The sequence below is a fragment of the Squalius cephalus genome (genome assembly GCF_949319135.1).
Source record: "Squalius cephalus genome assembly, chromosome: 23".
NCBI lineage: Eukaryota > Metazoa > Chordata > Actinopteri > Cypriniformes > Leuciscidae > Squalius > Squalius cephalus.
In genome coordinates, this window is record NC_137144.1 from 392,717 (window position 1) to 464,805 (window position 72,089).

The following is a 72,089-nucleotide window of genomic DNA, read 5'->3' on the forward strand; positions in this document are numbered from 1 at the left end:
AGGCAGTCTGGACACCATGGACCAGATTTTCCCCTGAAAAAGGGAACCAATCACAGAACGGGGAGGGAGTAGCAAGACGATGACGACATCTATGCGACACACCGAAGCAGTTTGTTTATATCTATGGATCCAACATGACAGACGTAAAAATAAATGCATATTTTTAGGAACACATCTACAAAAATATGCCTGTATTTCAAGTTGATAAAATAATTTAAAATCCACATCAGTTTATTTGTGCCGACGCGCCACGTCCTCCCAGGATCTATAACGTTACCTAGGCTACTTTCACTTTTAAAAATTCATCATAACCGCGCGCGCAATCTGCTTGCAGTCATCGAGATGGATGCTGAGGAGTTGAAGAAAAGAATAGCTAGTGGAGATTGTAAAGTTGTCGACAATACGTCATCAAAAATCAAGTCATTTTCATGTTGGATAGCCGCAAATGTGGAACTTCATCCCTGAGGAAGCACGCAGAAACTGTGGTAACAAAGCAGCTCTATCGAACGGTATTTTTCATATTTAACACTGTTAAGTATGTGTGGTGTGCAGGGCGTGTTTGAACCCAAAATTGTCAGATGTAATGTTAGGCTAGACGAAATTGCGTGGCATATAGTGGTGTAGCCGCGTCTGTTCGACTGGTAAAATGTTATAAGGCTACTCAGTTTTGTGGTAACGTTAGCCATGTTCTTCATGTACCGGCCTTTTGACAGCTTCGGCTGAAGTTGTCCTTGTGTTAATTGTCGTGTAATAACTTCTGTATGACCTGGCAATAAACATTTTTGTAAGTGTGTCTATAATGTGATAGTCTAAACTGATTTTATTTCGGGTGCAGGTCGGGTGTCGGTTCTATTTTAAGCGGGTCGGGTGCAGATTTTAATTAGTGCTGCTGTCGGGAAACGGGTCGGGTGCTGTTTTAAGCACTGCGGGTACGGGCGGGTGCGGATTTACAAAATCGGACCCGTGCAGGACTCTCTGGTGTACACATAAATCTCTGACCCATCGTCTTCTTCTTCGTTGAATATCTGTCGCTCTACATACGTCATCTGGTATAATTGAAGCGATTGGCTATGAGCTACGTACAGGCGCATTTGATAGACATTTGTAGCGCCCAATAAACGGCTCTGGGCATTCGTAAACCACGCCTCAAATACGAGAAAATGAACATGTAGTTCCCAGACCACGTCTCAAAGAGAAAGTGGTCTGACGTTAGCCAGGCTAGGACTTAGTGTGAAGATAGATCAGAATAGTACGGGGGTAAATGTTTAGGGGGAAACTCCGTTGTTGTCCTGTAACGTGAGCTGCATTCCGCTTCGCCCGATTTAATTTGTGTGGTTGGAATTGTTTAAAAACCTGAAAGACGTTGAGATATAGTTTTCGTTTGTTTGGCTAGATGTATTGCTATTGGGTGTTTATTTGTAGACCATAGCCTGGTTTGATTGTTGATTGGTGACTTGTAATTTAAGTTGTAATAATGGGTACACTTGAGGCGTTTTTGGCTGCTCCTTCAGTGGCTTTGCTTGCGGCTTTGAATATTAAACAATTGCATAGTGTGGCCAAGCACTATAAAATTGATGTAACATTGCCGAGGGGAGCTAAGAAGCATGAGCTGCTTGACTTCATTCGTGCGTGTTTGGTTGATAAGAACGTGTTACTTGACGAGAAATTGCCGAAGCGATGTAGTCAGGGAGTGTCGGGTTCAGATATTGAGCTCACTTCAGATAGTGAGCCCACTCCGAGTTTGATTGTAGGCCCACAGCTAAAGTCCAGTGTATTAACGTTTGAACAGCAAGTCGAATTGTTAAAACTGCAACATGATTTGCAAGTGAAACAAAAAACGTTGGAATTGGAACAAGAATTAGCAAGGAAAGAATTAGATGACGAATTAGCTCAAAGAAGGCTTGATAACGAATTGGATCGTAAAAGGTTAGAAGCTGTACAGAAAGATAAAGATCGTGAGTTGGAATGGGAAAGGCTTAAAAATTTAGAGCAGGAACGTGAGATTGAGCGTAGTAGGCTGCAATTAGTAGCTGAAGGCAAACTTGGCAAATCGCAGCCTGGCCGGTATGATCAAGTTCCTGCCTAAGTTTAATGAGCATGATCCAGATGTGTTTTTTTTTTCGTTATTTGAGAATATTTCTACTGAGCAAAATTGGAGTGATGAGGATAAAATTGTATTATTACAAACTACGTTAATTGGCAGTGCACAGAAGGCATTTGTGGCTTTACCATCTTCTGAAAAGAAGGTCTATCGATGCGTCAAGGCAGCTGTGTTAAAGTGTTATGAGTTAATCCCCGAGGCTTATAGACAGCGTTTTCGATCATGGAAAAAATCAGACAAGCAAACTACCGCTGAGTGGGCTAGGGAATTAACCATCTTCTTTCATCGGTGGCTTACAGCTGAAGAGGTTGATTCTTTTGATGAGTTGTGTGATCTTATGATATTAGAACAACTTAAGAACACTTTGCCTGATCGAATAGCCACTTATATTAGCGAACATCATGTGAAAACAGCAGCAGATGCCACTGTTCTTGCTGATAATATTTCTCTCATACACAAGACTCCAGCTCGTGATTTTAGTCCGCGTTCTAACAGTAATTACAAAGAACGTCGCTATAGTCGTGTTAATACGGACACATCTGTGTTTTCCAATTCAATTGCACGTGGTAAACCATCGGATTTCGATCTTAAAACAGACTGTAACTACTGTTTTGGGAAAAATCATTGGAAAAAAAATTGCCCGGTGTTATTGGAGCATAATAGGGGGAAGGGGGATGGAGGGAAAGTTGGCCTCTGCGCCTCATCTGTTCCTGCTGTGCACTCAGGGAGTAAAGCTAAGAAAATTCCAGCAAAGACATTGGATCGTGCATAATGTACAGTGTCAATTGATAAAGGTTTGAGCAATGTACAATGTGATGAGCTTGAATTTCCTGTATCTAGTATAACGGATTATGCACCGTTTGTCACGGAGGGTTTTGTGGCATTGGTTGGAGACGCACATCGCATTCCAGTGAAAATTCTGCGTGATACGGGTGCATCAGAAAGTTTCATTTGTCAATCTGTCTTGCCTTTTTCGTCTGAGTCTGATACCCAAAATCGTGTGTTAACCCTCTGAGGTCTGAGCTGTTTTCTGGGCCCTGGAGGTGTTCTGACATGCTCTGACATTTCTGGTTATTTCTGTTACTTGTGACATTTTCATGGCTAAAGTCTAATTACACTGTATTCAGCACAAACTCTGCTACAATAATATATCAGCAGCATGTATGTAAAAGTTTGTAATTTTGAGATAATGACATTTATGCGTGGTTTGTGAAAATACAAAAAAAAATTCTCACTGAAATAAGGCCATGAAACCCATACTGATTATTTCTTCACAAGACTTTTGAAAATTGTATGACGTAGCCTAGAATATTTGCTGCAAAACTATGTGAAAATCACCCTGACTGCTCATTCAGATAAGACAATATATTGATTGAAAAATTTTACGACGTGTTTTGTGTGAAAAAGCTTTATGCGGGAGCTCATTAATATGTAAGCTTTTCACACCTGAGAAAGACAAAGAACCTCCCCTAACTTCCCTATTAGGAGCTATCAGGCCCTGTCATTCTGAGCAACCTTGCACAATACTGTAAATGAGGAGATTTAAAAAAGAATGGCTTTTAAATTGTTTGGATTTATTTACAACACAACATAATCCAAAGATACACAACAAATGCCAAAAAAGCACTTCAAAGACAGAGACCTTTGTGCCATTCCTAAAAATCATTTCCAAGATTTTCACTTTACCATGTTCACGTACAGAGACTCATGTGAATGTTGAAGTCCTCAGTGGCATCTGGGCCCTGAAAAAAAAAAGTGAACATACTGATATCAAGAGAAAGGCCTGCACGATTTTGGAAATAAATTTTAGATTTTTCTGGTTAAAATTGCTTTTTAAAATTCCTTTTTAAAATTCACAGAATACACACACACACACACACACACACAAATGTTTCCAACAATATATAATATAATGAACACCAGGTTTGTTGTGCCTTGTAGGCAAGGTATATGCGCAGTGCCGGATAAAATAATAATAACAATAAATAACCTATAGCAGTATAAATCTTCCAAAAGATTTCAGTAACAACTAAGCTAGAGAAAATATATTGATTTTCATGTTACTTCAAATGTTTCCATCCGTTATGATGATATGAAATGAGATAATAATAAAAACATGAAGCCGTTTGGTGCGTTTTGCTTTCATCCAAAATATGATACAGTACATTCAAACGCGATCGTGCAGCAAAATATGATACATTCAAACGCGATCGCTATCCAAAATATGATACATTCAAACGTGATCGCGCTCAAATATAAAACATTATGGTTACCATATACATATCTACGTTTGAGCAGATATCCACAAACACAGTAACAGTAAACACGGATCTAAATATTATAATATTCCCCATATATCTAACAACAGTTCAACTGCAACGTGACATTTATGCAACAATAACAAACTAATATGTAAGAATTTCTTACCTTACATCTTTCTTGTCTTCAAATCGCATTCTTCTTCTTCTGAGGTAGCCTAAATCCAATGTAAGCTCAGGCACGTCTTTCAAACTCGACGAAAAGTGAAGTGAAGTGTTTTGTTGTTGAGGTAATGAGCGAGTCCGCGTTCCATGTGGAGATTTGCATGTGAATATTGTGACACCGTCACATTAATTTAAGTGTTCTTTTGAATTAGTAACGTTTATGGTTGCTCAGAACATATTACATTGGTTACATATAATGTTTCTGTATGATGAATTATACTTGTATGTATTCCTTTGTAATGTATTTAGTTTCCACTGTATGTTTTGGTAATAATGTGATATGTTTCTTTAAGGCCTTGGCCGCCCGCAATTCCTAGGGAGGCGCATTCAAGCTTACTTAAGGGGGTGGAGAGAATCAGCAAGAGGGGTGTGTGTGTTTTGAATAGATGGCGCCAGTACTGTTTGCTGCAGCTATGTAGAGTTAAAGCTTGTTCCTTATGGTTTGAGTGCCTGGTCATACGATATGTTAAGAGACTGCTTTAATGGGGGAGAGAAAGACAGAAATTCACTCAACCACCTGGACTGTTTATTCGTGTGTGCGTCTCCGGTAAGAGGACGTGCTCAGACCCAAACTGTTTAACTGTGGGGGTTAACATTGTCCGACGATCTACGGATCTGGTGAGATCATCTTCAATTTTGTATTTTTTGCCGTGGTATACCACTGGATCAACGCTCTACTTTTTTCCTTTTTTTTGTGGATTACGTTTTTTCGTTACATTCCGACAAAGGATTAATCTCGCGGACTAACTGTTTCCTGGTTGGAAAGACTGTAGCGCGCTCCTGAGCCAGCCTGGAAATCTTCTTTGAGTTGAAACTTTTAGTTTAATTTTGTGGACTGGGAAAAAAAAGGGGGGGGGGGGGGGAATTGTGGGGTTGCACGGGATATTGGATTCCTTTATAATATACCGCGCTAAGTGCGTCATTCAATTGAACTGTTGGGTGAGTCTTTTGTTGATGTTCAGCGCCGTCTGAATATTTGTTTGTTGCTATGTGCTTTATCAACTTCATTACACCTTTTTCTTAGGCATATTTATATGTTTAAGAAAGCATTGACTATGTGACATTGTTGAAGTTTTGGGATATTTGTGATTATTGCTTTCATTCCAAAGATCCCCTTGTGCGTTGATATTAACACAGCTGTTTAAAAAGAACATTAAAGGACGGAGTGTTACAGATGGTGGCCCGTACGGGGAATGAAATGCAATTTTTGTGATTTTGCTTTGTGGTTACTATAGTGAATGTGAACATTGTTTGTTGGTATTTTGTAATTATATTTTGTATTTTGCAGAATACTTCCACTAAGCTATTATTGCACACACTCTGCTCTGTTTGGTATTGTTTTAAGTATTGTTAAAAAAAAAAAAAAAAAAAAAAAAAAAAGGTTAAACATGCCAGAAATAGATGATACACCACTGGTGGATCTTGGGTAATCCCAGGATGAAATGTCTGAGCATGGCACCAGGGCTTCTACACCTACATCAGGGCCTGAGGCTAGTGAACAGCACCATGAATCAAGGGGAGATGCATGGGTCACTAGGAGAAATCCTGTGGGGGAGATAACATCGCTGATTAGTTCACTTTTAGGGTTGGGTACCGAAACCCGGTTCCAATAGGGAACCGGTTCCGATGTAAACGGTAGTAACCAGACCGAATAAGAACAAAACTTTCGGTGCCTGATTTTGGTGGCTGGCGTTTTTTACCACCCCCTATAAAACATCTCGCGGCACGAATGATCCAATAATAAAACATCTCCAGTTAACCAGCAGAGCATTCATTTAGTTCGTTTGTTAAATAAGAGATCTAGCGCTGAAATGTGTTTTTTAAATCAAGTGATCAAAGCCAAAGCGCGCTTCAATACGTTGCGGAGATCGATCTATTTATGAGGCGCCGTCTATATGATTATGTGCGCGGAGAGTTTGTGTGTGTGTGTGTGTGTGTGTGTGTGTGTGTGTGTGCTCGCATCTCAGATGAGTATGTGCTCGGAGAGTTCCACGCGTCTCGTGTGTGTACAGTTTGCGTGTGTGTGCGTGAGCGACTTTAGAAGTTGTGCATTTCATATGTATTAGTTTGAGTATTCAGCAGTATACATGTATGTGTGACTACCTAGTATATGTGTATGCAAGGGTTTCATATGTGCGTGAATGAAGTTTGATTTAAGCCCTAGATGGGGCTTCATTTCTATTCGCTCTGGTGAAATCTCAAAATATAATGGACACAAAGTGTCCCTGCTTGATATACAACCACTGATGAGCATAATCGGTTTAAAAAAATAAATAAAAAAATAAAAAAAACTACGAATGCGGATTAGAACCCAAAACCTCTGACACGCTTGACTAAAGTTCAAGTTCAGCTGCCAGTGTTCCTTTTTTGGGTAAGTCTAGTATTTTAATGCCAACTGCAAATCTTGCATATCAAGTATGAAGTATATCAATATCAAGTATATTTATATGAGGCTATACTGTGTGTGTTAAATATTTCTGCTCAGTGTCAGTTATTTCTCTGTTTTGTAAAAGTCATAATATGAGAAGACAAAATTTTGATCTTAACTCAGGTGTTTTGTGCTACATTAGTAGCCTTTTAAAGGGCACAATTTTTCATTTAATCAGAAATTTTCTTGTACACGTACTGAATTCGCTCACCTTTTCACAACTTCTGATTCGTTCGCATCTCACGTGTACAACGCCTTTTCCGGCAACAACATGTCACGCGAGATTCACTTCTGGAGTGAAAATCGATTAGTCGAGACTGTTTTCCAAGGCTCTTCAAGACCTGCCACACATGTGGTACACCAATTGAAGAGAAAAGGATGGTGACACGAGCCAGCCAACTTAAAATCTACTGGACATGCCTGCGTGGACATTCAGGAGAGTGGGCATCATGTCCTGGCGAAAAAGACATGGGACGAAACAATCTCCTGATCTGTGCGGCGACACTGTTTACAGGAGCCACATACACTGACATAAAGGACTGGGCGGATTTAATAAATATTCGGATTCCTACAAACACACAGTACTACAACATTCAGTCAACATATCTAATTCCTGCCGTAAACTACACCTACAAAGAACAACAGCAAAAAATCTTGGAGCGACTCACGCAGCTGTCTGCCTCAGGAGAGAGGATTGACTTATGTGGCGATGCGAGGTGTGACAGTCCAGGTAAGCAGGATCACTAATTGAACTTTTTTTGAACTATTAAATATGCTTCTACATTGATATTTTTAAGCTACATTTCTTGTCAAACAGGTTTCAGCAGTAAATATTCAACCTACTCTTTCCAAGATGATGCCTCGAAAGAAATTGTCCATTATGAGTTGGTGCAGGTAAATTGGCAATGCTATATTCTTGTTTATACTGACATTAGCATGATTATGACAAAGCAATTGGTTGTTTGGGACTATGCACATATAAAAAAAATATGTAATGTTATACTATAGGTTACAGAAGCATCCAGTTCTGTAGCAATGGAGGCAATGGGGTTTCAGAGAGGCTTGGACCATCTGATCTCCAAGGGAGTGGATGTTGGAGTCATGGCAACAGACAGATCTCCATCCATTCGGAAAATAATGAAGGACAACTACACCAACATAAGGCATGAATTTGACTCATGGCATGTCAATAAGAGTAAGTATCACATCTACAATATGAACACATAACACAAACACATTAAAATGTTTTTACTTGACATGGAAAATGCCACCCTCACCCCTTTTTTTCATCATTTTGTTATTGGTGATCCTAGGTGTGAAGAAGAAGCTTGTGAAGGTTTCAAATAAAGCTGAAAACAGAGTGCTGCAGCCATGGATCCGATCGATCAGCAATCATCTGTATTGGTCTTGCAGCTCAAGCCATGGTGATGAAGAGGTAACAATGACATTGTGTACTGGTTGACATGACATACTTTTGGAATTATTGTGTATTGTATATGTTTGAAAACACTTTTTGTCAGGCCTAAGACAACGCGTCATATTAAAAAAATTAGGGTATTTAAAAAAAAATTTGATTGAGTAAATAAAAAAGTCTACTGTATTTTGTTTATCAGGACTGTGTGCGGCGTTGGACATCACTGCAGTACCACATTTGTGGTGTTCATAGATGGGAGGAGGATGACGGCTTAGAATACCAATGTCTTCATCCATCACTCACAGGAGGAGCAAAGACGGAAAAAATGGCTGACAAAGGATTCTACTGCTTTCCGTGCATTGAGGGGCATCATTATGGATAAAAACCTCGTCCGTGATATAAGGCAAATGTCCCTTTTTAAACATACAGGTATGCCCTCACGCTAAATAAAATTGTTGTTTAAAAGTCCATTACTTTATTCGCAAAAGGATAGGAAGTTCACTGCTGTGAAAATTATGATGAGCACTATTTTCCTGTAATATTGCAATAACACACACAGGCATAATAACAATTATAGTACATTTTAACTTTGTAACCCATCTATCAACACTCTAAATGGTTATTTCTTTTTGAACAATATATTTCAATTGGACACTTGCAGGATCACTTGAAGTCTATCACAATGTTACACTCAAGTATGCACCAAAGCGACTACACTTCGGCTATGACTCAATGAGGGCCCGCACTGAACTAGCCATCATAGACCACAATATGAATGTTGGCAGGGAACAAAAAAAAAACGCAAGGTAACAAAAATGTATTTGCCTATGATTCTGTAACTCTACTGCATTGTACCCAATTATTTATTGATTAGTAGATTTGTACGTTTCATTTACAGACTCAACCAGCAGTAACAATTATTCTAGTGGAACAGGTGATTATAGTAACCTACATTGTGGCAAATAATTGATTTATCAATATTTTTGTTTTTGTTTGTTAGGAAAGCCTCAATTCAAGTACACCTTTACAAAAGCAAGCCATCAGTGGGTGGCCAAACCCATTTATGAAAAAAACACACAGGCTTTTAGAAACGACCTCATGGAAATTGTTTTGAGGATGAGGCAGGAACACACTGATGAGCCTAGGCCCCATCCTCCACCACGCCAAAGGCGTTTATTGGTGAATATTGCCCCAGTACCTAGGCCAGACAAATCGGAGATGCTGTCACGAAGACTATCACGCTTCAAGCAATCCTAAATTCATGCATGCAAACTTCTTACATTTAGGCGAGTCTGAAATGGGTCACCTACATGATTCGTGCAGGGGTGAGGGTATATGAGTGACTTATATAACATAAAATAGTTCAATACAGGTAATTCCCATTTGTGTAATAGTTTTTTGTGATGTATGCTATACCAAAAAAAAAATTAGTCCAGAGCAGGCCCCTGGACCCCCCTAGAGGGTTGGGGGTTCGCTGTGGCCTTCTTATCTTTTTTACTCCAGAACGGTTTGCATACCTGTAAATTTGTGTAACTTATCACATTCTAAACATACTTTTGTATATATTTTTTGCAGTGAATAAATACAAGGACAAAAACTGTGTTGATTGTATGTTGTTCTTATTTTAATTAATTATGAACATTATGTTGATTATTTGCACTGTAAGAAAAAATTATGCTGTTTACATAAAATATTAGCTATAGAATCAATGAAAGTTCTTCTGCTTCCTGAAAACCTTGGTAAGTTCAGCTGAGGGAGGGGTACTTATTTCTTATAGCTGTAACAACACAGCTTGGCAGAACTCTTCTTTGTCTGCGTCCAAGACGCTCTCCTTTCAGTCCCCACTCCAGAACCACCCGGTAAGCCACAAGTCTGCACTGGCTAGGGAGAGGGAGGGGGAGAGGAAGAGGTTTTTCGGTCATTCATGCAGATACAATTACAGCTGGCGATGCGAAATAAAATCACACAATATTTACTCTATACATCAGAAATAATCGCATGATGTAAAACATAACTTGTCTAATGTACATACTCAGTGGATAACTGTCCATCTGCTCCCTCCGGTATGGGTCGCCGCCTCCAATTTATTTTCGGGACATGGAAAAAAGTTTCAAGTACAGCTTTGTTTATCAGAGAGGGGAAATCTTCAGACTGTACAAAACACTGTGACTCCAGGGTTTCGCGACGCAACAGGTCCCACTCCGTGCAACACAGGCACTCCTGTTCGGTGTCCTTAGCTTCACAATGTCCGCAAGTACACCACCAGTTTCCCGAAGTACGAGGTTGTGTTACGGCATTGACCACCGGTAGCTCTCTCTCTCTCTCTCGTAGCCCTTTCACAGAGCTCACGCAGCTCTTCGTCAGTATATTCCGGCTCGAAAAGATAAGGGCGTCCATCAAACATAAACGGATCGTCGGTTGAATAATCCGCCATCTCGATAGTGTGTATCCTGTGGAAGCACTAGTCTCTGTTGCGTTCAGTTTTTTTATTTATTATTATTTGTATTTATTTTTCTCTGTTACGTTCAGTGCTTTCTTCCGGAAACAACGGACCATATGAGATTCCAAGTCACAGTTCATATCACTTAGCACGGCGTTCGTTGCTCGATTAGTCGAGACTGTTTTCCAAGATGGCTCCTGCATGTCAACGCGTAATGTACTGTCTTTATAAAGTATCTTCTTATTAAACTGTCTGTACACTTACAAAGTTCTCAATGCTTCGGTTTGTATGTAAGGACCCTCATTATGTTACCGTGTTAGTGTGAGGCTATTTTGAGCCTTGTTAGTGGTATTAACTAGCGATTTACTTTTACTTACTCTGTGCCCCATATACTACTGCTATGAGCTAATCTGTTTTTAAAGATAAAACTCTATACATTCGATTTTCATGAAAACCCATCGCAGGGAACGATCGACTCGGTAACCATGTGTTAATTAACCCTAGGTTCATTTTTCACTTGATTTGTCCTTTAAGTGTTCTTTTGAATTAGTAACGTTTATGGTTGCTCAGAACATATTACATTGGTTACATATAATGTTTCTGTATGATGAATGATACTTGTATGTATTCCTTTGTAATGTATTTAGTTTCCACTGTATGTTTTGGTAATAATGTGATATGTTTCTTTAAGGCCTTGGCCGCCCGCAATTCCTGGGGAGGCGCGTTCAAGCTTACTTAAGGGGGTGGAGAGAATCAGCAAGAGGGGTGTGTGTGTTTTGAATAGATGGCGCCAGTATTGTTTGCTGCAGCTATGTAGAGTTAACCCTCTGAGGTCTGAGCTGTTTTCTGGGCCCTGGAGGTGTTCTGACATGCTCTGACATTTCTGGTTATTTCTGTTACTTGTGACATTTTCATGGCTAAAGTCTAATTACACTGTATTCAGCACAAACTCTGCTACAATAATATATCAACAGCATGTATGTAAAAGTTTGTAGTTTTGAGATAATGACATTTATGCGTGGTTTGTGAAAATACAAAAATAAATTCTCACTGAAATAAGCTCATGAAACCCATACTGATTATTTCTTCACAAGACTTTTGAAAATAGTATCACGTAGCCTAGAATATTTGCTGCAAAACTATGTGAAAATCACCCTGACTGCTCATTCAGAGAAGACAATATATTGATTTAAATTTTTTACGACGTGTTTTGTGTTAGAAAGCCTTATGCGGCAGCTCATTAATATGTATGTTTTTTTCTCACCTGAGAAAGACAAAGAACCTCCCCAACGGCCCTATTAGGAGCTATCCTAATATAGCTCCTAATAGCCCTGTCATTCTGAGCAACCTTGCACAATACTGTAAATGAGGAGATTTAAAAAAGAATGGCTTTTAAATTGTTTGGATTTATTTACAACACAACATAACCCAAAGATACACAACAAATGCCAAAAAAAACCACTTCAAAGACAGACCTTTGTGCCATTCCTAAAAACACTGTACATACATTTAATTTCCAAGGTGTTTGATTTTCACTTTACCATGTTCATGTTCGGCAGGACTCAGTGGCATCTGGGCCCTGAAAAAAAAGTGAACATACTGATATCAAGAGAAAGGCCTGCACGATTTTGCAAATAAATATTAAATTTTTCTGGTTAAAATTGCTTTTTAAAATTCAAAAAATACACACACACACACACACACACACAAATGTTTCCAACAATATATAATATAACAAACACCAGGTTTGTTGTGTCTTGTAGGCATAGGCTATGCGCAGTGCTGGGTAAAATAATAATAACAATTGATAGCAGTATAAATCTTCCAAAATATTTCAGTAACAACCAAGCTAGAGAAAAGTATATTGATTATCATGTTACTTCAAATGTTTCCATTCGTTATGATGATATGAAATGAGATAATAGTAAAAACATGAAGGAAACGTTTGGTGTGTTTTGCTTTTCAAATTTTCAAATGATACATTCAAACGCGATCGCGCAGCAAAAATATGATACATTCAAACGCGATCGCGCTCAAATATAAAACATTATGGTTACCATACATATCTACGTTTGACCAGATATCCACAAACACAGAAGGCTTAACAATAAACACGGGTCTAAATATTATAATATTCCCCATATATCTAGCAACAGTTCAACTGCAATGTGACATTTATGCAACAATAACAAACTAATATGTAAAAAATTCTTACCTTAAATCTTTATTGTCTTCAAATCGCGTTCTTCTTCTTCTGAGGTAGCCTAAATCCAATGTAAGCTCTGGCGCGTCTTTCAAACACAGTAAGGAGTAAGTTACGAAGTCTCTGCTTCTTTGTTTTGAGGTGATGAGGGCGTTTACAGGTCAGCGTTTCTCCGCATGGATCATTTGCATGTCAATCGCTTGTGCGCTAGTAGGCGTGTTCAAATTAAATTTAATGAGGACGCGTTTGAGAAACTGTACATGCCGCTGCTTTCGTATGGATTACTTAAAAATAGAATATTTGTTTTTTATATAATTTACATACTTTAAAAATAGAGACTCCAAGCGTTGTATAGACATGCGTTTCAAGTCTGTGTGACAAACATTCGCTGAGTTACAGGTCATTTTCTGTCGCGTTTCAGAATGAGTTTCACATTGAGAGAGACGGCAGAACGCGCATCATGTTTATTTTCTTTGTTTTACGAAAAACACAACATTTTGTTTTTATTATGAGTGTACACAAATAAAAGAAGACATTTAACAGTTTTGAATGATGTACAATACAAGTATGTAAAATCAAAATCAACAGAGTATTTTGCACTGATATAAAAAAAAAACGAGCAGATCACGCCGGCGTGATTGCCGACCTCAGGGGGTTAAAGCTTGTTCCTTATGGTTTGAGTGCCTGGTCATACGATATGTTAAGAGACTGCTTTAATGGGGGAGAGAAAGACAGAAATTCACTCAACCACCTGGACTGTTTATTCGTGTGCGCGTCTCCGGTAAGAGGACGTGCTCAGACCCAAACTGTTTAACTGTGGGGGTTAACATTGTCCGACGATCTACGGATCTGGTGAGATCATCTTCAATTTTGTATTTTTTGCCGTGGTATACCACTGGATCAACGCTCTACTTTTTTCCTTTTTTTTGTGGATTACGTTTTTTCGTTACATTCCGACAAAGGATTAATCTCGCGGACTAACTGTTTCCTGGTTGGAAAGACTGTAGCGCGCTCCTGAGCCAGCCTGGAAATCTTCTTTGAGTTGAAACTTTTAGTTTAATTTTGTGGACTGGGACAAAAAAGGGGGAATTGTGGGGTTGCAAGGGATATTGGATTCCTTTATAATATACCGCGCTAAGTGCGTCATTCAATTGAACTGTTGGGTGAGTCTTTTGTTGATGTTGTTCAGCGCCGTCTGAGTTTTTGTTTGTTGCTATGTGCTTTATCAACTTCATTACACCTTTTTCTTAGGCATATTTATATGTTTAAGAAAGCATTGACTATGTGACATTGTTGAAGTTTTGTGATTTTTGTGATTATTGCTTTCATTCCAAAGATCCCCTTGTGCGTTGATATTAACATAGCTGTTTAAAAAGAACATTAAAGGGCGGAGTGTTACAATATCTTTTGCGCGAGTGGGCGTGGCCAAATTAACTGTAATGAGCAAGCGTTTGAGAAGCTGGACATCTTGTTGGTTTTATACTAATTACTTAAACAGAGAATATTTGTTTTCGTTTTGAATCTGATCATTTAAAAGTACACACTTAAATGTTTATAAAGGTATATGGCTCATAAATGTGTGACAAGTATTCGCTGAGTTTTGTTTCAGTTTATAGATGTGCTCAAGAAAAAAAAGTTCACCGCGACGGAGAGGCAGAACGCACACCCTGTTTATTTTCTTTATTTTACAAAAGCACAATGTTTTGATTTGATTTTAAGTGGACACATACTAAAGGAGAAATATCACAGATTCTTTTTTTATATTTCTTTTTTCTGTATGACCATAAATGATGGAGTAATTTAAGTTTATAGTGCTACAATGTGGAGAAAATCCAGCAAAACGCGCCTGCGTGTTTGTCGACCTCAGAGGGTTAATACGGGGAATTGGTCTCCAGTCATTTCCAGTGCCGCTGCACAAAATTCAGTTGTTTTCTGGTTTTGTGAGTGGGAAAGTAACCATTGCGGTGCGTCCTTCTTTACCTATAGAGGGAATTGATCTGATTGTGGGTAATAACTTTGCTCATGACCGTGTTTTTCCTAATCAGGTCTCACCACCTCCTGTGGTTAAGACTGGAGCTTCTTTATTGGATGAGTCAGATAGGTGTCAAAAAGATTTTCCAGAGGTTTTTACGGCATGTGCTGTGACGCGCGCTATGGCGCATAAGCAGGATGAAAACTCGTCTGCTGTATCTAAGCACACGTATGCTCAGGTATTTATTCCGCAGTTACCAGTATCTTTGTCTCGAGTTGACATTGCTGAGGCTCAAAAGAGTGATCAGAGCTTACAGAAATATTTTGACTTGACTGCAGATGACAATTTATATCGCTGTTATTTTGTGAAGGATGGTTTGCTGCTAAGAAGGTGGTCACCCACTGCGGGAACTGATGTGAGAGATCAGATTTTGCAGGTGGTGATGCAGGTCATTTTGGGGTAAAGAAAACATACAATCAATTGTTAAAACATTGCTACTGGCCACGGATAAAGAGGGACGTTGCACGGTTTGTTCAAACTTGTCATGTCTGTCAGGTGGCAGGTAAGCAAAATGCTGTCGTTAAGTCCGCGCCTTTACAGCCCATTCCGTCTGTTGGTAAGCCTTTCGAGCATTTGGTCATTGATTGTGTGGGCCCCTTACCCCAGTCAAAATCAGGCTGTGTTTATTTGTTTACCATCATGTGCCAGGCGACTCGCTATCCTGCGGCGTATGCTTTGAGGACCATTACTACAAGGTCTGTGGTGAAATCATTGTCACAGTTTATTTCAATATTTGGTCTTCCCAGAATCATTCAAAGTGATCGGGGTTCAAATTTGACATCAAAAACATTCACAGTAGCTTTGAAACAGCTGCGTATCCAGCACAACTTGAGTAGTGCGTACCATGCGCAAAGTCAAGGGGTTTTGGAGCTGTTCCACACCACTCTTAAGTCTCTATTGCGTGCATACTGCATAGAGATGAAACGGGAGTGGGAGGATGGTCTACCATGGCTATTGTTGGCGGCTAGAGTGGTTGTGCAAGAAAGCACAGGTTTTAGTCACAAGGTTCGTACCCCATTGTCTGTGTAGTCAAGTGATCTGGATTCATCTGAACCACCCAAGAGTTTGTCCAGTTATGTGTATGGTTTCTGCCGCAGGTTACTTTTAGCATGTAAAATGGCAACTGAAAATTTGAATGATGCCCAAAGAAAAATGAAGCGAAATTATGACCGTAAAGCAGAAGCTCGTGTCTTTAGCCCAGGGGATCAGGTGGTGGCATTGTTGCCTATACCTGGTTCTCCTTTTGGTGCAAAGTATTCAGGGCCTTACAGTGTGGTTCGTCAAGTGTCAGAGACCAATTATGTGGTTGCTACGCCTGATCGTAGGCGGGCGACACAGTTATGTCATATCAATTTATTTAAGCCATATTATGCATCGTCACAGTCGCCTAGTTGTAAGGGTGAATCGTCTGTCTTGATCGTGGCAAGCACATCTGTAGCTTCTCCAGAGTTAGAGGATGATGTGCAGGGCCCTGACGATTCCATGTTGCATGCTCGTCTCAATAATTCAGAGACATTGGCCAAATTAGAGGGAGTTTTAGATCATTTGGATTTGCAACAGCAAGCAGAATTGAAAGCTTTAATCTTTGAATTTCCTTGCCTGTTTTCAGATACTCCGACCTGCACAACTTTAATCGAACATGACATAGAAGTCGGTGATGCAAAGCCAATCCGTCAGAGGTTTTACCGCACTGGTCCTGATAAGCGTAAAAGTCTGGATGATAGTGTCCAATATCTTCTGGAAAATGGTCTTGCCGTACAGTTGTACTCTAGCTGGGCTTCGCCCTGTTTGTTAGTCAAAAAACTTGATCATACGTACAGATTTTGCACGGATTACAGAAAAATAAATTGTGTAACAAAACCAGACTCGTATCCATTGCCTAGGATAGAAGATTGTGTGGATCAAGTCGGTGCAGCTCGTTATGTAAGCAAATTTGACTTGTTAAAAGGTTATTACCAGGTTCCTCTTACTCCTAGGGCACAAGAGATCTCTGCCTTTATTACGCCGTCGGGACTCTACTCTTATACGAGAATGGCTTTTGGGTTGCGCAATGCCCCCTCCAGTTTCCAGCGGCTCATGAATCGAGTTGTTGCGGGACTGGAGGGGTGCGCTGTGTATATTGATGATGTGGTCTGTTATTCAGACAATTGGACAGTCCACCTTGCCCGCATACGTTCATTATTTGAGCGGTTTGCGGCTGCAAACCTCACTGTGAACTTAGCAAAGTGTGAGTTTGCTCAGGCTACAGTGGTGTATCTGGGAAAGGTGGTCGGACAGGGGAACGTTCGGCCAGTGAGCGCGAAGGTCTTGGCCATTGATAAATTCCCACGTCCTGCTACTATGCGCTTTCTCGGTATGATAGGGTATTATAGGAACTTTTTGCTGTAATTTTTCATCTGTCGTTGCCCCACTAACTAACCTGTTGAAGGGTTCAGTTAAATTCAATTGGACTGCAGATTGCCAACATGCATTTGAAAACGCCAAGTCTCTCCTGAGTTCTGCACCTGTCCTGGCTGCTCCTAGGCTGGAGGAGCCCTTCCAGCTGCAAGTAGATGCAAGCCAGGTAGGGGCAAGTGCCATTCTTCTTCAAAAGGATGAGAATGGAATAGATAGACCAGTTTCCTATTTTTCTCGGAAATTTAATCGTCATCAATTTAACTATTCAACCATCGAAAAGGAGGCCCTGGCCCTTATTTGGGCACTCCAACATTTTGAGGTTTATGTTGGTGGTGGGTTACACCCTGTGGTGGTCTTCTCTGGCCACAATCCTCTTACTTTCCTTTTAGGTGGGCTGGGGGTGTGAGTTTGGTCATTTCCAGTGGTGGCTGTTGTATTGAGGGTGTGGGTTAAGGGTGATGAGAGTTTGGTTTAGTCTAACATTAGTCTTTTGGGGTAACTGGTTAAAAATGGTAATGGATTTAGTCATTTATTGTTTTTTTGGGTGTAGTTTGTTTTTGGGTTTGTTTCTGTTCTTAGTATTGATTATGAGAAATGGTGTGATGAGTAGAATGTAGTTTTACAGAGTCCCATATGGGTCTCTGTTTTGTGGGGGGAGTGATGTCACGCCCGGCTTTGCCGTGCTGGGTGTGCTCACTCCACCATGGACAGAATATGTTTGGGCCGTCTCTCTCCCCCCAATCTGAAGGGGGAGCTGTCTGTTTTCGGTCCATCTGACAGTAGCTGATTGGCGGGACTGTTTAAAAACATCTCCTGCCAGTTGTTCTCTCTCTGCTCTGGGCTGCGCGTCTCTGCTTTGCTCTGGCCTCCAGGCTGGCGGCAGCACCATCCTACTCCTTTTTGCTTTTTTTGCATTACACATGGTCTACACTTTACTGATCTGCACTGCACTTTTGATTAGCTTTCTTCTGTTTCTCATTTACTGACTTTAAATTATGATTTTATTGTATAACTTAATGTTTTAATAAATCAGTTTGGATTTAACATAACAAACGGTGTGGTCTCCATTGCTACTGTGAGCCAGGTAGTCGTGACACCTTCGTCCATGAAGGTGCAGTCCCCATTACCACACCCCACCCCAGGGTGCCGTGTGGGATGGGTGATCAGAGATCAGTGATGGAGTTTCCGCCCGGTAACCATTCCCTGTGGGCTCCTCACTCCTCCATCACACCGATACCGGTGGAGCCCCCTGCTGAGAGCACTGGTCTCTCTGTAATGGACCGACTAGATGTCTCTCTCGCGGCTCCCCCAGAGGACAGGATGCAGCATTGAAGGGTGAGCTGACCTTTGGAGATGACGACTCGGCTGCGTTATCCCCGTGCAATGTTGCCCGAGCCAGATACTCAGTTTTTTAGCTATGCTGAAACGGGCCGCCGAGGCTGTCGGGCTCGAGTGGAACCCTCCACCGTGTCCCGCTCACTCTCGGTTGGATGATTGGTATCTCGGGGCGGGCCGTGCTGGTTCTCAGCCCGCCGCCCCAGTGCCCTTCTTTCCCGAAGTGCATGGAGCGCTTACTAGATCGTGGATGGCACCTTTTACTGCCGGGAGCGACCTGGAGTTTTTTCCCCCCTCATTACCCTTGACGGAGGAGCGGTGAAGGGTTACGAGGCTATTCCCCCAGTCGAGCAGTTTGTCGCGGCGCACCTGTCCCCCCTCACATCTGTGGTCGCTCGTCTGTTCTTATGGATAGAGCGTACAGAGCCTGTGGGCAAGCCGCTTCCTCTTTGCATGCCCTGGCGTTGCTTCAGGTCTACCAGGCCAAAGCACTCATGGACATGCACAAGGGTAGTCTAGGCCAGCCATTCCCAAACTGTGGTCCGCGAACCACTAGTGGTCCGTGAGGGTACTGCAGGTGGTCCGTGGAAAGGCAAAATAAAATATAAAATAATATTTTTTTTTACCTTCATTTTACCAGGAAATTCCCATAAAAAAAGAAAAGTAAAAAGAATATGTAGGCCTATATTGATATAACATTTTAATTAAATAGTCAAGTTATTGTGTGATTACTAAAACAGCCTAGTGGTGTTCGGCCGTGACATTCAAGTTCAGTGCTGTTAGAACCACAACATTGGTTCGGTGGATAGCAACAGGTTCTCTGAAGAGAAAAGGGCAGAGGCAAATTAATATGTTCTCATTATCACATCACACGCATAGCCTTTAATGGTGCGTTCACACCGGACGAAATTTCGCTTCAAACTTTTTGTTTTTACGCGCGTCAATTTCGCTCTTGACGCGTGAATTGATACAAAGTGGTCAAGCGTATCACTAGACGCGGCAGGCGCGAATTTGACATAATCCCTTTTTTAATTTGACTCGCTATTCGCGTCCGGTGTGAACGCACAGTTATGGTGTGTTCACACCAAACGCGAAGTGTATTTTCGCATCGCGTTACTCGCTCTAGATTACTCGCGGGATGTTTTTCTTGTTTTTCGCGTCACTCGCGAATAAAAACATCCCGCGAAAAGGAGTGTGTCATCATCATCAACAACAACACAATTTCTTTCTGCCATAATTTTTCCGTCATGTCTGAAATAAATGATATTGCTGCTCTGTACTTGTTGTGGAAGTCCCAAATACGGAGGAAAGCCAAACGCCGACGTGTCTGGGTTCACAGCACCATCCAGAGGCGCACTCAACTCTGTGAATTTCACCATCTTCACGCGAATTTTCCGCTCGAGTTGAAATTTTTCAACTTGCGCGGAAGACGCGATTGAGACGATTATCGAGCTTTCGCGGCAAACGCATCGCCCAATTCGCGTCATTCGCGCTGCCCGGCGCGAATTCGCGTCTTTGCATTGACTTTGTATGTAATCTACTCGCGCAAATAATTAAATTCGCGTTTGGTGTGAACACACCATTAGGCATAGGCAGTTTATGAAACTAAATGTTTATAAATGGAATGAATAAGGCCTGTTATTATTTTAATTTCCAGTTAGTTTCTTGATCTCGCATTTCTGAAATGTTTTGCAGATGTGCTGTTAAGTGGACAAACTCAAGCCTGTACTTTTTGAGGACTTGTAAAACTCTGAAGATTAATAATCCCCTAAAATCACCAAAGGTTTTGAAATGTTGACTATATTCCAGTGTTCTTATTACTGTATAGATTTCAAGCCTGTTGTTCGAATGAACCTGATTATGCCCTGATTGCCCTCGATCGGGCGCTTGAGTAAATAAATAAATTAAATATGTGGCAGCCGTTGTGTGCAGTAAACTTTCTTTTAACAAGCCTGTTGTACTGATGTGATGACCAATTATAGTTTTAGTGCTAGTAAGCCTATTTAGAGGTGCAGATTAATTCAGGTAGGACTCTGTGTAGACATATTTTATTATGTGTATTATGAGGTGGTCCGCGAAAATTCTTAAATACAAATAGTGGTCCACACACACAAAAAGTTTGAAAACCCCTGGTCTAGGCCGTGCGCTCACCAGTGAGCTCCGCACCGAAACTGACTTGGCTCTCCGGAGTACAAGCATTGCGGCTTGTGCGATCGGCCTAGCGATGTCCACCCTGGTGGTCCAGCAGCATCATAATTGGCTCAACCTGGTTGAATTATCGGATGGGGACAAGGTTCGGTTCCTGGACTCCCCAATTTCCGAGTTTGGGCTGTTCGGCGACGCGGTGGAGAGCTGCACCCAACAGTTCTCTACCGCCCAGGCGCAGTCGGAGGCAATCCAACACATCCTGCCCCGGCGGCCCGCTGCTGCCATCACCCCGCAGCCGGTGGCAGCTCCTCCGCCTGCTCGTCGCCGAGGGCGCCCCCCTGCTGCCGCTTCCGCTCCCTCTGGCCTACAGCAGCAGCCTTCACCCAGGCCTCAGCATAGAGTGAGCCACAGGCAGGCCGCACAGACTGTATCAGTCACTGCCAAGCCAGGTGGCAGGCAGTGCTCGGGGACGTGGGAACAAGCTCTTCAGACGGTTACCATTCCGCCGCTGACTCTCTGGAGTCCAGTGGTACCCCAATTGTCACAAGAGCAAATTCCTCTGTTCCTGGGCCCCAAGAAGTTCAGACTGGTGGTGTGCGACCCTGTAAAGCCTTGCACCCCTTGGTCCCTTCTTGTGTCGCCAGCCGGGTACGGTCCGAGGACCCGATTACGCCTTCTCCCGTAACCCCTGCTGACCAGTGGAGTCAGATAAGTGTTGCCTCGCACACTCAGACCTTGCTTAGGGCTGCCTCCAGGACTTCCGACCCAGGTCCCTGTCCTCCACCCCGCTGCCCACTCCGGGTACGTCTGTGGTACCTCTGGTTCCTCTGTCCTGGTTTGTGGAAGCCTGGAGAGAGCTTCCCGGCTGGTCCAGCTGGCTCCTCCATACCATCAGACTCGGCTACACGGTTCAGCGGCGTTCTGTACACTTCAGTGCTGACCGAACGTGCCCCTGTTATGCGTGCGGAAATTGCAGTCCTACTGGCGGAGAACGCGATAGAACCAGTTCCGTTAGCCGATATGAAGTCAGGCTTCTACAGCCCATACTTCATTGTACCCAAGAAAGGAGGTGGGTTACGACCAATCTTGGATCTGTGACGCCTGAATAGGGCCCTTCACAAGCTCCCATTCAAGATGTTAATGTCTTTCAATGCGTCCCCCCCCACCTGAAGGACGCGTACTTTCATGTCTCCATCCTGCCACGACACAGGCCATTCCTGGGTTGAGCTTATCAGTACAAAGTCCTACCCTTCGGGCTGGCCCTGTCTCCCCGCGTATTTACGAAAATCACGGAGGCAGCCATTGCTCCTATGAGAGAGTGTGACATTCGCATCCTCAACTATCTCGACGACTGGCTGATACTAGCTCAATCCCGGGAACAGTTGTGCGGACACAGGGATGTGTTGCTACAACATATGGGTCTTCGGGTCAACTGGGAAAAGAGCAAACTCGCCCCCGTGCAGAGGATCTCTTTTCTCGGTATGGAGATGGACTCGGTCCAACAGACGGCAGGCCTCACAGAGGAACGTGTCCAGTCGGTGCTGACCTGTCTGAGTATGCTTAAAAGCAGAGTAGCGGTTCCACTGAAACATTTTCAGAGGCTCCTGGGGCATATGGCAGCCGCAGCCATAGTAATACCGCTCGGTTTGCTTCATATGAGACCGCTTCAGCACTGGCTTCACAACCGAGTCCCGAGGGGGGCGTGGCACAGCGGCACGTTCCGGGTGAGAATCACCCCAGCCTGCCGCAAAACTCTCAGCCTGTGGTTAGACCCTTCGTTTCTCCGGGCCGGAGTGCCCCTAGAAAAGGTGTCCAGACATGCTGTGGTCTCCACAGATGCCTCCAACACCGGCTGGGGGGCCACGTTCGACGGGCATGCAGTAGCGGGGATCAGGACGGGCCCCCAACTGCATTGGCACATCAACTGCCTCGAGTTGTTTGCAGTGCACCTTGCCTTGAGACGCCTCAAAACGTAGCTGCTCGGCAAGAATGTACTGGTCCGTACGGACAACACTGGAGCCGCTGTGTACATCAACCATCAAAGTGGTCTACGCTCTCGTCGCATGTCGCAACTCACCCGTCACCTCCTCCTATGGAGTCAGAAGCATCTGAGGTTGTTTCGTGCCACTCATATCTCCAGCCTGCTCAATCCTGCAGCCGATGCACTCTCACGACAGCTTGTGGTCAGAGGAGAGTGTAGACTCCATCCCCAGACGATCCAGCTGATCTGGGACCACTTCGGGGCCGCACAGATAGATCTGTTTGCTAATCCGGATCCTCGGCAGGGACGCCCTGGGACACAGCTGGCCTCGGGTCCTCCGCAAGTATGCGTTTCCCCCAGTGAGCCTTCTTGCACAGACACTGTGCAAAGTCAGGGAGGAAGAGGAGCAGGTCTTGCTAGTCGGCCCTTATTGGCATGACCGGTCCAGGTTCCCCGAACTCAAACTCCTCTCGACAGCCCCTCCCTGGCCCATCCCTCTGAGGGAGGACCGCCTCTCTCATGGACGGGGCACCATATGGCACCCGCGTCCAGACCGCTGGAATCTCCATGTCTGGTCCCTAGACGGGACGCAGAGGTTCTAGGTGATCTACCACAGTCAGTTGTAGACACCACCACTTCTGCGAGAACGGCCTCTACGAGGCACGCTTACACCTTAAAGTGGAACCTATTCGTTGAATGGTGTTCTTCTCGTTGAGAAGACCCCCGAAATTGCTCGATCCGCGCCGTGCTTTCTTTTCTGCAAGAGGGGTTGGAGTGTGGGCTGTCTCCCTCCCCCCTTAAAGTACAGTGAGGAAAATAAGTATTTGAACACCCTGCTATTTTGCAAGTTCTCCCACTTAGAAATCATGGAGGGGTCTGAAATTGTCATCGTAGGTGCATGTCCACTGTGAGAGACATAATCAAAAAAAAAAAAAAATCCAGAAATCACAATGTATAAGTTTTTAACCCTCTGGGGTCTGAGCTGTTTTCTGGGCCCTGGAGGTGTTCTGACATGCTCTGACATTTGTGGTTATTTCTGTTACTTGTGACATTTTCATGGCTAAAGTCTAATTACACTGTATTCAGCACAAACTCTGCTACGATAATATATCAGCAGCATGTATGTAAAAGTTTGTAGTTTTGAGATAATGACATTTATGCGTGGTTTGTGAAAATACAAAAATAAATTCTCACTGAAATAAGGTCATGAAACCCATACTGATTATTTCTTCACAAGACTTTTGAAAATTGTATCACGTAGCCTAGAATATTTGCTCTAAAACTATGTGAGAATCACCCTGACTGCTCATTCAGAGAAGACAATATATTGATTTAAAAATTTTACGACGTGTTTTGTGTTAGAAAGCAATATGCGAAGGGGCGGATCACCTCATTAATATGAAAGCTTTCCACACCTGAGAAAGACAAAGAACCTCCCTAATGGCCCTATTAGGAGCTTATCAGGGCCCATCATTCTGACCAACCTTGCACAAAGAATGAGGAGATTTAAAAAAGAATGGCTTTTAAAATTGTTTGGATTTATTTACAACACAACATAATCCAAAGATGCACAACAAAAAAGCACTTATTGAAGAAAGAGACCTTTGTGCCATTCCTAAAAACATTGTACATACCTTTCATTTTCTAAGGTGTTTGATTTTCACTTTACCATGTTCATGTACAGAGACATGTACTGTGAATGTTGAAGTCAGCAGGACTCAGTGGCATCTGGGCCCTGAAAAAAAAAAAAAAAAAAAAAGTGCACATACTGATATCAAGAGAAAGGCCTGCACGATTTTGGGAATACATTTTAGATTTTTCTTGTTAAAATTGCTTTTTAAAATTCACAGAATACACACACACACTCACACAAATGTTTCCAACAATATATAATGAACACCAGGTTTGTTGTGCCTTGTAGGTATAGGCTATGCGCAGTGCTGCATAAAATAATAACAATATAGCAGCCTATATATATTTTCAAAAAGATTTCAGTAACAACTAAGCTAGAGAAAAATATATTGATTATCATGTTACTTCTAATGTTTCCATTCGTTATGATGATATGAAATGAGATAATAGTAAAAACATAAAGCCGTTTGGAGCGTTTTGCTTTTCCAAAATATGATACATTCAAACGCGATCGCGATCAAAAATATGATACATTAAAACGCGATCGCGATCAAGAATATGATACATTAAAACGCGATCGCGATCAAATATAAAACATTATGGTTAGGCCTACCATATACATATCTATGTTTGAGCAGATATCCACAAACACAGTAACAGTAAACACGGGTCTAAATATTATAATATTCACCATCTAGCAACAGTTCAACTGCAATGTGAAATTTATGCAACAATAGCAAACTAATATGTAAGAATTTCTTACCTTATCTTTCTTGTCTTCAAATATCGTTCTTCTTCTTCTGATGTAAATCCAATGTAAGCTCAGTGCCTGAGACGTGCCGTCTTTCAAACTCGACGAAAAGTGAAGTGAAGTGTTTTGTTGTTGAGGTAATGAGGGCGATCGCGTTCCATGTGGAGATTTGCATGTGAATATCTTTTGCGCGAGTGGGCGTGGCCGAATTAAAAATAATTAGGAAGCGTTTGAGAAGCTGGACATCTTGTTGGTTTTATACAAATTACTTAAACAGAGAATATTTGTTTTCGTTTTGAATCCGATCATTTAAAAGTACACACTTAAATGTTTATAAAGGTGTATGGCTCATAAATGTGTGACAAATATTCGCTGAGTTTTGTTTCAGTTTATAGACGTGCTCAAGAAAAAAAAGTTCACCGCGACGGAGAGGCAGAACGCACACACTGTTTATTTTCTTTATTTTACAAAAGCACAATGTTTTGATTTGATTGGAAGTGGACACATACAAAAGTAGAAATACCACAGATTCTTTTTTTATATTTCTTTTTTCTGTATGACCATAAATGACGGAGAAATTTAAGTTTATAGTGCTACAATGTGGAGAAAATCCAGCAAAACGCGCCGGCGCGTTTGTCGACCTCAGAGGGTTAACTATTTATTTGTATGATACAGCTGCAAATAAGTGTTTGAACACCTGAGAAAATCAATGTTAATATTTGGTACAGTAGCCTTTGTTTGCAATTACAGAGGTCAAACGTTTCCTGTAGTTTTTCACCAGGTTTGCACACACTGCAGGAGGGATTTTGGCCCACTCCTCCACACAGATCTTCTCTAGATCAGTCAGGTTTCTGGGCTGTCGCTGAGAAACACAGAGTTTGAGCTCCCTCCAAAGATTCTCTATTGGGTTTAGGTCTGGAGACTGGCTAGGCCACGCCAGAACCTTGATATGCTTCTTACAGAGCCACTCCTTGGTTATCCTGGCTGTGTGCTTCGGGTCATTGTCATGTTGGAAGACCCAGCCTCGACCCATCTTCAATGCTCTAACTGAGGGAAGGGGGTTGTTCCCCAAAATCTCGCAATACATGGCCCTGGTCATCCTCTCCTTAATACAGTGCAGTCGCCCTGTCCCATGTGCAGAAAAACACCCCCAAAGCATGATGCTGCCACCCCCATGCTTCACAGTAGGGATGGTGTTCTTGGGATGGTACTCATCATTCTTCTTCCTCCAAACACGTTTAGTGGAATTATGACCAAAAAGTTCTATTTTGGTCTCATCTGACCACATGACTTTCTCCCATGACTCCTCTGGATCATCCAAATGGTCATTGGCAAACTTAAGACGGGCCTTGACATGTGCTGGTTTAAGCAGGGGAACCTTCCATGCCATGCATGATTTCAAACCATGACGTCTTAGTGTATTACCAACAGTAACCTTGGAAACGGTGGTCCCAGCTCTTTTCAGGTCATTGACCAGCTCCTCCCGTGTAGTTCTGGGCTGATTTCTCACCTTTCTTAGGATCATTGAGACCCCACGAGGTGAGATCTTGCATGGAGCCCCAGTCCGAGGGAGATTGACAGTCATGTTTAGCTTCTTCCATTTTCTAATGATTGCTCCAACAGTGGACCTTTTTTCACCAAGCTGCTTGGCAATTTCCCCGTAGCCCTTTCCAGCCTTGTGGAGGTGTACAATTTTGTCTCTAATGTCTTTGGACAGCTCTTTGGTCTTGGCCATGTTAGTAGTTGGATTCTTACCAGTGATGCGCGGGTCAATGTATAAACAAACCGCACCCGACCGACGTTTTCAACTAACCCGCCCGCAACTCGGACCGCAAAAAAAGAAAAAGAAAATATTGTACCCGACCCGCTTCCTGACCCGCATTTTTTAAAAGTAGTAAATGCTCATCGTAGCGTCTTAATATAACTTAATATATTCTAATTTTGAGCCTGAGCCTGGCTCGAAAATATGTGGAATAAGGGCTGCCTCCGACAAATTTTTTTTTTCTAGTCGACTAGTAGTTGTTCATTTAAGCCATTCGTGGACAAATCGCCCCTTTATATTAATTTAATTACTTAAATAGGCTATAGCCTACAGGATAATAAGCGTTATGACCGCACGCATACAGCTTGCCACAAAGAACCGGTTAAAGTAATGATTATGAATGTGTCTAAATTAGCAAGGAGACATTTAATTGTTTAGTAATAAACTGGTGTTTTCTGTGTCGCTGCAAAGATGAAGTTGACGATGTGAAGATTGCGGACTCGCCATGAACGCCAGAGAGAAATGCACATTTCATATGGATTACGCCTACATAATCAGAGAGTAGCCTATTTATTTTGGTTTGAATATTTTCGTTTAAAAGTAGACATTTCAAGCTTTCTGTAATATAGCCTATATTTCTCAAATCTGTGAGGCACAAGCTGAGTTTCGGCGCCCTTCAGTTCACATGCAATGCAAGCGATCGTGCCGGCGCCTTATTACATTGTCTGCTATATATTTGCTTCTTATTTATTAAATACGGGCAATTGATTGATAAAACATTGATCAAAATTAAGATACAATTTATACAAAACGAAAATCTTTTAAAAAGAGTTTTCTATAAAACAAAACTTAATGAAGTCGTCAAAATCATGTTTTACCTAAAACAGCGCCGTTGCTAGGAGGGCGCCAGCGCCTCTGCCTTTCAGCGCCTCTGCCTAGCGAGTGGATGATAGCCCTGAAGACGCCTAGCAATGATATACCTTTAGTGGTAGTATACCTTTAGTTAAGTTATCCCTTAAGAGTCTTCGTAGCGCGCTAAGAGACAATGTTATCGGAAAATGCAGCCCAGGTATGATGCGCATGATGCGTAATGGAGATTCCAAAGCGCTCTTCTTTGGTCAGAACCACGGAGAGCGATCGCGGATTTACTTTTAACAATGCAACAAAATATTTAAAGAGCATCAAGCAATTAAAATCTATATTATGTATACGCACAGATAATATAACAGTAGGCTATATTAGTCAATATTTTTTTATTAGGTTAAGCAGTGATTGGATAACGTTTTTAATTTAAGGCCCACCCACAATTGGTCTGGCCCATCCAAAACTGGAATCCTGGCGCCTTGCCTGGTTGGTCGTGCCAGTTTTGTGGTTATCAAATGTGTAAATAGCATCGCAAGAAGTACACATGACAAAGCCAGCACTTTGGTAATCATCTTTCATTATTTCGGCAAATGTCTCCCACACTTTGCTCTTTCTATTTGTGTATTTGCGGAGCTTCCACTCCCCAGTCTTCACCTTTTCTCTTGCCGCCTCCATCTCGACCTGCAGACTGAGCTCGTGTCATCTTCGCGCCAGTTATTCAGCCAATAGGCTAAAGTGTAGGCCTATGTATTTCATAGAATATTGTGTCTAGTACTATATAAATTACAAAGGTTTAATTGGCATCTTTATTTCAAACGACCCGACCGACCGCGACCCGAATATCATTAAAAATATTTTTGGATGACTCGTAACCGCGGGTGACCGCGGGTGACCGCAGGCACCCGCTCATTTTGGATCAACCCGCTGTAATGGAAATTTTACATTTAGATGTTTTTTTTACTTTCAGATGTGTGCAACTTGTGTTAATGTTGAACATTTATTTTTACTCATAAGCATTTAAAGAAATATAATCATATAAGCTTGCAGGAACAAAATGTTCTGGGTTAGAAGACTAAGTAACAAAGAGACAATGTGTACTTCAAATGACCTATTGTGTACTTCAAGTGTGAAAAGTATGTGTGCAGCTTTGATCGAACTAAAGATAGGCAAAATGTGTGAAATCGAGCAGCAGCTAATAACAGGAAACTTTTGCAGACGTGATATTGTTCTGTCTAGATAGAATTTATGTTAGACCAGAGATCTCGAACAAAGAAGTTTCCTTTTAAGGTAACCAAGGCGATCTTTTGAGACAGACCAGGATGTGTTAAGGGTATATAAGCTGGGCAAAAAGGAGAAGTCAGGGCCTTCTCATATCAGACTCTGACTGATGTGTGAACAGCCTTTCTTGCAAGAAATAAAGATCTTTATAACTTTTATTTCCAGCTGTCTTCCAATTATTATTTAAAGTTGTGAAAGTAATTTCCACGACAAATGGCGACGAGGAATGGGAATCGCAAAGCTGATGACCTCCGTGGACGAAGCAATTGATTGAACATCCCAAAGACAAGAAGTCTCTGGCTCCGATACCCCAACGCTAAAGATGCAAGGGACGGGAGAATTGTGGACACCACGGCAGGCCTAGGTGGACACGATCCCGAATAAAAGAACCAAGCTGCAAAAGCACGGTGAGGGAAAATTATTTACGTGAGTAAATAAGAAAATTATTTGCGTATTGAATATTTTTCCTAAAAGGGTCAGGAGTTTGGAATAAGCCTGAAAGTAATTTCCAAACAGGGTTTGAGAATAAGCCTGATAGTAATTTCTCAAATGCCATGTGTTAATTGTTTTCCCAGAAGGGCCAGAGTTTGAGAATAAGCCTGATAGTAATTTCTCAAACGTCCAGACAAGGTGCTGTTTGAAATAAGCCTGATAGTAATTTTCGAACATTTAAGAAGGCACTTGTTTGGGAAAAAGACCTAGCATCGACGGATGTGGGCATTTTGAAAGTCCTAAATTGACGGATTTAGGCAGGCGTGGTGGCCACGCTGGGGGGAAGAATTAACACAGTAAATATAGTGCGTGGTGACCACGCAGGGGAAGAATTTAAATACGCAAATATAAATACTGTTGAGTAAAATTAGTGCAAAAATGAGTAATGTTAATGATAAAGAGTTGGAGACAGTGGATTTCTCAAAAGGGAATTATTGTTCCATGACCAAGAAAAATGGAAAGTGGTGGCATCATAGGATACCACAGTTAATTAAATTGTACGGATTTAATGTGTGTTTAATGTCTGAGTGTAAGCCATCTGCAAAAGACAAAGGAAAATTGTAAAAAAAAAAAAAAAAACAAGTCCAAAAATATACAGAAAAAGATAATTATGACTTTGATGGTCGAATTATAGATGTATGGTTAAATGAGGCAATTACCAGACAAAGAAGACAGATAAACGCAGCATTAGCACCATTAGAGAGTGCAAATAGTAGAGAGACCAAGGCAGAGGAAGCCAGAAAAACTTTACTAAACTCTGTTTCTAATTCTTCCGAGGAAATGAGATGCATGAAAACCCACCTGGCTGAGGACGACCGCTGTCCGGCTCCCTACTCCCCCTACCAACCACCACCAGCAGCGGCCCTCCACGAACCACTAAGACAACCAGGAGCAATGGGAGGTCTGCAATGGGAATGAGTCTGCAAGCAAGACCACCAAAACACCCATATCGAAGCCTGCTAGGTTCGATCACCCTGCCCTCTGCTCCTCCAGACTACACTCCTCCATCTGCAAAGTTCGTAAATGTTCACCAACCCAAAGAGAAGCACAGGCCAGACAATCAAAGATAAGTACGTATGAAGAATATCTGAAAACTGTTTTTCTGGATGGTCTGGACCCTGAAATAGGGAAAAAGGTCAAAACGTCTTGTGTGGGGTACCACCAAGCGCGGCTGGAAGAAATTCGACGACACGCAACGCATCAACAAAAGCTGCTGAGAGACCAAGCCAAGAACAAACAGAAAAAGACTGACAAAGACACTCAACTGGCTCTGCTGAAGATGGGAGGGTTGATGATGGAAAATTACTCAAGAGGAGGAGGAAGAGGTGGCAGAAGAGGATGAGGCAGAGGAGGAAGAGGACATGGAATGGGTGACCAACCCGCAATGGACCCTGAAGCTTGTTATAATTGTGGGCGAAAAGGACACTGGAGAAATGACTGTCCGGATCCTCCAAAGAAGAGAGGATTTCAACAGCCACCAGAGCCACAAGGAGATTGAAAGAAGGAGGGGGAGGGGAGCGACGGTGAAGGGTCTGACTCCCAGGTGGTAAATATGCCTAATCTTATCTCTTTTCTGCTCCTTGCAATGAAGAAAATGTGCTTGCTGTTTCTTGCAATGAAGAAAATTGCTTGCTGACACTGAACGAATGTATAAGGAATTTGCAAAATTACCAATGATTGACATTAGTGTCGAGGGAAAGAAAATTAAGTTCTAAATTGACAGTGGAGTGACGAACTCAGGAATTAAAAATGAACAATTGCCTGATTTAACTGTATTATCTGGAAAATGGGCAACCTCCAGAAGTGCCACAGGGCATCTGGTAAAGGAACCATAAACAGCAGATTTGTCTTGTCAGATTGGTGATCGCTCATTTTCTCATGCTTTTCTTGTAACTACTACCTATCCTTGTAATCTTCTGGGAAGAGATTTGATGTGTAAACTAAAGCTAAATTTGTATTGTGATGACAGTGGCCTCACTGCTGATATGAGTATGGTGCGAATGCCAACTGAAACATTATATGTTTTTGAATGGAGCACTCCTCAGTGTGGTCTGCAAAACAAAGCCACAAATAGGATGCCTCCTGACCATGATTTCATGGAGGAAAGTGATTTGCATTGCACATGTCATGTTAGCAATGAGCCAGATGAAATTTTTGCTGAAAAATGGTCTGAACTAGAGACTGAGGAACTGAAAACCTCAGAGTTAGTTTGGTCTGATAAATGGTGTGCTGTGAAAGTTGAATTGACTGATAGCCAAGCATCACTGTATGATGTGGAGGGGGCCGTCCCTCACATCTCTTTAGCTAAACCACAGACTGCAGAGTGGAGAGAATTGGGGCTTTTTGTGAAACAATGTGACTCACTAAAAGATTGGTGGCCAACCACTGATAAAAATGTGTGGCAATCTGAGAGCACAGGGTTTTACAAACAGTCAATAAGGAAAAAAAAAATTAAGGAAATCAGAACTCTTAAAATGATGAATAAATAGTACTATATGAATTGCACGTGTTTAAATATTATACTTTCTATATGAAGGCGTCTAGAATTTGTATCCCGTTATCCCTGGGAGACAGTGAGGAAAAATGGTTTTGATCTATGAGATTCTAAGAGTCAATGGTTTACTGTATGTTTAACTAAGATAATTTTTGTGCATTGTGCATATGGGAATGAGATTGGGTGACCAACTTTAAATATAAATTGTGATTTGACAAAAATATTGGTCACTCCATTTCATTTAAAATGTAATTTTCTAGATTCAATAGAAACAATGTTTTCTAATTCTAAACTTTTGAAATCACATGCTGTCATCACCGGGGGTACGAGATAGAAATGTTATTTTCTTTTTGTCCATGGATCAAAGATTGTGTGAAGATTTCTAAATATTCTTTTAAATAGCTTATGAGCAACAACAAAAAGTGGAAAATTGAAATTGTGCAAAGAATGACAAATTGCATTTGAGAAATTAAAACGGATTCTCTCAACTGCAATTGTAGGTCTATACGATTTCTATTTAAAAGTGTTTAATCTATTTGATTTTGAAAAGTTAGGTTTACGTTCACTGTGTTAAACTCAAACACATGACGACTGCATCGGACAATTGAAAATTGATATCGTAACGTTCAGACACTGTCGCAAGGGGAATGCCACAGTGTGTCTACGTTCAGTAGTTTCTGTCGTCGTCGAACTTTGTTACCGTTCATATTTGGTGGTATTCCACTCCTAATAAATATATGTTCCCCATTCAGTTCATAAACTGCTAAGGCAGACAAGCATGAATGAATGAATGAATGAATCTCTGGCCAGAGAGGGGTGTGTGGAGTGAGTGAAAGTGAGTGTGTGAATTATGGTGTGCAGAGACATAAATGATGTCAATCAAAACAGCTGTATCTAAACAGATAAAATATGACCCAATAGGGAAGAAAATATTCCCAATAAAATAATGGCCATGAATGATTTTGGCTAACTATCCTGAGCTGGGTTATTGTTGTGGCAGAAATAAACAATGCCACATGGGCAGCGTATAACTTTGGGAAGGCAGAGAGCAAGCTTGCCCTGTCTACCCCATATTTAACTTTTGACTTTTTACAGGATGTCATGATGGATCTCAGCGAACAGAACTGATTCTGTTTCAAATGTATAAAATATTGTCTTGTTACTGTTTAACATGAAATTTTACAGGTCTCATCAAAAAAGGACGACCGGCCAGACAAGCAGATGAGTCTGGCGACATGATACATGATGTTGTAATTAACAAAAATACTTAAGGTCTCCATTCACAGGTGAAAGCAGCCAGGAAGTGGTTCACTCCACAAACAAGGTCCCATCTGGGGTGCAGTGACACCTCCGCCCAAGCATCTCGACTTAAACTACACCAACCAGCCTCAACAACCCCAAATGCAGACACCAACGACAACGCACAGCGTAAAGTGAGGGACAAAGGAAGTGCTAGTTTAACTTTCCTCCCTTGCCAACGTGGGAAAGCCCATTGCGACGGTTCGCAAAGAATCACCCTGGTGAAGATGGAACGTCCATGGGGCAACGAGATGATCAACACATCTGGAGGAAGATGTGGACCAACTAATGGTTTTAGCTTAGTGTAATAATTAATTGTGTGTGATGTTAATTGATGTTTTATTCAGTTAAATCAAACTGTACGACTGAGAATTGATATAGATCTCAGGATTTTTTTTTTTTTATTATACCTTTATTTAACCAGGAGGTCCCATTGAGATTCAGAATCTCTTTTACAAGAGAGACCTGGCCAAGGTAGCAGCCAAATCACACAAATGCATACATAACAAACACCAAATTACATTTTCTCGATAAAAGAAGTACAAAATGTTAAAAATAAAAATATAAAAACACAATGAGACTCTTAAGAAAAACAAGAACATGTCTCCATCACAACACTCTTTACAGTAGTTTTAAATTCATTTATGGACATAAGGGTTTCTAACTTTAGCTCTTTTTGTAGATTATTCCACCCCCAAGGTGCTAAATAAGAAAAAGCAGTTTTTCCCAATTCGGTTGTAACTCGTGGCACCTTAAAAAGCAACCACTTTGAGGAGCGTTTCTGATAGGTACCAGAGCAAACCGAGAGGAGGTTACAGAGGTACAGTGGAAATTTGCCAAGTATAGCTTTATAAATAAAGATATACCAGTGCTGTTGTCTACGAATTTTAAATGATGTCCAACCAACTAAATCATAAAGAATGCAGTGATGGGTAAGGGACTTTGTATTTGTTATAAATCGTAGTGATGCATGGTAAACTGAATCAACATGACGCAGGATGGAAAATGCAGCATGCATGTACAATGTATCTCCATAATCAATTACAGGCAGAAAAGTAGCTTCCACAAGTTTCTTCTTAGCACTAAAAGTAAAGCAAGATTTGTTTCTGTAATAGAAGCCGAGCTTGACTTTAAGTTTCTTAACTAAAGCAGTAATATGTTCATTGAAGGAAAGCTTATCATTTATCCATATCCCCAAGTACTTGTATGAAGACACTCTCTGAATTGAGTTCCCATCTAATGAAAAAAGGCCACAATTGTTGAGTAGCTGTGCTCGAGCTTTAGAGAAGACCATAAACTTTGTTTTCTGTGTATTTAAAACCAGTTTTAAACTCAATAATGTGTATTGCAGTGCCTGAAATGCAGTCTGAAGTTCCTGCACTGCTACTGAAATGGTGGAAGCCTGGGTGTAAACCACTGTATCATCAGCGTATAAATGTAATTTGGCTTGAACATCTCTATCCAAATCATTTATAAAAATTGAAAACAGAATGGGTCCTAAGATTGATCCTTGAGGGACACCTTTAGTTATTTCAAGAAAATCAGATTTATAACCTTCAGCATAAACACATTGAGTACGATCTACCAAATAATTCTGGAACCATGCAACAGCCTTCTCACTTAAACCAACTGAACGTAGTTTGGTCAATAACAATCCATGATCAACTGAATCAAATGCCTTAGACAGATTAACAAATAATGCAGCAGAATGTTGCTTCTTATCTAAGGCCCCGATAATATCATTTGTCACTAATGTAGCAGCAGTGATAGTGCTATGGCCACTTCTGAACCCTGACTGAAAATTATTTAAAATATTTTTGTCAGTCAAATACTGTACATTGTCAGTTTTAACTGTACATTCACAAATGATTCTAAGATCTTTGACAAAACAGAAAGTTTTGATATTGGACGGTAATTATTCAATTCTGATGGGTCTCCACCTTTATGTAAAGGTAGAACATAGGCTGCTTTCCAACTTTTAGGAATGGAGTTAGAAAGAAGACTCAAATTAAAAATATGCGCTATGGGCTCAGCAATAATATCAGCTGCCACTTTTAACAGAAAGGGATCCAGATTATCTGTACCTGCTGACTTTTTGTGATCAATATCTCTGAGGGCTTTATGAACTTCTGAAACTGAAATCGGTTTAAAATTAAACAATTCCCGATTTACATTTTCAGATGCTGACATGGCAGGACATGGGACAGATTTATTCACGGTTTGATTAAATATGAATCCAGCCTGAATAAAGTGTTTATTAAACTGATTGACTATGACTGCTTTGTCTTTTACTTCATCTGAACCAATAAGAATCTGTTCTGGAAGGTTTGAGGTCACACGTGCATCCGACAAAGATTTAATTGATTTCCAAAACTTTAAAGGATTGTTTAAGTTTTCTGTGGTTGACTTCAAATAAAACTCAGATTTGGACTTTCTAATCATCAAAGTACACTTGTTTCTTACAGTTCTAAATGCAGTCCAATCAGCAGAAGAGTCGGAAAATCTGGCTTGTGCCCACATTTTATTTCTTAAACATATTAGCTCTGATAGGCTGTCTGAAAACCAATGATTGTCCTTACCACTGATCCTAAACTTTTTGATTGGTACATATTTATTTACAATGGAAATAAAATTTGAATGAAAAAAATCCCATGCCATTTCAGCATCCGAAAACAAAGACACCCTGTTGAGTTCACTATGATACAGATCATGCAGAAAAGCCTGTTGTTCAAAACTTTTAAAATGTCTTTTTAGGATCATGCGCGGTTTTACCTTTGGGATTTTTGTATTTCTTACACAAGCGACTGCACAATGGTCACTGATGTCATTACAAAATCCGACAGTTGAGGTGTATTTATGAACTGAGTTTGTTACGATTAGATCTAGGAGAGTAGATTTTATTTCTGCTTTGGGATTTATTCTTGTCGGTTCATTAATAAGTTGCACTAAATTTAAGTCATTACATAAGTCTTTAAAACAATCAGAGTTCCCAGACAGCCAGTCCCAATTCATATCACCCATAAGAATAAATTCAGAGTCATTAATTTCATGTAATATTTCAGATATAGATTGGAAAGCATCCTTTGAAGCAGATGGAGGTCTATAGCACCCAACTACTGTAATATCAGCGTCTTTTGAAATATTCACTTTCACAGTCAGAATTTCAAATTGTTTAGCTTTAGTTAATGACAGGGTTACCGAGCTTATAAACTTGGATTTCACATATATGGCAACCCCACCTCCTTTGCCAACCCGATCAGTTCTATAAACTTTAAAACCTTCAATAGAAATAAGTTCATCAGATACAGATTTTTTAAGCCAGGTTTCAGAGATAACAATGATATCAGCATTGGTTGTATTAGCCCATATCTTAATCATATCCATTTTAGGGACTAGACTTCTAACGTTTAAATGTATAAAACCAAGGCCATGTCTGCTTTTGAAATCAGAAGGAGTGGCTAAGGATTGCAAAGTATTAAGAAGACCAAGAACAGGACCAGGATTGGGCTGAACATTACCAGATAACATCAATAAAAGCATAATCAAACAACGTAGTTTTTGTTTAGCTGGGTAATATTTATCATTACCACTGTCCTCTATGAACTGAGAAAAAGAGAAATCTGAGACAGTAAAATGATCATTTAACAACATTAAGTTCTGGAGATACAGGGTGTTATTAATTTGTGAACAATTTGTTTTGTTACACAGTTTGATTTTCTGGCGGTACATCTCATAATGGCTTGTAGATGAAATTGAGAAATGACCATAATTTAACTGTATCAGTATACTACTTCTCATTTTGGGCATATTAAATTCATCTAGTATAGGGCTGGACTGTAAAAGTATGAATAGTATAAACAAATGCATGATGTCAAGTTACCAGGTTTTGTTGAAGACAGCCTTAACAGGGGTGAACAGTAGCTTGAAGTCAAAAAGTCAGGGCTATAGAATGGAGGCTAGCAGGGAGGCTTCCAGGTAGCAGCAGGGCATCCAGGTGGTAGCTAGCAAGGGCAGCCAGCAGCAGGGTATCCAGAAGGTGGCTAGCAAGTGAAGCTAGCAGCAGGGCATCCAGGTGGTAGCTAGCAAGGGCAGCTAGCAGCAGGGCATCCAGGTGGTAGCTAGCAAGGGCAGCCAGCAGCAGGGCATCCAGGTGGTAGCTAGCAAGGGCAGCTAACAGCAAGGCATCCAGGTAGTAGCTAGCAAGGGCAGCCAGCAGCAGGGCATCCAGGTGGTAGCTAGCAAGGGCAGCTAGCAGCCAGGCATCCAGGTAGTAGCTAGCAAGGGCAGCCAGCAGCAAGGCATCCAGGTGGTAGCTAGCAAGGGCAGCTAGCAGCCAGGCATCCAGGTAGTAGCTAGCAAGGGCAGCCAGCAGCAAGGCATCCAGGTGGTAGCTAGCAAGGGCAGCTAGCAGCCAGGCATCCAGGTAGTAGCTAGCAAGGGCAGCCAGCAGCAGGGCATCCAGGTAGTAGCTAGCAAGGGCAGCTAGCAGCCAGGCATCCAGGTAGTAGCTAGCAAGGGCAGCCAGCAGCAAGGCATCCAGGTAGTAGCTAGCAAGGGCAGCCAGCAGCAGGGCATCCAGGTGGTAGCTACCAGCAACAGGTTAGCAACATAACATCCAGGTGATGGCTAGCAGTAGTGATGTATGTCTCGAGACCGGTCTTGGTCTCGAGACCGGTCTCGAGACCACTTTTACGTGGTCTCGGTCTTGTCACGGCCTTGACGGTCTTTGGTCTTGGTCTCGGACCTCTTGGTCTTGGTCTCGGACCTCTCGGTCTTGTCTAGGTCTCGCTGTCTCAGACCGACATAGTGGTCGGGGGATTACAATATCCATGACTACACAACGTTCGATAATGCAATTATTATCCGCAACGGAACGGATTGAAGCGCGCGTCCGAGTGCTGACATTGCGGCGTGTGCGTGAGCCACACGAGAAAACATTTTATCCGCGCCACTGATCGCAGCGGCAACGAGCACTTTGATCACTTGGTTTAAAAAACACATATCATTGACATGATGGGTTTTAACTTCATTCAGGAGTCATTCATTTTGGGTAACTGCACAACTACACAACTGACAGATGACTTTGAGCGCACCGCCAACGGTGTGTGTGTGTGTGTGTAACCATAGCGACAAAACGACCAACTTTCGGATCCCGCACTTAAGCCTATAATTTTGTTTTTAAAAATGTACTTATGTATTTAAAAGTTGCAGAACGGGTTCATTTGGAGTCTGAGACTCCGAAAGCGGCAGAGATAGGCAGGCATTTGCTTGGATGAATTTGTGTCTTTGATATCTCTCTGTGTGTGTGTGTGTGTGTGTGTGTGTGTGTGTGTGTGTGTGTTGTGTTGTTTGATTACAGTATTGGATTTAAGATGGTGTTAGACTAAATAAATGGTCTTTTAAATATCATCTACATATCTCCGTTGTGTTGACTAAACATTAGGCCTAATCCAAGTTTATAATTGTGTATCTTTAATTTGATGTTATACGATTTAATCTACACATTAAGTATAATTTCAATTGGTTACATATTTCTCATTCTTTAGACAGTTGTTGGAGGAGCAAGATGGTGTTGGAGGTGTTTGATGTTTTGTCAGATGAACCAGTCAGTAGTACCAGTCATGTCAGTCCTCAACAGTACATAAAAGTTAAGGGAGCCTCTAATAGTGCAGCAACAGCCGTCATGCAATTGCTACACTTAGTTGATCTCACCCAGTCTGCAAAAACATTTACAGTGAGCTCACAGTCACACACATGACATGGTCTGTCTCTGTATTGTTCTGCCTGTGTAGTTGAAGTACCATCTAATATGTATTAAATGTAAACTGCGGCTGAACCCTAAGTTATTGCTTAGCTTCAACTAGCCTAGTCTGTTTTTTTCTCCCTCCGGTCTCGACTTGGTCTCGGTCTTGGTCTCGACTTGGTCTTGGTCTTGACTTGGTCTGTCTTGGTCTTGGTCTTGGTCTTGTCTTGGTCTCGATACCCTCTGGTCTTGGTAGTGTCTTGGTCTCGGTTTAGGCGGTCTTGACTACAAGTCTAGCTAGCAGGCAAAACCACCAGCAGCAGGCTATGAAGCAAGGCTACCAACAGCAGGCCAGTAGCAGGGTAGCAACAGGGCATCCAACAGGCAAACAAACATCCAACAAATTGTTCCAATTTGAACAATTACTAATTAATTAGTACATGTAAATTAAGAAGAGGAAAATGTCCTAATTCTATAGAGTATAGGGACTCTAAATAGGTACATTACTGTAAAGATAATAAATAATCTAAGGACTATTTTTGAAGAAACTTGAGGGTTTTAGAACCCTAGCCCTATTCGCACGGGATTAGTATTACCTGGCGACCTCTAGTAATTTGTAATAATTGCGGAGGTTGTCTGTGATCTTAATCCCGTGCGAATCGGCCATGTCTGTAATTTGTAAAGTAAAAATTCCCCCGCAAATGACCTACCATATTTCGGCGAACACCGAGGTCCTGTGATAATATTAGTCCCGTGCGAATCAGCATCTCTGTGATTTAACAGGGTGTATATAATTTTTTCAAGGTTTTTGTTTCCTGTGCGCTTTTTTATCCATCTTTCGTGAAGAATGGAGGCTGTGTTGGAGTGTTCTGATAGTATTTTGGGTGCTGGGTCATATGCTATACACCATGATACGATACAACTACAATTATCAGAAAGAGAAAGCTGAAAACCATGATTAGATGGAGATGAATGACATACATAGGCGTAATTTGCGGGTGGGACATGTCCCCACCATTTTTGAAACATCTCGCGGCACGAATGTACCAATACAAATAAATAAAACATCTCCAGTTAACTAGCAGAGCATTCATTTAGTTAGTTTGTAAGAGGCGATCTAGCGCTGAAATGTGTTGTTTTTGAAATCAAGTGATGAAAGTGCTCGTTGCCGCTGCGGTCAGTGGCGCGGATACTGTGTTCTCTTGTGGCTCGCGCACAGTCTTCACTCGGACGCGCGCTTCAATCCGCTGAGGAGACTCTCTATTCGTTCTGGTGAAATTACAAAACAAAATGCATACAAACGTATGCTTGCCTGATATACAACCACTGATAAACATAATCGGTTTTGATGAGAAAAAAAAAAAAAAACCTATACGAGTGTGGATTAGAACCCAGAACCTCTGACACGCTTGGCAAAAGTTCTACCACTAGACCATTTTAATATACATTTTATTTAGCGGATTTATGTATTTATTCACGCATTCATAAATCCCCCCGTCCCCCGTCCCCCGTCCCCCGTCCCACCCACTTTTTAAAGTTACGCTACTGAGCATGCGGTGAGGAACATTCTTCTGTTTATGATATCATACAGCTAGACCTATAATAACGACAAGTCATTTCCAAGCAATAGCCTATTGACATCATATCCGGGAGATAAGTCAGTAAATTCGAGTAAAATCACAGGCTTCGGTTATCCCGTGCGAATGCGCCACACGAAATTCAGACGTGGGGGGGTCATTTCTAAATCACACGAGGTCCCCAGATAATACTAATCCCGTGCGAATAGGGCTTAATTCAGATATCATAGATGCTAAAAAAAAAAAATAAAAAAAAAATGAATAGTGGTAATAATTGTTCTCTAATAAGGGAGGCTAAGTTTCTTTGCTGGACTAGGTCCGAATAGATAATTGGGTAGGTTTCTATAGTGATTAAATATTAAATATTTTTAGGTGTTTCCATTTGTTGAAATAGCAAAAGAAAAAGAAAAACTTTCAAAAGGAGATTGATTTTTGGGAAACATATTTAATTTCTGAATTATTATTAGTTGAACGGCTTTATAGCATAACCAAATCTCCAACTTAAAGATTTTAATGATTTAATGAAGCCCAGAGCATTAATTAAAACAAATTATGTAGGGGGCACAAAGTTAAAACCTAGACCAAGAACAATGTAACACTTTTGAATTTGAATTTAACACAGTTGAAATGTTCAATTTAAAAAAAACTAAAATGAATCTAAACAGTTAAGACATTTCAGTGAAATAGAATATTTGCTCAAAGCAAAATTCTAAAAAGCTTTTTTAATTCAGAATGAAGTTACAGATTTAATTATCTGGATCAATGGATCCATTATGAACTATTCCGCATTGCCAACAAACAGAGGCAGGACATGTTATGTCCATCAGTTAATTCGGGAAAAATAGGATTTTAGGATAGGTGATTAATGATTGAAATGGCACATCAGCAGCTAAAGCTATTTTCATGACAACAGCTGGGTGAGAGTTAATTTTAAAATTAATGACTGTTTGAAACAAGATAATACAATTATTGATATTTGTGTTAAAAGATAAAAATGAAAAGATTATATTATTTTTTGGTTAGATTTTATTACACAGATCCTTAAATAGATCTGACTAAGTAAAACAATCGCCTACTTGAATTAAAAGCTAGCAAAATAAGGTTAAGAAAAATGGTTAATCAGCAGTATCAGCCTGTTAAAGGCCTAATAGATCAATGTGATTCGAAATTTAGCAAAGGATAATGAAACTTGATTCAAAGTTAAAAGGCAATGTACTGTACTATGGTATGATTAGTTTTTTCTGAAAATAGAATTAGATTGCTAGAATTAGAATGTTGGGAAGAAGATGAAGTTGAGGTTACAGTGTCTGAAGATGAGGTATACGAGAACGAGAGCGAACATGAGTTTGACTAAGAAATTAAATGACCATGGGGAAAATTTACCTGTTGTAAATTACTATGAGTATGGAGAAGTAAATGTCAAATTGTGTGTATGTTCTTTGAATGAACATGGGGTGGATTGTAATGGAAATTTTACATTTAGATGTGTTTTTTACTTTCAGATGTGTGCAACTTGTGTTAATGTTCAACATTTATTTTTACTCATAAGCATTTAAAGAAATATAATCATATAAGCTTGCAGGAACAAAATGTTCTGGGTTAGAAGACTAAGTAACAAAGAGACAATGTGTACTTCAAATGACCTATTGTGTACTTCAAGTGTGAAAAGTATGTGTGCAGCTTTGATCGAACTAAAGATAGGCAAAATGTGTGAAATCGAGCAGCAGCTAATAACAGGAAACTTTTGCAGACGTGATATTGTTCTGTCTAGATAGAATTTATGTTAGACCAGAGATCTCGAACAAAGAAGTTTCCTTTTAAGGTAACCAAGGCGATCTTTTGAGACAGACCAGGATGTGTTAAGGGTATATATGTCAGGGTTCTGTCACTTCGGTCTAGTCAATTTCTTGGTTTTGTGACAGAGCTCTGACACTCCCTGTTTTGTCTCGTCTCTGTGTGAGTGCGCGGTTCTGAGCGCGCTCGGGCCGTGCACTCACTTGTCTACGTGCCTTGTTATATGTGCGGGGCATGGTGTTTGGATCCCGACACGTCTGTCTAGTTAGGTTTCGGTTCTGTGTCGGGATTCGGACATCAATGCTCCGCGTGTTTGTTTTCTTTTGTGAGCGCACGGAATGAGCTTTCGCTCGTTCTCGTGCGCTCTGTCTTGTCACGTGGGCGCGCGCGGTTTCGAGTTCGCTCGAGCCGCGCGCTCTTCTGTCTGCGTGTGTTTTTTCTTGTCTTGTGCTGTGTAGCACACAGCTTGTTTTTCACTGGCTGTGTGCTTTCATGTTGTCATGTTTTGTGTGAACACGTGGCTTATGAGATTTCACTAGCTGCGTGTTCATGTCTCGTTTTGTGTTCTATGGTGCGTTCAAGTCATCTCGTATAGATCGTATTTACGAGTTGAACGCACTTGAACGCCACCACAATGTCGTAAATACCAGTGGGGAGTTCGGGATTTTCTTTAAGCCCCGATCTGTACGAGTTGGGGGCGTGTCAGTGATTAACATGGCGGAATACACAATATGTAAAGGTATTTAGCTGTGATATTGTCAGGCTTTTCTATTTACAGAGCAGTTAGCTAATCGCCAACACAGAATATGATAGTATTATAATATAACAATGCAACATGTAACGATGAGTTGCAGTGGCTTCATAAATTATTTAAAAACATAAAAATACAAAGTACACCTGATGCACATTTCTTTGTTCTTCATTTTCTAGAACAAGAGTTTAATAACCTTACTGTATTTTTGTGTAATTAATTAAGAGAAAGTACTCCGCCATCTTGCTCCGATGAAAGTGACTTGAACGCACATGTCGTTATAAGCGCGACTTCCCACCTCGTACGTACGAACCTCCCAGGAGGACTTGAACGCACCACTAGTCCTGTTTGTTGTGAGCACATGGCTTGTCATGTGTTTCCTTGTGCCATGTGCTCTCCTGTCGATTGTCTAACCCCGCCCACCTTGTTACCTGATTATTGATTCATTTTCCCCACCTGTCCTCCCTCGTTACCTGCTTTGTTTGCAGTTCTGTGCTGGTTCGTCGTCGTACACTGTGTGTTTCCCTGCTGTGTGCTTCAGTCAAGTCAAGTCAATTTCAAGTTCAAGTCCAAGTCTAAATCTGTCTTGTTTTCCCCCTTGGGGTAGTTTTTGTTTGTGTTTTGTTTTATTTTGTGATATATTGAATAAAAGACCTTTTTCTCGCAATTGAGCCCTCGCTCCCTCACTCAACCTGACAATATAAGCTGGGCAAAAAGGAGAAGTCAGGGCCTTCTCATATCAGACTCTGACTGATGTGTGAACAGCCTTTCTTGCAAGAAATAAAGATCTTTATAACTTTTGAAATTTCCAGCTGTCTTCCAATTATTATTTAAAGTTGTAAAAGTAATTTCCACGACACCGCATCACTGATTCTTACTGATTGTATGGGGTGGACAGGTGTCTTTATGCAGCTAACAACCTCAAACAGGTGCATCTAATTTAGGATAATAAATGGAGTGGAGGTGGACATTTTAAAGGCAGACTAACAGGTCTTTGAGGGTCAGAATTCTAGCTGATAGACAGGTGTTCAAATACTTATTTGCAGCTGTATCGTACAAATAAATAGTTAAAAAATCATATATTGTGATTTCTGGATTTTTTTTTTTAGATTATGTCTCTCACAGTGGACATGCACCTACGATGACAATTTCAGACCCCTCCATGATTTCCCAAGTGGGAGAACTTGCAAAATAGCAGGGTGTTTAAATACTTATTTTCCTCACTGTATATGTTGCCTCTATTGCCACACATCACAATATAGTAGATGGGAGATCCGTTGGAAAGCATGACCTGATCGTCAGGTTCCTGAGGGGTGCGAGGAGATTAGGTTCCTACCACTCCCTTTCGGGACCAGGTGATGAACCTGCAAGCGCTGTCCCCAGAGGAGGCAGACCCAGCCCTGGCCTTTCTCTGTCCAGTCCGTTCCCTACGGACATATGTTGACAGAACGCAAAGCCTCAGGACCTCAGATCAGCTCTTCATCTGTTATGGAGGCCAGCAGAAAGGAAAGGCTGTCTCAAAGCAGAGGTTGGCCCATTGGATAGTGGATTCCATCATCTTGGCCAGTGGCGATTTCTTTAAGACTGCAAGGGAAGCTCGGCTTCCCCTATAATGTCGAAAAATGAATGGTCAAATATGTACTATTGTATTAACATTTTATTGACTAAAAATGCGTTAGAAAACGTTCATCTCAAAGACGAGTTTGTTCAGAATCAGTTACATACAGCAGGTCGGCTGACTCGATCTCCTTCTCATACATTCCCGTAGCGTCACAGTGCATTTCCCCGTTGAAGCCCAGCTTCCATTGACTTCAATGGGGCTGCTTTGAACAGTTTTTTTCAGCGCTTCGAAACGGTCATTGGATAAATGCTGCGATTATGTCCCGCCCATGGAAGCTCAGCTTCTCTGGGGGTGAATGAGGAGTGGGCTGGCCTGGACGCCGGGCTTCTGCGTGATAATTTGACGGTCTGTTAAACGGCTGCATCTCCTTTTTACTGACAGCGATTTTGTACTATAAGGAATCACTGAAGCTATTCGCGCTCAGTCCCATCACGGATTTCTCAAGTACAGTCGAAATAAAAACTGCTGCAACCTATTTCTTGATATTTGCTTGGCGAAATTGCTTGATTTTCATCATACATTTCACACAATTATACACCACACTCCTTGTTTCAGTTTTACAGAGTTTAATATTTTTTTTTAGATCGTTCATTCATTCATATAATAGGCTAGGCTAGCGTCGTGGGTGAAACTGCACACGATGGCAGACAGTGCTAATATTGTCGACCTGATTTTGGCGAAGCCATTTGAAAGTGTTCCTTACGAGGAAAAACTTAAAAATTAAACAGCAGGGCAGATCAACACCTAAGATTGATTTAGTGCAAAAGATAGGGAAAAATAACAGGTCTTTTCAGCTCTCCTGGTATGACAAAATTAGCTGGCTGGCTGGAAGTGCTGTGACAAATAAAATGTACTGCTGGCCATGCCTCTTGATGAAACCATCTCACAGATGTGTTGTTTGGTCAAAGGTGGGGTTTGGAGATCTGAATAACTTTGACAGGGCATATAAAAGACATGAAAAGAGCAATGCACATGTGAATGCATGTGCAAGATTAAGTTGCATGGGCAGGATCAGGGTTGAGCATGCAATAAATGAAGGTGCTCGCATTCAAGTGGCTAAATATAATGAAACAGTCAAACAAAACAGGGCCTTCCTAAACCGCCTTATTGATGTGACATCCTTGCTTGGCCGGCAGGAGCTGTCATTTAGGGGACATAATGAGAGTAGTGAATCATCCAACAAGGGGAATTACAGGGAGTTCACAGAAACATTAGCTAAATATGACTCTGTCCTGTCCACACAATTCGAGTCCTCAACTGTGTTTTCTGGTATGTCTCATACTATTCAAAATGACTTGATCTCTGCTCTTGCAGCCACCGTTTCTGATCAGATCAGAGATGAAATTCAGGATGCTCCCTTTTTTGGATGGCAGGTGGATGAAACAACTGATATATCCTGCCGTTCCCAACTCTCTGTCATTGTTCGCTATGTAGATAGTGCAGGTAAAATTCAGGAGCGCTTTATTGGATTTTTTTATGTTTCTGGGGGCCGAGATGCCCAGTCCGTTTTTGATGTATTAAATGAGAACATGCAGGGCTACAATTTTAAGGATAAGCTTGTGGCACAGACCTATGATGGAGCTGCTGTCATGGCTTCAGATCTCAATGGCCTGCAGGCCAAAGTGAAAGCAATAGCCCCCAGTGCAATGTTTGTGCATTGCTATGCACACAGACTGAATCTGGTGCTGTCACAGGGGGCTAAATGCTTGCCTGAGAGCAGAATTTTTTTTGCATCACTCTCTGGGTTTGCCACATTTTTTTCAAAATCCACAAAGAGGACATCTTTTCTGGAGTCTGCAGGCTGTTCAAGGTTGCCCAGAAACGCTCCTACTCGATGGAATTTCACATCACGGATAGTGATCACTGTGGCAAACAATTATGATGGCCTCCTGCAGACATTTGAGAACATCATTGCAGACACGACAATGGATGATGATACACTGGATTGTGCCAAAGGCTTTGTGAGGAAACTGGAGGATTTTGAGTTTGTGTTCATGTTGTACACATATGAACAAATCTTCTCTGAGACTGATGTGGTCTTTGATATTGTCCAGCAGAGGGCGATGGATGTTCTTTACTGCAATAAAAGAACTGAATCTCTTCTTGCATTTGTCAAAGAGAAGAGGTCAGAGGGGGCTTTTCAAGCTGTTTATGCCAAAACAGCAGATCTCACATCAGACCCACGAGATGAGCCCATGAGAAAGCGCCGTCTGACCCAATTGCAGGATCCCCAAGAGCGATACAGAAATCTGTACATGGCCATCCTTGATAACATCTTGGAGCAGATTCCTCGACGTTTTTCAAATTTGGAAAGTATGCTCTTCTTAGAATTAGTCAATCCAGGGAAATTTGATGACATGAGACAGGTATTTCCAGAGGAGGCCTTCCAAAGTGTCCTGAAAAGTTATGGCCATCACTTTGATTCAGGGAGACTGAGGTCAGAACTTCAAGTCCTGTATTCAGATCAGGACTTGCAGGGTAACAGGGGAAAGCTGTGTGATTATTTGGTGTTCCTTAAAGACATGGAGTTGGACAGTGCAATGCCTCAGCTTTACAAACTGTTCTCATTACTGGCAACAATTGGAGCAACATCTGCAGGTGTAGAAAGGAGCTTCTCCTGTTTAAAGCGGCTCAAGTCCTACACCCGTAACACAATGGGCCAAGGCCGTTTAAGCAGCCTAGCTCTGCTGGCCATTGAGAGGACACTGGTCAAGTCACTGGAAAAGACGCCTAGTTGGTACGACAGGGTCACAGACCATTTTCTTGAAAAGGAACGTAGGGCAGAATTTACTTTTAAATAAATGGACAATTTTATGATGTAGGCCAAAAATGAGCTTCCCCTCTTTGACAGACCAGTAGCCGCCACTGATCTTGGCGTATGAGTCCCAAGGTGTACCTTGTCCCCCGGGATTGCAAGCTCACTCCACTCAGAGTATAGCCGCCTCCTGGGCGTTGGCGCAAGGTGCCTCGCTTACAGATCTTTGTAGAGCTGCAGGCTGGGTGACACCTAAAACGTTCACTAGATTCTATAGCCTACATGTCGAGCCGGTTGCTTACCGTGTGCTCTCTTCACATAGAAGCCAACTAACACGTAGCCCCCCCGCTGCACCATTCCGCACCTATGGACTGGATATGTGCGCCATTCTGCTCCAGAGTGACAACTGGGAAGGGGCCGCCTAGTGAAGGGGGACGCCGCCACTGATCTTGGCGTATGAGTCCCAAGGTGTACCTTGTCCCCCGGGATTGCAAGCTCACTCCACTCAGAGTATAGCCGCCTCCTGGGCGTTGGCGCAAGGTGCCTCGCTTACAGATCTTTGTAGAGCTGCAGGCTGGGTGACACCTAAAACGTTCACTAGATTCTATAGCCTACATGTCGAGCCGGTTGCTTACCGTGTGCTCTCTTCACATAGAAGCCAACTAACACGTAGCCCCCCCGCTGCACCATTCCGCACCTATGGACTGGATATGTGCGCCATTCTGCTCCAGAGTGACAACTGGGAAGGGGCCGCCTAGTGAAGGGGGACGCCGCCACTGATCTTGGCGTATGAGTCCCAAGGTGTACCTTGTCCCCCGGGATTGCAAGCTCACTCCACTCAGAGTATAGCCGCCTCCTGGGCGTTGGCGCAAGGTGCCTCGCTTACAGATCTTTGTAGAGCTGCAGGCTGGGTGACACCTAAAACGTTCACTAGATTCTATAGCCTACATGTCGAGCCGGTTGCTTACCGTGTGCTCTCTTCACATAGAAGCCAACTAACACCGTAGCCCCCCCGCTGCACCATTCCGCACCTATGGACTGGATATGTGCGCCATTCTGCTCCAGAGTGACAACTGGGAAGGGGCCGCCTAGTGAAGGGGGACCGGGAACCCGTGTGTTGTGTGCTTGAAACATACTCTTTATGTGCTTTGTTTGTTTGTAGAGGCGCGCACTGTGCAGCGGGCCTGTTTTCTAGAGTAAACAATTCTCCAGCCACCTGAGCTAAACAGGTAGCTGCGAGAAGTTTAATAGTTTTTTTCGAGGGTGGTCCGGCTAGCGCGAGACACGAGCCCTCCTTTATAATTTCAGTGGAGCGTGTCTCATGGCAGGTTCGGACTGATTCGTGAAGACTCATATCTTGCTCTATTAGAGCTGTTGTAGGAGCAGTGACTATCTGTGGTGGCGCACGCTTCGTAGCGGGCGCACTGACTGCAGTGATAGTGTGCGTATGAGTGGCCTAATGACTGATATGAGAACGTTCCCAGCCCCCTGTGAGCGGGGGCTGTGGGGGAACATTTATTTCTCACTCTGTTTGAGCTGCTGTGAGAACAGTGTTAGTCTGCAGCGGTGCGCGGTTTACAGCAGGCCCCTTGACTGCAGCTATAGCTCTGTTGGAATGGTTATTTAACATGACTAGCTTCATGGCCATGCTTTGTCCAATTGCACTCATGCTGTGTTTAAATGGGGGGCGGGGTCAAACGTTGAGCCCGACCAACCCCTGCTTTGGACGCTGCCAAAGAGAGTGAGTCACGGGGGGGCGGAGCCGGCGTGAGCTCGTTCGCTTTGGTGAAAAGATTCAGCGTAGCCGAGATTCGAACTCGGGTCTCTGGCGCGAAAATCTTAGAATCCACCACTGAGCCACAGGGAGGGATTGCCTCGCAGTGAGATCAGCCATCATTAGAGAGAGCAGTTTCGGCGTGGTTTGATTCCAGGCATGAAAACCGCACTGTTGTGTCTGAATCACGGAGAAGGTTCTGCGTGATGAACAGAACGGAAGGGAGTGGTAGCTCTCTTGTGTCGTAAAGAGAGCTAGCCGTGCGAATATCTACTCTTCTTCCGTCGAGGCTTGAAAACGAGAGCTAGCCGCGAGCGCAGGATGTAAATAAGCCGATCCGCCGAGGGAGACGAGACCTGCCGCTCAAAGGGAGGGGCGCAGGTCTGCCTGAGTGAACAGGACCGGCGAGTGAGACTGAGATGGGGAGAACGAGGCACGCGGGGACGTGGCCGGCATGGGCTTGCTCACCTCCATTCTTTCCGGCTGTCGTTGGCTGTGGCGCTTCTTTTTCCTCTGGGAAGGAAGAGCAGGAGAAGCAGCGTCGCCATCTTGCAGAGAGCTAGCCGCGTGCACAGTCACAGGACAGGCATACTCTCGCCGAGAGAGCAGCCTTGGGCAGAGAGTGCAGCTTCAGCATGGGAGATTCCCAGGCATGTGACGCACTTCGTGTGCCCGTCGGCCTCGTGCAGATGGCGCATGTAGAGCCACCTGCATTCGCAAGATGTTTTAAAAATCGGGACATTTTCAGAGACTGGACAAGAGGTATTCTGATGATTACTGTGTACTAAATTGTTTCTTAATTAATCGGTACATGAAGTTTTTAATAACGATGAATGGGTCCAAGTAAGGCTGCACGATTCTTGCTAAAATGTGAATCACGATTTTTCTCCATGGGAATTGAGATCACGATTCTCTTGCACGATTCTTATTTTTTCAACCAAAATGTATTGCACTCAAGTACAAACCCCCCCCCCCAAAAACCAGGACATTCAGTATAATAAAGTGCAGGAATAACAAAAAATTGTCTCTTTTCTTTATTTAAGACCCCTTAAAGTGAACAATTTTAAAGCTTTATGTTGTTGAACATAAGAGAACATTAACATATACAATAATAAATAAAAATAACTAAATAGAACCTGTGCTTTTTGCTCCATTTGGCACAGAATGTACATAGTACTTACATCTACTGTGTTTACGGGAATACTCGACTTGGCATTTTGAAATATTTCTGTGTTTATTTGGCCGTTTAGGCGCGCAACCGAAGACAAAGACTGCTTGTCCGTGTTGCGCTCAGAGCGCGCACACAGCATCCTGTCAGTAGAATTCAGTTCTCTTTCACGACTTATCGCGCTTTTAATATTTCATTTCAATATAATGCACATCCTGCTCTTTTCTTTCTCATTCATTCACATTTTGTTTGTAATAACTTTAAACAGAATCATCAACTGAAATCTGCGCGGATTATCATAAAATACCCGTTTCAATAAGGATATATTAAAGTTTATATAACCTACTTTTACATTTTCGCTGCTGTTCTAAAATGGTTTTCGCCATTACCTTAAACAAGCTGCAGCTGCTTGAATCCTAGTGCAGCCAGGAGCTGTACGTTACAATTTACCACAGAAACGTAAGCGGTTAGTTGATTGCTGTGGTGACTCGAGACATTCGCGAACAGCACTGAACACGCACTTTTCACGCACTTTTACAACTTGAATATTATTATTATCATCATACACTTTTAATTTACTTCGGTAGGCTGTACAACAAGGGAATTGTAATTGGCTGCTTTTTCTGCAGGGAGCCGATCTCTGTTGATGTGTCTTAATTTTTAAAAAATTTTATCATTTGTTGATAAAGGGTGAGAGAGCTTGCGAGCCACATGATTTTTGTCAAAGAGCCAGGTGTGGCTCGCGAGCCATAGGTTCCGTTCCCAACCACTAGTATACACAAATCAATAGATTAAATTACGTGACCTTAACTGCCGTGACGTGATGTCGGTCAGCCATTACAACCCTATTTTGTTAGTGTGTGAGTGTGATCATAATAACGCGTGAAAGCAGCATGATCTGAATGCAGGGAAATACCCGGAAGTGAATCGCCATCATTAAGAAATGAGATCGCATTTATGTCTGAATCGAGATCGTGATTTTTTTTCGATTAATCGTGCAGCCCTAGGCCCAAGGTTTATGTTGAAAGAGTCAAGTGTTTACAGCAAATACCCCAGTGTTAAATTAACACCCCTCAATGTTTAGTTGGCCCAATTTAATGCAAGTTTTAAATTTTACAGCAACACCTGTAAGTTGAAATTTCTTAACAGTTCATGGCTGCATTTCCCGATAACCTTGTCTCTTAGACTGTCTCTACGAAGACTCTTAAGGTATAACTTAACTAAAGGTAGACCATTGCTAGGCGTGTTCCCCGAACTATACCTTAGGAAGCTGCTTAAGATATACCTTCTTACGTGCGACGTTACCCGGTGCTGTCCGTGGCGATGCTGCTGAATCTGCGGATATCGACGGCTCGAGAATCAATTATTCTCTTGTGCAGGGGCTGTTTCACTGCATTATGTGAGAAAGCTCTGTTCTTTATAAAAGAAGCACTTCAGAAATAGTTGAAATTGCATTTATTAGGACTCATGGGATATTATAAAAAATAATCCAAACTATAATAGCCTAGCCTACATATTTTTAAATTGTATCATATATTGCTGCCATAACCATTTCAATTTTTTATGTGCTTTATTCTCTTTCCCATTTTTGTTCACTGAGGTGGAGCTGTGATGAAATATTGTTCTTGTAAATACTTACCAGCATTTCAGTAATAAAAGTGTACGTCATGTACGGTGCTCAACAGTGATCAAAAAGGATTTACACAGTGAATTTTGAATCTCTTCTTGTAAACTCAGAGATGTGGATTCAGACAGCAATTAAATTCCCACACGACCGGTTTGTTAAAAAACAGTAGGTACTAATTTGGCCAGGGATTTTTTACGTGGGATGGGTGAGAAGAAACACTGATATTATGGATTCGAACGGCACTAAAATCACTAGACCATGTAAGCATCAAAACAACAACCCACTTCCAGAATCAGAATGTTTTTAGGGAGTTCATTGACAAATACAATGTCTGGAGTATTTGGATATTCTCTGAGAAAACTTCTTAGAGAGTTTGTTATCATTCAGATTTGAAAACCAGCTAGTTTGAACAGTCTTATTTGTGTATTGCATTTTGTCTAGACACTTTGCACAGTTCTTGAGCTGTTATGTTTACGATGCGATCGTGGCGTGCGATGTAAAGGCCTTTAAACGCAGGGCATCCGTTCATTATGTGCGCTGTAGATTCCATTGTTTTATCGCTGTGTAATAGACAGAATGGTTCATGGTGTTTTGGAAACCACAGAGAGAGGTTATATTTGGTCAGGAGAGTTTGCAGCCGAGCTTTAATAACAAATTTTAGGATCCCTCCGTTAACGGCTGAATTGTGTAACGCGGAGTGTGAGACTGTATGATCCGCGCACTGCAGGCATGCAAGTTTACCTTGAAGGTGCAGGTTAACCCAATAATCGCGCTGTTGTGCTTGAAAATATTGGAGGATTTCATACCTGCACGTCCGGCTGTTCAGCTTCTTACTGGTTCCAGTGTGATGTACGAAAATGTGTTTGACAAACACTCTGTCACAGTAGCCAAAAAAAGATTAACATAAAATAAGAGTTAAGAGCCCAACTAATGGAAACACCAATGGTGACTTCGAATTAAACACATTAGCGTTAAACTACTATTAATTCTCAATAACTTCTGTAGACGTCTGACAGAAATAAAGTCAGTCTTGTAAGTAGATTCAAGATTCAAGAGTCTTTATTGTCATTTATGCTCACACATAACAAAATTTTGTATGAGACTCTCAGCTTTAAACATTATCAAGAGCAGAAAATAACAAACAATTTTATAAACACAAGCAATTATACAGACAAGCAATTATAAATAATAAGTAATAATATATTATATTATATAATAATTAAATTATATAATAATTAAATGATAAGTGAAGTGAAGCTGGTAATGCTGTTTGAGGAGTTGTTTAATCCTCCTCTGCTAAGATCTTCAGAGATTTAATGTCTTCTTTTATCTTCAGTGTCCGGTCATTGTCTTTTTTGCTTATATTTATAATTTATTTTTGTAATATCATTGCATCTCTTCTAATAAAACAATTCTAACGTTAGATGTACTTTGTTTGTTGGTTGTTTCTGCTACTTGCACACACTGCAACAGTAATATCTCACTTAAACGTTGCACTATCATCCCTTATACATGCATGCTGCTCTATATAAGTTTATTACAGTTTATTACTAAATTACAGTGTTGCCATTGTTTTACAGGTCAAAGTTTTACAGTGTACATTTATTGTGGATACATATGAACACTGGGGATTTTGCTGTGTAACATCCAACTTTTAAGTTTAAGTTGTTTAAACCAAAGTTAGCGATCCTTAATATTTACTGGACATTCGAAGAATGTTGTTCAAATAATATTTTCTGCCAACATTATGAGAACATTCATCAAATACTTATGACAATATATGATGATTTCATGAACATTGTTTTGAAAGTCTTTAATTCTAACACTTGCATAAGCTTTACATAAATTTAAAATAAAAAAGTTACAAAAAATAAAATAAAAACAATAATAACAATGGGACAGTCTGTACAAAACTCTCCCACGTTCCAAGAATGTGTTTAAAAATAAAAAAAATAAAAAAACATCTAACCTTATAGTTAGTCATTCTAAAGGTTAAAATGATGTTCCAAAAATTTTGTTCTAAGATCGCTTTCTCCCAACATTATGAGGACATTTAAAAAACCTACAAACAATGTATAAATGACATTTTTGTGCTAACCTTTTGAGAACATTATTGGAGACCAGATAATATTGAACAAACATTCTATTACTATCACTGTTACAGGAAGAATTTTGTTCATAACTTTGAGAGAACCTTGCCAGAACGTTAGCCACAGTTATGAGAACGTTCCCTGTTAGCTGGAATAACTCCCTTTTTCTTACATTTGACTCTTGTTGAGGTTGCATTTGAACCCTCTTTAACAGTGAAATGATTCAGAGGTGTTTGGAAGGTAGTGTAATCTCTTTCAATATAAACCTTGGACCCTTTGTTATTCTTTGTTATTCTGTTTATGATTCTGTTTATGGTTATACAGGTTTATAAGTTAGCTTTTATATAATATATTTTTTAACCTATTTAGATTATAGGTAGCTTATAGGTGAACTAAGTCCTATTAAACAACAAACCGCTGTAAAAAATGATTTGTTGACGCAACTTGGCAAGTTCATATTGTTGCATTAGCAGAGTTAAGTTTAGCAGACATGGGCTGCGTTTCCCGAAACCTCCTTAACGCTACGTCGTTCCTAAATTACACCTTAAGCTGTACCTTATCGATAATATGTGTTTCCCGAAACGTTCTTAGTTAAGTATACCTTCTGTAAGTCATACGTTCGGAAGGTTGGTCTGGACCACTCTTAGCTTTACCTTATCACTGTTGCAGGTCTATACGAATATAATTCTGAAGTTTTAATACAGACAGACAGTGTTCAATTAGGCTAATTCAAGTGTTTTCATGCAAAGAATAAAATTGTCATTACACTGATTGTTGTTAGATTTTTAATTATATTATTATATATATTATACTATTCATTTAATTAAAGAGTGCTTTTAAAGGCCAGTGAAAGCATAGGCTACTGTCAGTTAAGTCCTATTCGGACGCTAATTGTTTCTCATGGGCTCGTATTTTAAACATTTACAGGGGTAAGACAGTGATTTTAGTGCCGTTCGAATCCATAATATCAGTATCATAGATGGAACAGGAGTCAGACTGGTGGTAAGTGAAATATAGCTTTATTTACAGTAACACGGAACCAGATGGAGATATGGTGATTATGCAAGCAGATGACAAAAAGGGCAGGAACTTAACCCTCTGAGGTCAGCAAACGTGCGGGCGCATTTTGCTGGATTTTTTTCACATTGTAGCACAATAAACTTAAATTACTCCATCATTTATGGTCATACAGAAAAAATAAATATAAAAAAAGAATCTGTGATATTTCTGCTTTTGTATGTGTCCACTTACAATCAAATCAAAACATTGTGCTTTTGTAAAATAAAGAAAATAAACAGGGTGTGCTTTCTGCCTCTCCGTCGCAGTGAACTTTTTTTTCTTGAGCATGTCTATAAACTGAAACAAAACTCAGTGAATACTTGTCACACATTTATGAGCCATATATCTTTATAAACATTTAAGTGTGTACTTTTAAATGATCGGATTCAAACTGAAAACAAATATTCTCTGTTTAAGTAATTTGTATAAAACCAACAAGATGTCCAGCTTCTCAAACGCTTGCTCATTATTTTTAATTTGACCACGCCCACTCGCGCAAAAGAGATTCACATGCAAATCTCCACATGGAACGCGAACGCGCTCATTACCTCAAAAACAAAGCACCAAACTTCATCAGTCTCTGCTTTTCGTCGAGTTTGAAAGACGCGCCGTGAGCTTCCATTGGATTTACCTCAGAAGAAGAAGAACACGATTTGAAGACAAGAAAGATGTAAGGTAAGAAATTCTTAATTATATTAGTTAAATGTTATTGTTGCATAAACTTCACATTATATTTGAACTGTTGCTAGATATATGGTGAAAATTATAATATTTAGACCCGTGTTTACTGTTAAATACTGTGTTTGTGGATATCTGCTCAAACGTAGATGTATAATACAACTCCTCCTACTGCTCAGCTACTGTTCGGACGCTCTTGCTTACTGCTCCGCGCTTTGCTCTATCGCTTTTACATTTTATCTCCTATATTTTTATATTTTATTTCCTTTTATCACTTAATTTTAACTTCAGCAAATCAGCACAGTGCTCATACGACAAAGTGTGGATGACTACAAAAACGCAGAATTATTTTACCCGACCAGCTTACATTCCGGGAAAGGAAAACACAACTGCCTCAAGGATAAGAGAGAAAATGCCTCTTCTGGAATCTACTTGCTGCACTAACTGCCACAGACTTTTACAAAGGATTGCAGTTCTTGAAACAAAGTTACTTACGGGACCACCAAACCAGACGAAGCACACAACAGAGCTTTGTCATGGACACCCTCAGCATACAGCCGGTGAGTCCCATGAAACTAGTGCTCCTCGACAGATAGAGAAACAAGCCGATCGACTTACTAATCGATGGCACAAACAGGGAGCGAGACCCAAAGGCACTCGAGACATCAGATTGTCACGAGCATCACATATTGCCGCAGTAGCATCCTCTACCCCAGATACAGCTCTGACAAGGATTGCAAACACTGGTCTACTACCACCGCCTATACATCTTGAGAACAGATTTGAAGTACTAATGAATGTAAATGAGGAATCCCCAAACGTGATGAATGTGATCGAACACAGACTGAATGGGCCAGTAGCTAACACTGATGCTAACTGGCACTCAAGGTCGAGCAGGCAGCGGCACTCAGCTCAGAGCGCAGCCGAGCCCAGGACTCTGACAGTGGGGGACTCCATAATCAGAAACATTAGCAGCAGGGATACAACTACGTGCTGCCTTCCACAAGCAACAACTTCTGATATAAACAGGGAACTTCAGAACATTCTGATGAAACATAAGACTGCAAATCGACTCATCATACATGTGGGGAAGAATGATATTCATAAAGAGCAGTCAGAACTCCTTAAGAAGGATTTCCATGAACTTTTTGAAACACTTAAAAGACTGAAAGTTCAAACATTCATCAGTGGACCTCTCCCAGCAAGAGGAACAAACAGGTTTTCACGGTTACTTGGGCTTAATACGTGGCTGCAAAAAACCTGCAATATAAAAGCAGTGAACTTCATTGACAATTTCAATCTTTTCTGGAGTCAGAGACAACTGTTTCATCGGGATGGCCATCACCCAAACAAACTTGGTTCAAGAGTGTTAAAGGACAATATCTACTTCTCCCTAAATCATCCTTCTGCAGTTTGTGCCAATCCACTCAATCTGAACGGCACACACACACCTGGACACAGTATGAATGACCACGGGACTTCACTTCAGCAGCAAAATGGACATGCGGTTGACATATCACACAAGGACAATGATAACACCACTCCACCACAACAACCTCTGCTCATGGACACAATCTCAGCTGAGCCCTGCCCACAGAGCTCACCACAGACAGACATATTAGAAATGCTCCAAGATTCAGCACCCAAGGACGACTTCCTGGAAAACAGCCAGGAAAGCCAGGACAGCATATCACAGCCTCCGATAACACCAGAGCAACAGCCCCTTTCACCAGACACGTTATCCCTCTCTCCAGCATCGCCACTTCTGTGCTTCTCACAGAAAATGGAAGAACTGGTGTATGCTGGAACCAGACTATCCCACTCTTTTGCTGCAAGCCCCCAGATACCAACCAAAAAAAGACAGGCACCTCAACCACCAAAGCCTGCGGGCCCAGCTCGCCCTCCCCCTCCTCCTGTGAGAGCTCTTCAGCCTCTGCCACAACGCCAGGGCCCACACCCTCCTCCATCTGCTCGAGGTGAACCAAAAACAACTGATACCAGCTCTCAGTGATATGTGTCGGGTCCCCGCTATGATAACAGTAACGTTTAAAAAACAAGCGGGAACCCAGTGTGCCTGTATCTTTCTCTATTGCTGTTCTATTACAAGATAGAAAGTCTAAGGCCTTCAATAGCCGTAAAGCAAAGCAAACTAATCTGGTGCCTATGGCCTCTGTGCACAAGCGTAGTAACGAATTTCCGCTGACTCCAGAAGTCGGCATATCTGTTTCCGGTCTACTTGCGCGTCGCCCAAATTGTCTATTTCGTGCTGCGAAATTGAAGCTCAAATGGCTGTTAGCGACTTGAAGCAGAACAAAGTGGCACACAGCAGTGCTCCTTATACGTACCCATGTTAACAGGTTAGAGCTTTCACACTGCACGTGGTTGCAGTCCGTCGATCCGTTCCAGGTGCGGCATGTATACAGCATACCGAAGTGCAGTGATCGTTTCCGCACCGAGTCTATTTTTGCTGTGCTGTAAATGCTGAATTAAAGTGACAGCGCATGTTTCGTGGTCAAAATGAACAAAGATTGACCTGAAAATGTAGTAATTTCACCATGAATGCGTTTAATTAAATAAAATGTAGTAATCTCACCATAAATGCATTTAATTATATAGGCCTACTATTATTTTTCAGTCATCTTTTTACTTTTAGAGGACCGGGGTAAAGCAAGGTAAACAATTTACTTCAACAAGGCGACATAATGAACAACACTCATCTCATTCATGGAGGTGGAAAAACAAGTTCTTTGTGACATGCAAGATTTATTTTATTCAAATTTAAATGGAAAAGAAAAGGCATGAGAGTCGGCTGTTTTTGTCAATTTACAGTTAAATATTTGGCCACTTGCTTGAGCAACTTAATATAATAATGCATGGAATAATAGCCCTACGTTTAAATTGTGCTTAAAGGTGCTCTAAGCGATCCCGGGAGACGTTACTTCTTGTTGACATTCAAATTGTTGTCAAACAAAACGGAGGCTAGCTAGACCCTCCCTCCTCCTCATCCCGTCTCCTCCCCTCCCTTCCGACATAAAGGAAAGTCAAAATAGTCACTACAACCAAAGTTAAGTTTTACTGATACTTCATTCAATGTGTAATGTCGCCAAGTTAGATAAATGCTTTTATATATTGCAGAACAGAATGCAGAAAAAGAGAAACATTATCTTAAAATCGTTTCGCCACCTGAGGTTATAACTATAGTTCCCATACAAGGACGCAATAATAGCATGATAACGTTAGCTTCACGTTTCCCAGTGAGCATAAACAACGGCGGCGTCGTAAACAAATTTAGTCAAAGTTGTCAACAGTGGCGTTTTCTTGCGGAGGCCAAGGGAAGCCAGGCTTCCTCACTTTTTCAGAATATAATCGTCATTTAATAAACACTTTTGTTTTCATAGTTTACGTAATCCTTCTGTCATCTCCTCATCGTCTCTCTTCATTCATTACTGAGCGTTTTATGATGTGTAAAACAGCGCCCCTATAAAAGTGACATGGTGAATGAGCGTTGAAAACATGGTACTGCACCCTGTGTCTGTGAGGAGGCCAGGCTGAGTTGGCGTCCCTTGATAGAAAAAAAAAAGAATGATTAACCAATCAGGTGACGCTATTGTCACGACACTGCTCCCCTGTGATTGGTCAGGACAGTGTCAAGGGAAGCCATGAACTTGTTGGCATCAGGCCAATCACATCACGTTATCATCGTCAATGAATGAATGAATGAAATAGCGGAAGATTTGTGGATTTGTTTTGACATCTTGTTTAGCTAGTTAGCTCAAATTATTAATTGTAATTATGGAGGGTGGAGATTTGGAGTATTTGATAAAAAAATCTTTTACTAAACTGCCTCTACAGCAGCAACTCAGAGTTAAATCCGATGGCAGGCCAACACCAAAACTAATGCTCCGCACTGAGAGGAAGAAAGGGTTTCAGACTTTCAATGACCGCTATTAATCCTCGCATGAGCGTCACACCGATTTAAGGGTGTAAAAGAAATGAAAAAGGTTATCTTCTTGTTGCTTACCGTCCGTTTCCTATCTATCTGCGAATGTTTTAATGAAAAGACCATAAGATGTTTAAGAGGACTGACTGTGTGTGTGTGTGTGAGAGAGAGCGAGAGAGAGAGAGAGCGCGTCTGGTCTGAACTGCCCATTTAGCGATGTGTTATTTTTTTAATGTGATTATAGTTCTTCTTACTGTTTCTTGCGTGCTTTGATTAAGCAGCATGTGAGTGCACTTTGTTGTTTATTGTTGTGATTGTTTGTGAATAACCGCTATTGCATATCCTTACATGAGCGTCACACCGATTTAAGGGTGTATTAAATGAAAAAGGTTATCTTCTTGTTGCTTACCGTTGGCGTTTCCTATCTGCAAGTGTTTTAATAAAAAACACCATGAAAGATGTTTAAGAGGACTGACTGTGTGTGTGTGTGTGTGTGTGTGTGTGTGTGTGAGAGAGAGAGAGCGAGAGAGAGAGAGAGAGAGAGAGAGCGTCCGTGCTCAAAGTGTTGGATTGTAACAAGCGTAAGTCCCGGTAAGATGATGCTGGGCGCTCTAATAGTTCATCCAAATAGCAACATATAAATGGTAACGTATGATTTTCTGCCCCCACCCCTTAAAACACACAGCTTAGAGGTTGTGTCTTAATTGGCTTCCTCAGAAATTTCCCCCACGCCACGCCACTGGTTGTCAATAGCCTATAAATGAACATTCAAATTCATAACAAACAGTGGGTGAAAACAATCGTTCACACAAATTGTCGCCCTACTGTGAATTTGCTTGATCATTTACAATAGAGATTGATCGCTGCTAGAAACATACATGTTGTATTCACCAAAGTTAACGCTGACTGCATAGTTCTAGCTAATTACATCCTTGTGTTGGTTTGGCGAACATGAACATCAGTTTAGAAAGAAAAATGGATTTACCTGTTCTGCAAAAACAGAGCAACTGAATGTCGGATTGGAAGCCCTTCTGCCGGCGGAGTTCTCGCCACCTTTCGAAGGTTTTTACGATGTAAATTCGGGACTTCACGCGTTCCTTATCCTTGTCCCTCTTCTTTGCAATTTGTTCATCGGAACGTCGTCTCTTTGGTCGTGTGTCGGCCATAATTCAAACTTCCCTCTTCATGCTTCTCTCTCCTCCACACCCCCTTCATGTGTACGCGCACTAACCCCCCAAACCCCACCCTCCAATACTTCTTGACGGTTATTGGCTGGAGGACAGTGTGTTCAGGGGACATGCAGCTAGCGGATAGCAGCTAGCGGATAGTGAGAAGATGTTTGCTGTATGTGACAAAAAATGTTTTGGCCTAAAAAACGCGTCGCATGACTTAGAGCACCTTTAAACGTGCATGCGTCCATTAAAGGGGGGGTGAAATGCTCATTTTCACTCAATCTCCTGTTAATCTTGAGTACCTATAGAGTAATATTGCATCCTTCATATCTCCAAAAAGTCTTTTGTTTTATTATATTTTTAATTGAGAGATTGGCTGTACCGAGTCTTTCCGGAAAAAAACGAGCAGCTGAGGGCGGGCCGTGTGGGCGAAGCTTAGCTGTGCTAACGCGCCAAGCTAGTGACAACACACAGAGACATTTGTTCAACAGTTTTACTCACCGTCCGGTTTCAACGCACGACCGCGAACCTTTTTCATTGTGACTGCTCGATCCTTAAGCATTAGACGATCTGCAAATCCATCGATCTGGGCTTTGTTTATAAAACAATCATCGTCGAAATGCAGGGACCACAGTCTTACACAACTCTTTATGCTCAGGAAAACAAACTCCATCCACGGGTCCCTTAACGCTGGGTTCTTTGGGAATCTGTGCAGGGTTGTCTTGCCCTGGCAACCAAAAACACACTTCTTTGGTGACCATGACTTCCCAAAAGCCGGGCAGGGCGCTTTGATGGCGAACTGCTTTCACTCTCTTGCTCTGGTCTACGAGTGCGTGCGCGCGTGCGTCTTTCCGGGGGAAGTGCCCTTTGGACCCATATAAGGAAATTCCGCCCTCTCTTACGTGAGAGAGAGCCATACTCGAAAAAAACTTCCCGAAACTTGTGACAAACCGGAAGGACAATTTTTGGAACAAAAATACTCCTTCAAACGTACAACTTAACTTTTGAAACTTTGTCCATGTTTAGCATGGGAATCCAACTCTTTAACAGTGTAAAAAACTCAGTATGCATGAGACAGCAATTCACCCCCCCTTTAAAGAGTGTATATGTGTACAAAGAGAATCGCAATGCTGACAAAACTTTTTTTAAATAAAAGTTGCAGCGTAACTTCTGAATTTTAAATAAAAATAGTAAGTGTTTGTGGTACTGCCGTGAATCAGTTATTTACTGCAAACGCGTGAATGTGAAAGCACTAAATAGTGCATGCTGCTCCTGCACCGCACACACACTGCACACGGAGTATGTGTGAAACGGCCGTTAGATCCACCTACAGTTCTTAGAAACTTAGATGTGTCACGCACATTATATCTCTTTATTTTGTACAACAGCAGCACTCATCTTGTTTGTTTATAGCGGATGCCGATGAAGACAGTCGTAAAACGGAAACTGATATGCCAACTTCTGATAATAGCAGAAGTTCGTTGCGACGCTTGTGCACGTAGCCCATACACGTCAAACTAATATTGCTGTGGGGAAAAGTAAGACTGTTAAGTTAGCACTTTTAAACATCTCACTTAAAAATAAATCACTTCTAGTCAATGACTTAATAACCAAAAACAACCTGGATTTTATGCTTCTAAATGAAACCTGGCTAGAAGACAGCTGCAGTGCAACAATCCTCAATGAAGCATCCCCTCCTAACTTTACTTTTATGAGTGTCTGCAGAGCTGGTAAGAGAGGTGGGGGTCTAGCTGCTCTTTTTAAAGATATCTATCAATGTAAGCAAATATCATTTGGGAATTACCCTTCTTTCGAATATCTGGGTATTGTGTTAAAAGGTGCTCCACGCATTTTACTTATCATTATTTACAGGCCTCCAAAATACTCTCCAGCCTTTGCTGAGGACTTTACAGAACTGTTATCAACAATAACCTCAGAGTTTGACTGTTTTGCCATTGCTGGAGATTTTAACATCCACATAGATAGTGCAGAGAACAATATGGCAAAATAAATCAAAAGTGTTTTAAAAACTTTTGATCTGACTCAGCATGTACATGGACCCACACACAATCGTGGACACACTCTAGATTTACTTATCAGTAAGGGTCTAAACATTTCATCGATTGTTATTAAGGATGTAGCGCTGTCTGATCATTTCTGTATTTTCTTTGATATATTGATCTCTCCTGCCACTGAAGCTAGATCTGTGTCTGTCAAGAAGAGATGCTTAAATGAGAACACTAGTGTACTATTTATGAAGGCTATATCCTTAACACCAAGCATATCTGCAGACTCTGTTGATTTTCTCCTTGATTCTTTTAACTCAAAAGTTAAAAGTGTAATTGATGATATTGCTCCTGTTAAAGTCAGGAAGAAGAGTGGCAGACAAAAGGCACCTTGGAGAAACTCAACAACAGTGCAAAATATGAAAAGACAATGCAGAAAAGCAGAGCGCATGTGGCGGAAGACAAAACTTGTAGTCCACTATAACATCTACAAAGACAGCCTTCATGCTTTCAATATGGAACTAGGCAAAGCTAGACAGACTTTCTTCTCAAATATTATAAACAGTAATTTAAACAACACACGCACTCTTTTTGCTACTGTAGAGAGACTGACAAACCCCCCAAGCCAGATTCCCAGTGAAATGCTCTCAGACAACAAGTGCAATGAGTTTGCTTCTTTCTTCTCTGAGAAAATCAATAATATCAGAAAGGTGATCAGCACATCCTTGAGCTGCCCTGGGGTCAGACAGATCAAACCACCTGAGAAAGTTACTATGTCTGACTTCAAAGAAATTGATGGCAAAATTTTGGAAGAAACCGTACAGCACCTTAAAACATCAACATGCTCTCTTGACACACTTCCCACATCATTTTTCAAAAGTGTGTTAAACAGTTTAGAAGCAGATCTCCTAGAAGTGCTAAATGCTTCACTTCTCTCTGGGAGTTTTCCAAACTCCCTGAAAACTGCAGTTGTCAAGCCCCTCCTGAAAAAGAGCAATCTGGATAAGACCATATTAAGCAACTATAGGCCGATCTCAAATCTTCCTTTCATAGGCAAGATCATTGAAAAAGTTGTCTTCAATCAGCTGAACAAATTCTTATGCTCGAATGGATACTTTGACAATTTTCAATCTGGTTTCCGACCGCACCACAGCACAGAGACAGCGCTCATAAAGATAATAAACGATATTCGCTTAAATACTGATTCAGGCAAATTATCGGTGCTGGTACTACTCGACCTCAGTGCTGCATTTGACACTGTCGATCATAACATACTTCTTGACAGGCTGGAAAACTGGGTGGGGCTTTCTGGGATAGTCCTAAAATGGTTCAGGTCATACTTAGATGGGAGAGGTTATTATGTGAGTATAGGAGACCATAAGTCTGAGTGGACATCCATGACATGCGGAGTCCCTCAAGGCTCAATTCTTGCGCCACTCCTGTTCAACCTGTATATGCTCCCAATGAGCCAAATAATGAGAAAGAACCAAATTGCTTACCACAGCTATGCAGACGAAACACAGCTCTACTTAGCCCTATCGCCTAACGATTACAGCCCCATTGACTCCCTGTGCCAATGCATCGATGAAGTCAACAGTTGGATGTGCCAAATCTTTCTTCAGTTAAACAAAGACAAAACTGAAGTCACTGCGTTTGGAAACAAAGATGAAGTTCTCAAGGTGAACGCATACCTTCACTCTAGGGGTCAAACAACTAAAAATCAAGTCAGGAATCTTGGTGTGACACTAGAGTCAGACCTTAGTTTCAGTAGTCATGTCAAAGCAATAACTAAATCAGCATACTATCATCTGAAAAATATTGCAAGAATTAGATGCTTTGTTTCCAGACAAGACTTAGAGAAACTTGTGCATGCTTTCATCACCAGCAGGGTGGATTATTGTAATGGACTCCTCACTGGCCTTCCCAAAAAGACCATAAGACAGTTGCAGCTCATACAGAACGCTGCCGCCAGGATTCTGAGCAGAACCAGAAAATATGAACATATCACACCAGTCCTCAGGTCTTTACACTGGCTCCCAGTTACATTTAGGATTGATTTTAAAGTATTATTACTGGTATATAAATCGTTAAATGGCCTAGGACCTCAATACATTGCAGATATGCTCACTGAATATAAACCCAACAGATCACTCAGATCACTAGGATCATATCAGCTAGAAACACCAAGGGTTCACTCAAAGCATGGCGAGTCCGCTTTTAGCTATTATGCCAGCCGCAGCTGGAACCAGCTTCCAGAGGAGATCAGATGTGCTCCTACTGTAGTCACATTCAAATCCAGACTCAAAACACATCTGTTTAGCTGTGCATTTACTGAATGAGCACTGTGCCAATGTTTGTCCGACTGTACTGTACTGTATATTTATATATATTTTTTAACTGTTTTAATTATTCTTATTTCTTTTTATTATTTTAATTTCTTCTATGTAAAGCACTTTGAATTGCCATTGTGTATGAAATGTGCTATATAAATAAACTTGCCTTGCCTTGCCTTACACAAAACTTTAAAGTGACACTTCACCCATTTGCATCAAGCCTTGTATTGTTAGAAACCCAGTCAAATTTTTGGATGGTCGTGTATTATTCCCTCATTTTCCCATGAGACGGGAGAAATTAGGATTTTAGCGTTACAGTTCCTGCTTACAATGATGTAAAAATCGTCATTTTGCATCATTCTAAGCAGGAAGTCCCATATCTTTCTAGAGGGGTTAGACTACAAACACTCGTTCCTCATCTTTCCCAGGGGGCGGGACCCACTCATGCTACAGACCTATCACAGATCAGGGGGCGGGACCCACTCACGCTACAGACCTATCACAGATCAGGGGGCGGGACCCACTCACGCTACAGACCTATCACAGATCAGTGGGTGGGACTTCACTTTCTGAAACTGAAAGCAATATCCTCTCCTCCATCTTGTTTGGAAGCTAAGCTAACAGGCACTGTGGAGCCAGATGTGAAGTTACGAAAATGGCGGAAGGTAGTCAATCTGATATAGAAGAAGAGGATTTCGTAAGTCTGATGCTCGAATCAGGTGTTCGTGGCTATCTTTACGAGCCGCAATATAGCGAAGAGCAGCGGAGGCAGATGGAGGAACAGGAGGCAGAAGACCTGTGGCGGACGAGGAGCCTGGCTCGAGCTGGGGCGGATCGACACGAGCTGGGGCGGACTGGAGGCGCCGGTGCTCTCACTGTGCGACTACGGACACAGAGATCGAGTCCGTCTGCTGCAAAGGATTTCAACGATGCCAGTTTCTCCTGGACGAACTCTCTGAATCAGACGAGGACACTCCTAGTTTCGCACCGCATATGTTCTGACTGAACATCCCAGTACCGTGCAATAATTCACCATTTCAAAAGAAATACAAACGAGGAGTAATTCACTAATGAGTTCGCCAACTAACTAGACACTTTGTGTGAAATGAATTTGAAGCTCGGGTGGTAGCTAGCCTTGTAGACGGAAGAGTGATTTCTCCGATAGGTGGATACCTCATGTGCGCTGTTCTGGATCAGTGGGAGTGGCTTGCGGAGCTGTGCATTGTGGGAGTTGTTGTCTTTCATACAAATGCGTCCTGAAGTTACTTTCTCTTTCCTCAGTCAAGAAGGCACCAAATTAAAAATTTATTTTACATTTCGACTACATATATGACCCACTTTCAATAATGTAAAGTAATCAATGTTCCCACAGGTGAAATGCCCCTTTAACCACTGCCTATAGCTGAGTTGCCCGGTGCGAAGCCCCTAAAGACGTCCAGGGGACATTTGTTTGTCAGCTGGGAACACGTCTGTCCACATGAGGCGACCCGCTCCATGTCAAATAAATCCGGTTTTATTAGGACACTCAATGACATTCTTCAAAAACATCTTTCATTTCTGTAGAGCGGGACATTTTAATAAGGGTCAAGCGACTGAGTTCAGCTCTGAGAACGAAACCAACCTGTTTGTTCCTCCGTTTCTTCATGTTTCACTCTGAATGTTTCTTCAATCTTTATGTCTTCAATCTCCTCTTTAATAAACACCATCTTTGTAATAGTGTGTCACGTGGATCTCAGTCGCTTCGCCAGGAGATGCTCTGTGTTTGTCCTGTTTAAGATGAGGATGATTAACAGAGAGTGAGTCAGAGTGAGAGTTAATTACCTGATTAAAGAAATACAAATAATACAGAAAGTTCATATATTTATGATTTATGTCATATTCAAGTATGTAACATTTAATAGATAACACATGTGCAGTTAGCTTGTAAAAGTTGTCATCACACATTAATGTTTGTTGTTCTCGTTACGCTGTTTTGAGCAGCTGGTGACGTCAGCGCACGGAGATTCGATTCACTGAATCATTTCACGAAACATTTGATTCAATTGACTCGGAGTTTCAACAAGCTCAGTTTCTCTCATCGCCTCTTTCCACTACATGAATATGGGTTTTGGGGGATTGGGGGGGGCAAGAAAAAAGAAAAACAATATAATGTAATTATGACTATCAAAACATTAGGTAACTAAACAGAATGTTATTAAGTTTAGAGACAACATGTTACAATGTTTACATGGCACAACGACGGCTAGGCTACTGTATTATTGCTTGACACAAGGATTGGATGTGTGGCAGTGTCAGATGCACTGGTGTAGTGCAGGCTATAGGCAGGTATACGGTGTATACCCACTTCTTGTTCAGTCGGCATTGCATATACCCACTTATAAATCCCCTCTGATGTGTGTGTGAAAACACCCAGTCAGGGCCGTTCCCACCATCGAGGTCCCCGAGGTCCGGACCTCAGTCATGTTTTGAGTGTAGCCTATATAATGAAGTTGTGAAATAATTGCCGTAGAATGGATTATTTTATTATTTTATAATGTTTCCTGGGGTGCCCTTATAATGTTAGTATGTTTTTTAGATCAAAATTTGTTATAATTTAGAAATAAAAGGCATATTTCCTAGCCTGATTTCATTCCCTGGATTGAACACTCTGTTTGAAGGGGCGTGTCTGCTGTGAGACTTCAGTGTTGTTGCCCACTGCTGTGATTGGCTGACATGCTTGCATATGAAATATCTGGCATTACATGTAGAGCTATCTGGAAAACTTTTACTATTACAGCTTTTATACGTTTTTACTATTACAGCTATCGGGATTAACGAATCATGAGAAGTTTTTTAAGTATTTAGATCTATTCCAGCATTGAGCAGATGACAGCCTGTTGATCGCGTGAATGAAGATCTTATCACTGCAACGCGATTTACTGATGCATAAACAGTGTTGAACGACTTTGAGAGAAAGATTATCTGTCTGAACTTGAACAATTACACATCAGAAATTCACATAACCCACTGGTTCTCCAGAGGCTCGGATGAAGGAGCTAAAAAAATACTTTTGTGTTCATTTGTACATCCAAACACTGAGCAACTGCCATGCTTCGTTCGCTCGTTTGCAAGCCACGATGTCTCTCGAGGAAAAAACAATATCGCGCTGGATCTAGATAACACAGTGTAAATTATTGTTAATAAAATCACTACTTACCGCTTGCGGGAATATAACGTTAGTTGAAATTGCCCCCTTCGTCCGTTTGAGACGCCGAGAGAAGCCTGGCTGCTTGATATTGTTCCAGGTTAGAAAAACAGTCCGTGGTGAAACGGGCAGAGCAACTAACAACTTCGAATTAAACTGTAGCGGTATCAGATTATAGATAGATCTGCCATTTTCCCTATGATCCTCCTCCTGCTTGTTTCTTCACCTGCAGAACTTCTGATGATTCGGCTGTGCAGTTTCGCCTGGCACTGAGCATGGGCTGGCATATGCAAATTTTTGGAGGCGTACATATTAATGATCCCGACTGTTGCGTCACAGTCGGTGTTATGTGGAGATTCGCCTGTTTTTCAGGGGTGTTTTTCAAAAACGAGATTTAAATAAGAAAGGGAAAACTATGGTGTTTGAGACTCACTGTATGTCATGTCCATGTACTGAACTCTTGTTATTTAACTATGCCAAGATAAATTCAATTTCACATTCTAGGGCACCTTTAACTCTAATTTGGTGCTGCAATGATTCGCCCATCGCGACGATAACCGACCTCCTCATCTGAGCTGATCAGAACTCATACACCCGCTCGTCAATGTCCAGTCAAAGCAAGCGGGATTTATGTTCACAGAAGCGCGATCCGAGCGCGGATCCCAACGCCACGCTTCACGCTTCAGCTAACGATCATACATTAGCTAAACTAAACAGCTGTTTTTCGATCGAAGTTTTAGAAATAATCAGTTTGATCAAAGACAGTGGAAACTATAAGCTCAATTTAACAACACAAGCACCCTATTAAATATATTGCCATTATTATTATAAATATAATGTATAAATGTATTTGTATAACATCACCTCGAATGTGTTGGAATATTCCCCCAGTATCAGCACAGGGACTTCTCACTGTGTGTATCTCTCCACTTGTCTGTGTTTGCGCAACTTGCATCATTAAGCCAGAAGGTGGCGACACGTGACTGTTTTTGTGAGTGAGCAATTGAACCACTCATTAAATGAACAGATTAGTCCAAAAACATTGATTAATTTAGGAAAGAAAAAGTGGCTGAAACTGATCTTTGATGCTCATACTAACTGCTCATATGCCTCTGGACACAGAGGGATTGCATTGGCGTTTGTGTGAAATGTAACATCTATGCAAAATAATCCTTGAATCATTTCTTATTTAAAGCCATTCCCGTTTCGAATATGGGATTGTGTATTGTCAACAATAAGCATAAACATTATGCATTTCCATTTTGTAGTGTGGATCATTCATTGCGGCATTTAAACTGATTCTCATGTTTAAAAATATCTGATAAAATACTTCATGCTACTGTCCACTGACATGCTTTTAAAGCTACGGTTGTCCATTTGTTTGTCCTATATTTTCTCGAGGGGGTATGCCCCCGAACCCCCCTAACAAGATAATTTTTGGGACCTCTGTATTTATAAAACCCTGCGTATGGCCCTGCAGTAAAGACAGTGATGCTGTGATCCCTTGAATAGTTGTCCAATTTTCATGTGTGGATGGACTAAGGAATAGTCACTCAAAATTCATATTTATTTACTATTAATAAATAACTAAAAGCCGGTATTAACTGCAAAAACCGCACCTCTTCTGTGGCTAATATTAATTTCATAATGATCCTTTATCTGTGAAGTCAAGCAGCAAAAGTAAAAGAACGTCATCATGTTCACTGTGGCGAGCAGGACGAGGCTGAGGGCCGCGGGAGAACGGCATCATGTTCACTGTGGCGAGCAGGACGAGGCTGAGGGCCGCGGGAGAACGTCATCATGTTCACTGTGGCGAGCAGGACGAGGCTGAGGGCCGCGGGAGAACGGCATCATGTTCACTGTGGCGAGCAGGACGAGGCTGAGGGCCGCGGGAGAACGTCATCATGTTCACTGTGGCGAGCAGGACGAGGCTGAGGGCCGCGGGAGAAGGTCATCATGTTCACTGTGGCGAGCAGGACGAGGCTGAGGGGCGCGGGAGAACGTCATCATGTTCACTGTGGCGAGCAGGACGAAGCTGAGGGGCGCGGGAGAACGTCATCATGTTCACTGTGGCGAGCAGGACGAGGCTGAGGGCCACGGGAGAACGTCATCATGTTCACTGTGGCGAGCAGGACGGGGCTGAGGGCCGCGGGAGAACGGCATCATGTTCACTGTGGCGAGCAGGACGAGGCTGAGGGCCGCGGGAGAACGTCATCATGTTCACTGTGGCGAGCAGGACGAGGCTGAGGGGCGCGGGAGAACGTCATCATGTTCACTGTGGCGAGCAGGACGGGGCTGAGGGCCGCGGGAGAACGTCATCATGTTCACTGTGGCGAGCAGGACGAGGCTGAGGGCCGCGGGAGAACGTCATCATGTTCACTGTGGCGAGCAGGACGAGGCTGAGGGGCGCGGGAGAACGTCATCATGTTCACTGTGGCGAGCAGGACGAGGCTGAGGGCCGCGGGAGAACGTCATCATGTTCACTGTGGTGAGCAGGACGAGGCTGAGGGCCGCGGGAGAACGGCATCATGTTCACTGTGGCGAGCAGGACGAGGCTGAGGGGCGCGGGAGAACGTCATCATGTTCACTGTGGCGAGCAGGACGAGGCTGAGGGCCGCGGGAGAACGTCATCATGTTCACTGTGGCGAGCAGGACGGGGCTGAGGGCCGCGGGAGAACGGCATCATGTTCACTGTGGCGAGCAGGACGAGGCTGAGGGCCGCGGGAGAACGTCATCATGTTTACTGTGGCGAGCAGGACGAGGCTGAGGGCCGCGGGAGAACGTCATCATGTTCACTGTGGCGAGCAGGACGAGGCTGAGGGCCGCGGGAGAACGTCATCATGTTCACTGTGGCGAGCAGGACGAGGCTGAGGGCCGCAGGAGAACGGCATCATGTTCACTGTGGCGAGCAGGACGAGGCTGAGGGCCGCGGGAGAACGTCATCATGTTTACTGTGGCGAGCAGGACGAGGCTGAGGGCCGCGGGAGAACGGCATCATGTTCACTGTGGCGAGCAGGACGGGGCTGAGGGCCGCGGGAGAACGGCATCATGTTCACTGTGGCGAGCAGGACGAGGCTGAGGGCCGCGGGAGAACGTCATCATGTTCACTGTGGCGAGCAGGACGAGGCTGAGGGCCGCGGGAGAACGTCATCATGTTCACTGTGGCGATCAGGACGAGGCTGAGGGCCGCGGGAGAACGGCATCATGTTCACTGTGGCGAGCAGGACGGGGCTGAGGGCCGCGGGAGAACGGCATCATGTTCACTGTGGCGAGCAGGACGAGG

General features: G+C 41.9%; 1 protein-coding gene across 1 annotated transcript; it reads left to right on the forward strand.

Annotated features, from left to right (window-relative positions):
- Positions 1 to 45,266: 45,266 nt before the first annotated feature.
- Positions 45,267 to 48,970, forward strand: LOC307151294 (zinc finger MYM-type protein 1-like; the record flags this gene model as incomplete). The annotated part of the gene is made up of 3 exons (XM_079859246.1): positions 45,267 to 45,365; positions 45,929 to 47,767; positions 48,938 to 48,970. 3 exons carry the CDS (start codon positions 45,267 to 45,269, stop codon positions 48,968 to 48,970), a joined length of 1,971 nt encoding a protein of 656 aa, XP_079715372.1.
- Positions 48,971 to 72,089: the final 23,119 nt, after the last annotated feature.